The sequence below is a fragment of the Leptosomus discolor genome, chromosome 1, assembly GCF_034619465.1.
Source record: "Leptosomus discolor isolate bLepDis1 chromosome 1, bLepDis1.hap2, whole genome shotgun sequence".
Taxonomy (NCBI): domain Eukaryota; kingdom Metazoa; phylum Chordata; class Aves; order Leptosomiformes; family Leptosomidae; genus Leptosomus; species Leptosomus discolor.
This window is the reverse complement of record NC_141391.1, coordinates 177,107,032-177,175,720: the sequence shown is the minus strand read 5'-3', so window position 1 is coordinate 177,175,720 and position 68,689 is coordinate 177,107,032. Positions and strand designations below refer to the sequence as shown.

At 39.3% G+C, this 68,689-nt stretch overlaps 3 protein-coding genes across 5 annotated transcripts in view; 1 reads left to right on the top strand and 2 right to left on the bottom strand.

Annotated features, from left to right (window-relative positions):
- Positions 1-7,995: 7,995 nt before the first annotated feature.
- CAPS2 (calcyphosine 2) lies at positions 7,996-38,566 on the bottom strand. Of its 3 annotated transcripts, XM_086471648.1 has the most exons (18): positions 38,489-38,566; positions 36,038-36,084; positions 34,728-34,773; positions 33,713-33,823; positions 30,388-30,543; positions 27,940-28,062; positions 22,947-23,014; positions 20,524-20,643; positions 19,299-19,373; positions 18,256-18,351; positions 18,056-18,149; positions 16,053-16,168; positions 14,840-14,844; positions 13,037-13,108; positions 11,289-11,443; positions 10,604-10,723; positions 9,467-9,563; positions 7,996-8,171 (listed from the first exon to the last, which is right to left on the bottom strand). In XM_086471648.1, the coding sequence occupies exons 1-18, from the start codon at positions 38,564-38,566 to the stop codon at positions 7,996-7,998; spliced, it is 1,755 nt and encodes a 584-aa protein (XP_086327774.1). The 3 variants fall into 3 exon arrangements, with proteins under 3 accessions (XP_086327774.1, XP_086327760.1, XP_086327767.1); XM_086471634.1 differs by lacking the exon at positions 14,840-14,844 and having other exon boundaries at positions 13,037-13,110; positions 30,373-30,561; positions 33,704-33,823; XM_086471641.1 differs by lacking the exon at positions 14,840-14,844 and having other exon boundaries at positions 13,037-13,110; positions 27,940-28,053; positions 30,388-30,561; positions 33,704-33,823.
- A 4,985-nt stretch (positions 38,567-43,551) lies between these two features.
- Positions 43,552-51,544, bottom strand: CCDC107 (coiled-coil domain containing 107). The gene is made up of 6 exons (XM_086471624.1): positions 51,376-51,544; positions 48,253-48,458; positions 47,102-47,168; positions 45,744-45,834; positions 44,540-44,649; positions 43,552-43,931 (listed from the first exon to the last, which is right to left on the bottom strand). Exons 1-6 carry the CDS (start codon positions 51,542-51,544, stop codon positions 43,663-43,665), a joined length of 912 nt encoding a protein of 303 aa, XP_086327750.1. The 3' UTR covers positions 43,552-43,662.
- Positions 51,545-68,562: 17,018 nt separating this feature from the next.
- LOC104344411 (glioma pathogenesis-related protein 1) overlaps positions 68,563-68,689 on the top strand; it is a 5,503-nt gene continuing 5,376 nt past the window's right edge. The window contains exon 1 of the mRNA XM_009948536.2: positions 68,563-68,689. This exon is cut by the window's right edge and continues 53 nt beyond it. Within this exon, the coding sequence (XP_009946838.1) occupies positions 68,563-68,689 (127 nt within the window).

Here is a 68,689-nt window from a genome sequence, read left to right as displayed (position 1 = left end):
CATTTTTTAATAACTCCTTGGCTTAGGCTTTTAATATTAATTTTGAAAATTGCTTAGGAGGTTCCATGTGTCAGCTCACATCCTGCAGCCACCCAGCCCCTCCCTGGGGCAAAACACGTTCAAGAATACAGATAGGCAAAAAGGCCTCTGGTCAGTCGCCTTTCCCAAAGGAAGAGAATCGCCACGCCCTGCTTTAGTTTCAGCTTCACAGTACAGAACTGACCTAAAGCACTTCCAGTAGCACAAAGACATGTCACCAACCTCCACTCACATTTTATTAGATTACTAAATTGACATCTACCATGCCAATTTTTGTGTGATGCTTCTGAAGATTTTCTATCAGGGTAGATACTAGGAACTGGCAATTAAAATTCAGTCTAAACTGAGCCTTGCTATGTTGTTACCATTCTAGGTGGTTTTTTTAAGTGTCAGAACCATCTTTTTCCACCTTTAAACTGTTCATAGATATGAGTTATGAATGCACAGTCTACATTAACTACTGCCATCAAATACTCTCTAGAGCCCAAGATCGCAAGTCAATCTAACAAGTTATCAAAAATACTATCTTTGAAGTAAAAGTGCAAAGGAACAGTTTGAAGTCCGTGATTATTTGGAACTAATGGCTACTGTTTTTACTACTCCTTTCATCTTAGTGAGAGAAAAATGCAATTAAGGCAAAAAGAATACTAGCAAGTTAGTAATCTTGATGTAATCCTCAGTAGCATCTAAAGCAACCTTGTGGTCTGCACCTTCAGGGTGAAAGGCAGTTCATAATTTTATGCATTATTCACGGTAGTTAATTCGCTGGGGAGGAGGGGGAAGGCACTGCAGAAATTAATACAGTAGTAAGTTAATGAGGGGGCTGAAGAAAAATCTCACCTGGTAACAGTGCTCTTTCGCTATGTTTACTGAACAAAACCTTTCAGTTCACCAGGGTAGACACAGCCTAATTTCAGTAAAAGGAGAAAAAACAGAGCAGCAGGAAATAATAGAAGTCCTACATCATGAGCATTGTTTGAGAGAAATGAGGTTTGGCTTGGGAATTGCATTAAAGTATCTGTAGACTGGAGGTGGTCTACCTGCACTTCTGTGCGTGAGACAGGAACAGGGATTAGTGCACTTATCAAAATCTAAGATATGTTTCAGTTAAGACACAAGATTTTCCGTCAAAAATGAGCAATGATAAAACCTATTCTAGTTAAGTATCTGCATACATTATTATATTACATGCCATTTATTAACGGTATAAGAGGAGACCATTTAGATACAGTGCCTGAAAAGAGCTGCCCTTAAACACCTCACATTCCAGTTCAGTTTCTTGTGCCGAGTTTGGGGCATCACATTCAGCACAAGAAAAGCACCAACTGGCACTTAAGGGAAAACAATGAGAATGGTCTAAACATGTCCGGTTAATGTAATTTTCCTAAGGAGTTATATTTACCAGACTTCAGATCAAAGGAGATGTAGTAATAGTTTTCAAAGCTGTTGCATAAGGAAAGGGTGCGATAGCGGAAACAGTAATCAGCTTAAACTGTAGCAAGAAAGATTCAGGTTAATCAGTAAGGAACTTTTTCTAACATGAAGTGCAGTGAAGCAATAGAACAGAATACCTGGGAACATGGTCGAGTCTCCATCACAGATGAGAAGAGGGCATACACGCTATTTTTTCCAGATAATATAGGATAATGGAGTAGACAACCTCATGAAATCTCTTCCAGACTGATTTCTTCTGACTGTATGCGAAGGAAGAGTATTTCCACTGGCCTAAACCACTGGGTAGGCTTTTCTTTACAGCTGGCATTCCAGAGGGAAGAGTCAAAAGATAGCAATGAACAAAAAAATATTAGTGAGTAATGATGTCATCACAGCTACTGTTTGCTTTTATCTGCCCAGTCTCCTATCCTCTCCCCCAAGGATTTTTCTTGCTGAATGTTTCTTCATATTTTGATTTATTTCAGTAAAGTCTTTAGGGGTTATGGCTGTTACAGAGAAGCTCAACTCCGAGAAAGCTGCTCCCAAAAGAAGAGTGTTTGGAGGCATATCAAGATAAAACTGGAAAGGGAATTTAGAAATCCCATAGTCTGAAAAAAAGGGGAAAGTATCAGAAAAGAAGCACAAGGGATATGGAAAGTTAATTATCTGGCACTGGTAACTGATTCCCTTCTCAGTGTCTTGGTTTTAATAAACAAACAAACAACACTTTCCTGGGTGCTTATTTCCCTATGGTTACTTAAATCTATGCAACAATAATATCTAGAACAGGTATTTCTCAAAAGCATATTCAGCCCATAAAAAGCAGGCTATTGTAACTTGGTTTAAACTGTGTTGCTGTATTGGGCACTTCCAAAATTCTGGTTTTAAAGGGAAAAAAAAAAAAAAAAAAAGTTAAATCTTGGCATTGATTTGACTTCTGTTGCTGTTCCCTTGGTCACGAAACCCCGAGAAAGGAGAACTCAACAATGTCTAGTGGATGAAAACAACTGCAGTATTCACAGCAAGGCAAATACTATCATCAAAAGAAATTACTTCAGGGGAATAATTTTACCTTGAGTGCAGGATCTAATTCATGCCAAGGTAAATCACAGGATCCCAGAATTAGTCATAGGAGTCATTAAGTATTCACTTACTTGACAGAGGTTGTAAGAAAAGGGAATACAGCTTTAAGATACATCACTGAAGCTGCTATTTTAGCTTCAACTGATTTTTAACCTGTGCTTCCCTATAATGGCCTGGGGTTTCCCCACATGAAGTGTAAAGCACTGTAAAGCAGGTATCACCTGTAGCATGCTCTTCTCAAAATGAGTTTTGTGAGGGCCTTGGCCGAAACTCTTATAATAAGAACACATGCAGAATTACCAACAGGCCCCCCAAAATGGGATAGAGGAAAAAAAAAAGGACACCAGAACACCAGGAGGTATCCTTGGAACAGAGTAATAGTAATTTTGAACTTGAGTTAATCAGCTCCTGCCAAGTTTCATTCCCAACTTACAACCAAATGTAAGATGTGGCATGAAATAGAAGTATAGGGAAAAGATGGGGAAGAAGTCCCCCAAATCCCTGGTGCCTTCCTGCTGCAGAGGAGTTCTTTGTCATCCCCTGCTTCTTCATCTCCCCCACTGCCCCTGAGTGATACCGTTTTATGTCTCCTGCCTAACTCCTCTTCATGTCTCCTTTCTAGTTCGTGTCTGTCCAGCCTCTGCCCTCTCCATTACGCTTGCCTGCAGCTAGACGCCACCAAGGGGTTGACTTGCTATAAAGACCAGTTCGCCATGAGACAGTCCTTGTCACCTAGCTCAGCAAAGGCATGTTTGTAGGTAGCTAAATGTCTGCAAGACGTCTCCTTCTCACAAGCCTCTCCCAACGACGGTTACGAAGGGAGCGCACCGCTGCGGCAGTTTGCGAAGAGCCCAGCAGCGCGGTAGGCAGCCATCGGCACCGGGACCAAAGCAGGCGCCTTCACCTCTCCCAGCCACGAGGTTAGCCCTTCTCACCAGTGTTTGCGAGGGGCTGCTGGCTGACCTTGCTGTCTGAGGAGAACCCGTCAGGTCTTTATGTCATCGTTTCTGGTTCCTGGTAGGAGCCTGCCAAAGAGGTTCTTTCAGACTACTCAGAAGAGCAGTTTGAAAGCAGTGCCAAGTTTCTACAGGGAGAATCCTCATTAGCAAGATACCTAGGCAACACAACATTCTAAACAATTTTTCTACCCTTCTAAATACCATTTTTTTCTACCTTTTCCAGAGACTCTCAGGTTCCTCTCTTCTCCTAAAACTGAGAGGGGATATGACAGCAAAAGGTCAGAATACACAAGCTAAAAAAATACACAAGCCAGCAAAAGATCCTAAAATATCAAGCCTCCTTCATGAGGATGCAGTCCGAAAAAAAAAAAAAGAAAAAAAATCAAACCACAAAGAAATGGCTGTTACTTTTCTTATTTTGAAGCTGCTTCTCTGGGGATGCTGGACACACAAAATCCTGCTGGTAGCAACAAACAGAAGTTTCCATGCACGAAACCAATTAATTCCATCCAAACTGTAACACATGAGTGAAGAGAAAAAAAGCCAGAAAACAGGTACCCAGATACTATAAATTTCAAGTAAACACAACAAATGCTATAATAAACATTAAGAAACCTGTGATATACAGATTTTTCTTTTTCTGAAGGGTACTTTCTATCATCTTTAAGCCTCTAGTTCCCCACAATCAAAAAGGGGTGCAACAAAAGTATGGGAGCCACAAAACAAAATATTTCATAAGGTCATCATGTAGGTACCGTCTTACCACATTTCTTTCCTAAGTACCTTCCAGTTCAGTCATTATTTTGAAATGTTCTCTGTAGAAAACATAGTCTAAATCAGTCCGGAAGGAAATACTCCTTGCCTCTGTCATCACTGGAAATGCCTCATGATTACAACAGAGTCCTTCTGACAGCTTCTCAAAGAGAAGATGGTTTACAACATGAAAAAAAAAGTACAGAACTATCTCAGTCTCTCAATTGCTGAGTATGAAGGAGAGAAAAGATAAATTACTAGAGTAATATCCAGGAAAAAAGCATGTGATTTTTCTGCCTTCCCTTTTTCTGCCACAGAAAGTTACCTGCTTTGTTTTTCTATGGACTCAGCAGACCAACACGTAAGAAATCAGTTCTAGGCTTTCTGTTTTACTATCTAGAGACAGCATGCTCAAAAAAAAAAACCCCTAAAACCCAATAAACCAACCAACAAACCAAATAACGAAACCCACAAGACCAAAAACCCCAAACGAACCCCTAAACCCCCAAACTAAACAGCACCTCCATACTATCACACAGTGGTCAATACATTTTTAATCTTTTCGTTTTTCTGGCCCAAAAACTCCACAAAATTTGATCAGCTGGCAGTGACTCTCACAGAAGAGAAATGAGTTTGGGGGTGTGAATCAGTAAGAATACCTTCTCTCAGCAACAAAGCTATCCCAGGTGAGGATGCCATATTTCCATCAGCTGAAAAGTGAAGCTACTGAAGATTTGCACGTGTGCCCACATTTTGCTTTTTAAAAATGCTCTTAAACATTCCAGCTAACATTGCCAGTGAATATTCATTTGATGAAGTGGTCATAGACCTTGAGCATGAGGAGTTATATCACTTCAGTAACTTCCACTTGTTTTCTGGGAGCGTGCACACCTAATAGGACAAGATATGTTTGCAGCATAATGCGCTTCTGATACTCTCAATTACAGCAAGTTGCTAAGATTTTTTAGCAGAAGTGTAGATGAGGGTGGTGTGAAGACAACTGGTTTTGTTAAGCAGCGAGTTTCAGGAAAGAAGCCAGCCAGCTTCTCTGAGAACACCACTTCCAAGAATACATCCTAATTCAGAAAACATGTGCAATTCTGAGAAAAGTAGCAAACACAGAAAAAGTTTCGTTTTAAACACATTAAAAGCAGTAAACCTCAGTAGACACCTCCATGACGTTTTAAGGCTCCAAAGCATTGATCAAAGAAAAGGATTTAGGTTCATCAAATGTTTACAAGTAAATAAGAGCACATCAGAATGCAATTAATCAGGGCATTGAGACCACTGTTAATGAAATGAAGTCAGACATCACAGACCCTGGCTGAACACTGTCTCTGTGCTTTTCTACTAACTGTAAGCATGGTGGGCCAGCCTTGGGTAGAAGATGGTTTGAATTCACTGCCACCATCTTGAGTTTAGACAATGAAAAATAGTGGGGAGATAGAAAGTGACTTTTATGTCACTTAAAAATCCACCGTAGTACATCATACCTGATGTTTGGAGGCAGCCACTGATGCATAACTGACCTTGTAGTTAATAGAAATTGTATACCTAGCAGGTTTTACCTAATTACCAGAGTACTTGCATTTTGAGGAAATTTCTGACCTTTAGAATTTACCTTAGATTACCCTGTTAAGGATCTGTCTTCAGATTAAGAAAAAAAAAAAAAATAATGCATGACTACCAAAGCTATGGAAATAATGTTCTTGTAACAGCACCTCATTTTAGTGATAAGAACAAAATAAAGAACGCTTAATTTGCAGATGTGACCTATCCAGCCTCTGCTGATAAGCAGGCCCACTAAGGAGACATCCACTTCTCATCAATTTTTCCGTTCCATATGATAATGTGGAATAATCTTCCTAAAAGCATCACCAAAAAATTAAGCATTGCAAAGAAATATACCAATATCTCATGTCACAATCACTTTCACATTTATTAAACTGAGCTATGATTTTACACGTTGGTACAACTCTCCTAAGTGAACAAGTCTAAATAGCGCAGGTCATTCTTTGAAAAACTAATAAAATTGCCACTTGGTATTTTCCAGTTATTTGAACAGACACATTAACAAGCAGATGCCTGTAAAATCAGCTGAAGTTGCCCTTCTCAGAATCACCAATTCCAAGAACGCTAATTAACAAAATCTTTCCAGCAAGAGAAATTCCAGCAGGAATGGGGAGTAAGAAAATCATAATGAGCCACATCAGAATTCTTGCTTAGAATAAGCATTGACAGAATTTGCCTTTCTCTATAAACCGATACACGCGGACTTTTGCAGCCCCAAAAGAAACTCCCAAAATCCCTCATCTGAGGATCTAGAGCAGAAATTGCAATTCTACTTACAACAGAGGACAGGGTACAAACAATCAAAACATAACAATGCACAAGCTATTAGAACAACAAAGTGCTGTATCAGAACAAACCAGTCAGCCACAGAGGGACCAAGGTCCCTCATTTCAGCATTCATTCCAGCCCTGCTCTTAAATTCCTATGAAACACAAATTCTGTCTCAGAGGAAGGTTCTGTTAACCACAGACTATAAATTCAAAACCAGGCAGATAAGTACAGAGAAAATGAATATATTTTAATTGCATAGGCTTAAGAAATGCAGTTCAACATACAGTTAATTTTGGGACAGCTATATGGAAAGCAAAGGCTATCTCTAAGTAGTAATACAGTTTTTTAACACAAAGAATTCTACAGAATTAACAAGATGTATTACATTGAAAAGTGTATGTGTCTGAATATTTGAAGCAGCAACAAATATTTTAATTCATGGTTTAATTTGTGTTGTGACAGAGGTGGGGGTTTAAAATTTATTTATTTATTTTTACACTTTTGTGTTTTGTACTTTCAGAGTAGATAGGAAATGCTATGTATCAGTTTGACAAAGAGTATCATTGCTAAGTTTTGGGTTAAAGAAAAAAAATAAATCACAGCAACACCAAGTAAGAAACCAGATATTTAAACACAAATTATTTGTTTTGAAAACCACTTAGCAAAATATAGGAAAGGAAGAAGTACATTACAAAATATATGTGTGCTTATTAAAATCTTTGGGACTCAATACTCAGCTTCGGACGCCTGACCAAGACGAACAAATAAGATCAGTCAAGATAGCCCACAGGCCAAAGGGCTAATTGGTGTGAACACCTCTGCACCTTCAGTACTGCAGACATCCTCAAAATTGGAAAAAGATGACCTGCTCTCTTTCAAGCTCAGTACGAGCATAAGAAACATGAAACGAGACAAAGAATGTTATAAGAATAAACATATTATTTTTATAAGAAGAAAACTCTGGAGAAAAGCTACCATTGATATTTATACAGTCAAATCTAAAGCTTTTCACAGTGCATCATAAAACTAAATATTCTCTTGCATACACTCCTTTATGCATCTTAGTATTCCAATTCCCTCTTATTTTAAGATAGGCCACTTTCTTCTAATATCAAGCAAATGATGCCTTTTGTATGGGGAACAGCCTTTATTATTTCCAATGAAAAGGAACGAACAGCATTTATATTAAAAAAGTGGTTAGCATACCTCAACAGACTCTAAGAAATTTGTCATGTATTATTCTAAAAGCATCTAAAATTTTCAGTCCCTGAAGTCAGATTAAGACTCTAATTATGAAGTAATGCACATCAAGACTAAATCCTCCCTTATTTAGCTTACTCCTTGTTTAGAAAATGTCTTCTCTTCATTTTTGTCGTTTTCCACTCTAAATTCCCCAAGCGTTCCTTAAGATATTAACAAAATCATCATCATCCATGATTCCAATACTTAATCCTTCATAGTAATCTTCAAACTCAGAATAGGACACTTCATTGGGATTGCTGCAGGACTCTCCTAACGTTTCTAGAAAAGATGATTTAATTTCTTCTTCTGTAGCTTTGCCTGTGAAAGTATATTTTTCCATTAAATATATTTTCAAGAACAGCGAATATATAGCATTTAATATACTTCAGGCAAGAACCTTTCAAATTTTAGCTTGCAAGTATTTTTTTCTTGAACAAATTCAACATTATGATTTCAGAGTTAAGTCACTGGCTCACTTAATACCAGCTGCAGAAGTCATCTTACTTTAATAGCATGATAGCCTTAAATATCAACAGAAACATGAGGCCACAGTCAATTTCAATTAATTATGAGATCAGGAAGATTTTTTTTTTTTTCTTCAAATGACTGCAAAAACTGAATAATGCATTTGTAAATTAAAATTTCGTTAATTCAGAAATGATCTTCTAATAAAGCCTATTTTAATGTAATACAAGTTCAAAGCTCTAGGAAAACCTTAAGATGCAAGTTTGCATTTGAAGTGTTCTGCAATTTACATCTGTGTTCTAGAGACTTAAAAATTATACTCAAGATGATTTCATAGCATTGAGAAAAAATGCAAAAGATACAGCATTACAGCATTGAAAAAATTGCATGTGTAACATCCCTATATCACCACGTGTCTTCATGTGTTACCATTAAAATCACTGGCAACACAAAACCCCCTCTTCTACAGGTAAAACAGAAAGGGTGAGGACACTAGGGAGACTTTTGCAATCACTAGTTTGGTACATGGAGATGTTATTTTAGAAACTGACATACAAATACTTAAACTCCAATTTTTTTTCAATGGCAGAGCTTAAACATTTTTGAGAATCCTGAAAAAATAATGAAGATACCAACATTTCCTCTATAAAGGATGACAATCCTGCCCCAGAAATAAATGAATAATTTATTCAGAAGGAACTTCAGGTGCTGAGTATGTTCAGTGTCAGTTGGAAACCTTGCATATTTTCATGGAAAAAACAGTAATATGTAAATGAGAGTATCCTCCTAAATGAAAATTACTAGTATCACATGTGTCACTCATAACTTGCACATCAAAGCTGAGGAATAACTGCTTACATGTAGTCCTACACAGGTAGGGAAAGGAACTACTCTGCATATATGCAGTATTTGCAGCAAGCAAGTATTAAAATTGCGTATAGGAACTCCATTACTATTTATAGTCACGTTCCAGATAGACACTTTATAGGTCACCAGAGGAAAAAAGTTCCCCTTAACAGCTCGAGTCTAAGCCGATATGAAAACAGTTTGTATTTGCAACCCGTTTCTGGATCCGGTATCTCTGCTAACAAGATGACTTCAGCAGTTACAGATTTTTTTTTTTTTTTTTTTCTGTTCATGTGAATTACCTGCCAATACTAGAGGATGTTTCTTTGCACAGTAACATTTTCTGATATCTACCATAGGCACGCTCCCAGTTTTGTTGAAATCTAGTTTCATATAAGCCTATAAGGGAAAAAAAAGTTTCACATAAGCATATAAGGAAAAAAAAAAAGTGGAAAGATACAAAGATCTTAACTACCTACCCACCCCATACTTTCAGATCTTGCGCTATGGATTATGTCGACTTACTTATTTTATGTAAGGCACCAGATACCAGAAAGCGATTCTAGATTATGGAGTTTCATGATTATTTTATCTCAACAGCTTTCACATCAAATGTGGTACCCTTACCAACTGAAAAACATTTTTCTTCTCTCCCAGATTTCTAGCTCATCCTTAGAATCAGAAGTTAAGCTGCTTCCCTTCTGCCTTCTCTAATTACTAAGATTCCTGCATCGTTCTGACAGAGGCCTCAACACAGCCTCTTCAGCACTGCTAACAGCAGCGTCGTTTTCATTTCAGTTTACTCAAATACACATGCTTGACACATGAGGCTAGGGGAGTCAGATTGTTCACGATTCAAAGTATGAAAGTACATGTCATTTTTCTCGATCTTGATATCCTGTCAGTCGCTCCTCTATTGGCTGGTTTGTAATCAGTGTTTCACACTGCAAATGGCTTCGCATTACATGAGACATAGAACAAATCGCATTTCAAATATAAGAAGTCTCACAAATATAATGAATCTAATTGTAGCTCTCAAAGAAGGCAAGTATTATTGCCTCTTAGTTCAGACACCGAGGGAAAAAAATCTGCACACAGACATAGTGATTTGCCAAAACAAGGAAACAGACTTCTGGAAACAGAGACAGTTTCACGGTGCCAGATGCTTTATACACTGGACTGAACTGTAAGAATAGCACACATACGCATAAACTCAAAATAATAAAGGAAATAATTCTAGAGTTTATAATCTCAAACAGCATCCAGTCCCCTAATTCACATTTATTTTAATAAACTGATCTGAGAGTTTAAAAAGTCAATCACCAGATGCACAATTTAAGAAAACCAACAAAAAACCAACCACCAGAACATGACGAATAACTAACTCCAAAGTAAGACTGCAAAACAGCTACACTTAGAATATATGCCACAAAACTTACTTTTCTTACAAACGCTTTCCTATATTCATTCATTTCTCCAAATATGGCACGAGTAAATTCTCCATAGTCGACTTTATCATTCTTGCTGTCATCAAGAATAAGCCATAAGGATTCAAAGTCCTGCAATTTAAAAATATTTTTCCAAAGTTATTCACTAAATCCTAGAATAAAACAAGAGCTATAATAGGAAATTACAGTATTCTCACAGAAAAGCAACTTCCAGATTCAAACTGACTCAAAGATTTGTTCAAAATAACGCAAGTCATCATCGGTCACTGATGACCATAATTCACATTATTTGCAGTTCTGATACTTGTGGGCCATTTTTAAAACATGATATATAAAACAAAGAAAAAAGATAAGTAAATAGCATCATCCTAATTATTATTAAAAGGCAAAAACAACAAAAAAAAAATAGACTGCAATCCCATTTGTTTCTTCATGATGTAAAAAGATAGCACGTTTTTAAATTTTTTATTATCTTTAAGAATTTCACACAGAACTGAATGCAGAAATACCAAAATACCTTCCCCAAGGGGGAAAAAAAAAAAAAAAAAAAAAACCAAAAACCACAAAAAACCCTCGCAAAAAACAGCTATTAAACTATAGATTAAAGCAAAGAAAAGAAAAGATTCCAAAATTTAAGTAAGATAATACCCATGATTAGAGTTTCAGCTAGACTTACCCCTTCAGGCATTTCCAAATGGAATACTTTTAGAGCTTCTTTAAAGGCTGCCTGAGAAAGAAAACCACTTCTGTTCTTGTCTACCTGTCGGAAATACTTTCCTAAGCCTGTTATAACCCGAACTCCTCTTTTACTTAGCGTCTCTCTGAGTATACCTGAGGATTTAGAGAAACAAAGGACAATGTTTACCTGAAGTTGGCCACTTACTGCAAAGATAATAAAAAAAAGTAAAGAAAACCACAAGTACTTGTCATACTGCCTTTTAAATTACATATCCACACATCCAGGCTCCCTTATCTTTGAGGAGAGAATGTCAGTTCAAAATTAAACTATCAGTTACTTAACATTTAGGTAGAAATCATATAAAGCAGCAGCAACATCTAACAAAACTTTTGAATGGATCACAGAAGGAAAGGAAGAATGGCTGTCGCCCTCTATGTGCTCAGATTATAAAACTGCTTACTTACTGCTAGAACTGATTCCATACCACAATTCAACACACAAAGCAGCTTAGGAACACTACTTCAGTAATACAAACATTCCATGTGGAAATAAGAACAAATATAAGTAATTCCGCAGCATCATTCCAAAATAATATGCAGAGAACTATTTCTATGGTAAAAATGACAGCCTTATCAAAATCTTTACGTAGCAGATTTACTTTGGGGATGTCAGAGCTTCTCTGCATACTCTGTCATCTGCTGTTATCATATTATATCTTCAAATTACTTGTATCTACAATTATAAAGCAAAACGGGGGGTGGGGGGGAGGCAGTGAAAGAAGGAACGTTTTTTTCCAGCAAAGTTCAAACTCAGATGTATGTTCAAATATGTCTTGTAGTATATACACTTAACCTTCTTCCAGGCCACACCAGCAAACCTTAGATGTAGTCAGACAACTGAGGAATCAATTTGTGTCTATTATCTGTGAGGGGAAAAAATGGAGTAACTAGAAGATTAAAAAATATCCCTAATTATTACTCCAACAATTTGTCTAAAAGTAAATGTCCAAGCAGTTTTCAGTGACCAGAGTGCCTATTTAAAACAGGTTTAGCTATTGACAGTAAATACTGGAGATTCTACAAGCTGGAAGCTATTCAGTTCAACAGTTTTTGTTGACCACAGGTTATGAAAATAATACACAGCACTGCATAAGCATCTTTCCATAATTTTAAACACAAAGCTATGCCCTTGTCCTAAAGCCTGTAGGTAGGAAACTAGAAAAATTTATTCACATACTCCAGAATATACTACTCAATTATACTCACATATAATAAGCATAATATTAAAGACTATCAAATACCCCCAAATTAATGCATAGAAATAATGGCCAAAATAAGTATCTAGCGCAAAATTAACTGAAGAAATGAGATTGTGTTTGTACATTTTGCTCATAATGTTTTAGTTTAACGCCAGTTTAACATAGGATTGTTATGTTTCAGCATTTTTTTCAGGCATTATGTTGACATAGAGAGTAACATTTTATTGATTACATTCACAATTATTCCATATCATCTCCATGATCTTCAGCCAGACTGTTTATTTAAAGAAAGAGAGAGGATAAAGTATTCTTATGATCAATTTATGCTGGTATCAGATTCTAGTAATATTCTGATAAATATCTACCTTTTGTTTCATTTCATTTACACAAATGAAATGTATATATAAAGTCACTATTGTTCCTTGCGTGGAGCTGTAAAGGTAGAGATACAGAAATTAAAATTAAATGAGTTCTGATAGACACAAACCTTGAATCTTTTTGAAAACTTCGCTGTCGTCGACCGCATGCTTGGAACACTCTTGCCTGAATTCAATAGAAGCTCTAAAATAATCAAAATTAATGTTGACTGGTGAAATTACATGCAATATTACTGAATTCAAAACAGCTGTAGTCAAAACCATATTGAACTTCAATTTTTGTACTACCCTTATAAGTACAGTATCCAATTGCCCGAGTTTGAGATGACACGCACAAAAGTCCTTGCCGAACAGCTACAGATATGCAGAAATTCCTTTCTGACAATATTCTATTAGCAGCTCCTCTACAAATTCATTAATCATGGACAATTCCTCCCATGCATAAAATCTCCAGGAATTTATTTCAGGACAGTCCTAATCTTCAGCTCAGGCCACTGGAAGAGTTTGTTAAAGCAACTACATTTAGCTACCAACAGGAAGATAACATGAAGTAGCTACAAATCTCTCATTAGAAGAGAAATAGCAAGGGTGTAGACCAAAAGCTGGATCAGCATCTTAGGTGTGATCTAGGAATTGCAGTTACATTTTGTGTTTTGTCTGGCAAGTTCCCTTCTGAGAAGGGCTTCCCAGAAACCCACATCAGAAATTATTAAAAAATAAAAAAATGCTGTGAAAGAATCTACTGGAAGAAAAAAAAAAAAGCAGCCCTATAATTATCTTAATCAGAATAGGAAGGCAAAATGGAAAAGCACTACTGTCGACTTTGAGCTGCTTGCTCAGCAGTGCTCTGCCATGGAGTACTCTTCCTTCTGCTTTCTGAGGCCAAAGGCTTACCTCTCTGCTATCTATTAAAACTTTTCATCTCCACTTCGGACACCCCCCATTATGAAGTCCTTAAAAGCTGCCCTATATCAAACCACCTAAACTGGAAAGTCAACAACTACCTACAGAGGACAGCATACTCTCTCTAAAACACAAGTAAAACAAAAGATTCATGGCTTGTGACAGCAGGGCAGAGCTGCTCCTGAAAACCTGCAATGGACCTTTTGGACTGTACCTGGGCAGGTTTCTCTGAGTACAGTAATGGAGGCAAGAGGACTCAATTCAAGAGTTTTGCACCAGAGAACACCGAGTTCAATAACGCCTCCATTCAGAAGAAAAAGACAGACGTCACAAATGGAAAGAACATAGAGAGTATAAAAAAGAAACAATCTGTTCCACCACAGGTAGCAGAAAATCCAAAATTATAACCCAGCGAGCAGGTCTTCTTTCTGGAGCCTTCAGAGATAACATTGGATCCACTCCAAATTTCACAGGTATAAGATTAGCAACAAATGAAAGAAAAAGCTGTTTACCAGAATGATAGGCTACTGAGATGTAAAATGTCTTACATAAACTATTCCAAATTAAACTATATTTTGTTTTACTTCATGGAAACCTTGCAGAGAGGGAACAATTAGCACTAAGCATCATACAACTATATATTTCTATCACCAATTACATTTGAATTTACTGTGTTGTGTACTTTTAGCTCACTACAGCCCCTCTGCAAAGCTTTCAGTGTAAAGGGACCTTAAAGTGAATATTACCGTAACTGAGAACAAGCTTCATGTGCCTAAACATTTACAGAAAGAACGGTAATAGTCAAGTTGTGCTAACAAAAGTAGTCTTTAGATACTGAACACATTTAATTAAGATTATGTTATTGCTGTTCCTAGTCAAGAAGGGAAGCATCTGATATATGAGGAGAGGCCCAGAGAGCTGGAACTGTTCAGCCTGGAGAAGAGAAGGCTGAAGAGATCCTGTCAATGTGTATCAACACCTTGACAGGAGGGACTAAAGAAGACTGAGACAGGCTCTGCTAGGTGGAGCCCAGTGACAGGGCAAAAGACCATTGGCACAAACTGAAACACAGGAGGTTCCCTCTGAACATCAGGAAACACTTCTGTACTGTGAGGGTGACTGAGCACTGGGATAGGTTGCTCAGAGAGGTTGCAGAGTCTCCATCCCCGGAGATACTAAAAACCCAACTGAATGCAGCCCTGAACGAGCTGCTGTAGTAAATCCTGCCCTAAGCAAAGGGTTGGACAAGAGACCCTCTTGAGGTCTCTTTCTGTTACTCCATGATTTTATGAAAATTTCCACCTTGTTACATCTGCCTTCGGCTAACACACCTCACCAAAATTTGAGTAATCAAATTCCAACTGTATTTCCAACACTGTTAAGTCACTTCCACGTTCAGGATAACAGCGCGATAAATTTTATACCAAGATTTTATTTGTGCTAAGAACCAGTATATTCACAATAAAAGCCAGAAACCCCAGAGAAAGATGCTTCATTCCCTAGACAGTTTACTTCTGTACAGATATTGAGATGAGAATATTACCTTCAAAAATAACACATACGCAAACATTAAACATTCACCTAACTATTTGAAAATTTCTAAGAAATTCCCCTATCTTTCAGACTATGGAACAACATAATTTGCTAAACCCTATCTTGAAAGAGTAAGTGCAGAAGTCCTGTCCCAGTGCCTAAAGTCTTCAACACGTGGCAATATCTGGAAGAATGGATAGGAAAAGGAAGGAAAAAGAAAATGAAAAACAAAAAACAGAAAGAGAGAAACCTCCAATCCTTCCCCTGCCTGTGTTCAAACACTTGTGTTATCATGACTGATAGAAGCTTTAATTTAAGGTTCACAAAAGATTCAATAATAATAATGTTGATCAACAAAAAAAAACATTTTTCCTTAAACGTAGTATTTTAGTTCATCACATAAAAAGTTTCAGTATGATTTGTACATAGAAACATCTGACTTCGAATGAAGCAGATAAGACAATTTCATAATTTAATTAATTTTTATTTTAAAATTACTCCTTAACATTCTAGAAAGTTACTGAATTACAGAACATCCACTAACATCTATTACTTTTTCCTAACAACAACCTAAATACAGATTATTTTTTTTTAGCAGTATAAGTAATAAAATCTTAGAAGCTCTTACTAAAAAAATCTTTTTTGCTTAAGGAATGAAAGGTAATTTGGAAAACAGTTAGCTGCACTTACTTTAGCAAATCCAGAGCTGCTTCATCAATACTTATCACACGAAGGGTGAGAACTGGGTTCTGCTTAACGCTTTCTGGAAGGTTATGATCAGCGCTTCGGAAAGTTAGGTTTGCTCCCTGTTGGTAAAGCACACAGATTTATAAATAAGTAAAGTATTTCATAAAATACATTCTGCAAGACTTTCAAGAGATTGTTAAAAGCCTTGGTATGAAATCATGAAAACGTGTAGCTAAGGTCAGTTAACCTTCTTAACAGAGCCTTTCTAGTACTAAATAAAAACAGCTGCAGGCTCCAAGATGACACATTATTCTCCACATAGAGGTCTGTCTAGTAAGAGGGCCTACCGTTGCCTAATCTAGAGGTGAGAAACATGAGACTACAGATTGTTGTTCCTTCAGCCAGGCTCTACTTTTCAATTTTTCTTCTCCCTTCATCCTTGTGGGAGCCAAAACTCAGTGGGCCACAGAAGAGAGTCACAGAAGATGCCATTGATTCCGTGAGAGCAAAGTTCTCTCAGACTAGAAGAAACCCTTCACAGTTGTTTTCAATAACTTAAAATCACACTTGACATAAACAACTAAGAAGTAGCCTTCCCAAAGTTCAAATCATTCCTGCAATATTTCATGATGAAATTATTCTTTTAAATTGTTAGATTTCACTAATAAGTATTGAATAAAAATATATTATTAGTAGCACAGAGTTCTATTACCCAGTATACTCTCTTCTGAGAATTACAAATTTCCCTTCCCTCCAAGCTGGGGACAGAGGACACGCATCACATATTCTGCAAAGTTAAAGATGCTTTTTGGTTTGGGAGAAGAGTGTAGGGGAGAGAAAGAAAAGCAGCAAACTAAAAGCAAAGAATGCTGAAAAAAAACCCAAACAAAAAAAGCAGTAGCTTTTACTGTAATATCCATGCAGGCTTGGGTTATAAAGCCTCCAAAACTTATAAATTAGGAAGGAGACAGAGACACTGTTATTGTGCAAGTGTCTCAACCATTTGGACTTTGTGAGAGATTTGTAGATCTTAATGTCAGCCCAGAAACCCAGTTTGCAAATATGGAGGTTCACAGAGATGACCTCATTCCAAAGAGCTATTGAGCTTGGTAGCAGTACATTTTCCGGATGGCTTTAAGATGTATCTTTATTCATCTGCAGGTTGCAAAGACACAGATGACAATTAATAAAAAAAAAAAAATCTCTAAAAAATAGCTTCAACCTCCATACCATAAAGAAAGTAATCTATTTCTTCTTGGAAACTTTTACATTGTACATTTACATGTAAACAGTTAGAATTAGACAGGTGATTAGACAAAACACTCTGAAAACTAGTTGTCTTCTTTTACTTTCAATACTTCATTCAAACACGATTTTTGCTCTAAACTTAAGATGTGAAGAACCCAGTGAAAACACTACTTGAAAAATTGCTCAAGTCTTTATAAACCAGGAACACTTAACCAAGTACAGAAGTACAGAAGATGCAATATGGTTTGTAGTCAGCCATCAGATTAGCTGGTAGATGAAGTTTATAATTTTTTCAAAAGCTCTCTCTAAACAGCTGGTGGTAAACATTTTCAAACTTTTGGTTAAAACCAATTAACTTACAATTTTCTCATGTTTAAAAAAATATTAAGAATTGCCTCGTGTCAAAAATGCCAGCAGACCTTGCAAAGATTATTAACTTTTAACAAGTACTTTGGTCTACTTCATCTTCAGGCTCTCCTTCCCGAGCTGTTCAAAAATGTCCGCACTGTCTGCAGTCTTGTGGCCTCTAGTGGGAAAATTGCAAACTACAGCTCAACCTGAAGCCAAAAATGGAATCTCTAAAAAAGTGGGACAGCAAAACGATCCAGACTCCCAAAAACATTTAATTCAGAGATGTTACTGAAGCAAAGGGCTTTTGGTCTTCCCTGAAAGCTAGGTCACAATTTTCAGCTCTAATATCTAAATATAATTCCAAATCACCAACAAAACTGCCTTACATTCAGCAGAGTAATACTTACAATATAGAAGTCACTAAGGTCATAAGCTTTTCCCTTCCTTTGTCCACGTTGATGTTGATAAACTCCCTTCTGAATGAAAGGCAAGGCATTTGTTCTGTGAAATAATTCAAAATTGCTATTAAAACAATTAAATTCATTTAAGTTTATTAGATACAGTGGAAGATGTTTTCTAAAACCTTTTTAAAAGTAATTTATCGTACCTATTTCTTCCAAACTGTCGAAATTCGTACACAGTAAGGGATCTGTCACATGCAAAAAAAAATCCAATCAACTCTCTACAAGCATCGCGACCATTTCTAGAAGGAAAATTGAAAAGCACCTTTATGTTTTTGCATCTATAAAAATCCAACTCAACCCAAACATAAATAACATTCATTTTGGAATATGCATCTTATTTCCAATGTTGCATATTGTACAATCTTTTTCTTTGAAAGAGGTATCTGACTATTTCTCTAAACCACAATGGAATTCAACTTCTGGATTTGGACACATATTTTAATGCAATATTTCATTCTCCGTAATGTTAAAAACACCTTTCAAGGCTTCATGTTTCAGTGTACCAATATAACTGTCACTCGTTGACTAACGGATTACTTACACCAGGACTACTGCATTCATTGGTATTAAGTCAACGGTTGGACTTGATGATATTAGAGGTCTACTCCAACCTAATGATTCTATGATTACGGTATATGAAGCTCTGGGGCTGAATCCTCAGCTATATCTAACAAGCATACAGCTCCCTGCTTCAGAAAAGTGCCACTTTCAGAGCTGAAGAATATGTTTATGCCACTGCTACTCAATTCAGAACAGCTTCAAAGATGCCCTAAACCTGCAAGTTTAATACGTAAGGAGCTACAAACAAAACACAAAGCCATCGTTTCCATCCACTGTGGTTGGCACACACCAAGACAAGACTAAAACAATTTTTAATCAGCTGAAGTGCAAGAGCTAAAAGCACAATTTTACACAGCCCCGTGCTAACTGTCCTGCACAGAGCTATGTGTGTGATGGTAACGTTACTTACGCATCTTAACACTGTACACTGGGACTGAAAAGCCACTATCCATCAGCCATGTCAAAATTTGTATTATACATGTGTCCATACACATACCCACACAGCACATACTTTTTTCTAAACACAGGGAACGGAAGGGTTCAGTGCAATTAATTATTTCAAGAGGGTAAAGATCATCATTCATAAATTCACAGAAAACAAATGCTTCACAAAATTTGTGATTACCTCGATACAATCCTACTATCAAAGCGTAGCTTGTTAGAAAGCATGTTTTCAGTTAATCCTGATTTGGTCCTTATTCTGTGAAAATAATGCAGCATCTCAATGATACCTATACGCTCACAGAGAAATGTTACATAAAAATCAACTGTTTCAAAACAGCAAAAAAAGTGAAATACGGTATCCTTGGCAACTGGCTGAGCAGATGATCCCTCATAGTTGAACTAGAAAGAACTCAAGAGTTGTAATGTGGAAGGTGTTCTGTAATTGTATCATATGAGAGTACATTCACAGGAGGTATAGATATGAATGGGATATTTTGTTTACGTACACTTACATCAAGAATGAAATCTCTACCACTCATCACACTTCCACAAATCAAAGTGTTTTCTTGCAAAAACACCCAGGTTGGGGCTTCTTTACCCACGCAGGTATTTTACATTGGCCATATTACTAGTTTTCTATTTCCAGAAATGGAGATTTATCCATGTGATCGGTGTAAGAGATTGAGGCTGGTTTTGTTGGCTTTTTTTTTTTTTTTTTTTTTTTTTTAAGACTACGAATATGACATTTGTTGAGAAAGACTTTAGACCAGGATGTGAAAATTCACAAAGCAGAGATGTTTGTCTGCATGTTAGGAAAGATTAACAGAACAAAACTCAGTCCTGCAGATTCCTTTAATTTTACGGATCACAACGTTTTCTCAGTTTTTCTTAAGGCCTTGGAGTTACCACTTCAACGCTGGCAGGCCAGGAATGACACTTAAATGCCAATACAGTTAATTATTGCAGCAGAAATCAAAACATGAAAGAAAAGTGTGATCATATTGTGAAGATCTACATTAGCATTTACAGATGCATATTTATGCAATTTTATGCACCTCAGAATAGGAATCTCTAAAAGGATATGACAAGATTGCAAGCATCCAACAGCTCAGAAAACATTGGCAAAACCCTCTGATGAACAATATCAATATAAGCTTAAGAATGTTCTCCCAGGTTTTATAAATTCTATGAATCAATCATTATACACAGAGAATCTACATAAAAAAGGTCCCAATAGGCAATTCTAAGCATGGGAAGGCTACAAAAAAGGCTTCACATGAAGCTGGTGGATCCAAGCCAGAAATAAAACATCTGGAAAGGCAAACAGACTTCGCAGAGCCCAGAATAACAGAAAATACAGCAGAAAAATGTATTTCTAAAAAAAATGACCTCTAGGAAAAACTTACTTTGTATCATGCAGCGTTCTTTTTCTAAACCGCATTGGTGCTGTCCCAAGTCCCAGAAGACCACGAGCTTCCTTGTAAACATCAGCACACGTGGATTGCTCTGGGTCGCTTATAACAGCTCTGACCAGAAAAAGCAGGGAGAAGCCCTCTGACTATTAGTAAGTTTGAATTTCAGATCTTACCTATTCTTACTCAGGAAAGAAAACACCCAAGAGTAACACAGCAATAAAATCTTGGGAGTTATCCATTAAGCTTGCATAAATTCGTGATATTATTTGTTTGTTTACAGTTTTTACAAATTCTGAAGTCTGTTACTCAAAATGACACATAGGCAATAATACTCCAGTAGTGCACTACTATGTAGTAACTTTACATGTATACACGTATTATTTTAAGTATATTTTATATATGTATATATAAAATAAATCTTAGGATTACAAAGGGTTTCCCCTCCCGCATTTCCATTATTTCTGTAAAAATTCCATCATTGATTTTCATTACTCATGGCTCCCTCCAAAATCAGTGACAACAGTTACTAGTACTGGCCAGTGACATCATCCCACAGAATCACTGGCACTTCCTCTCCCAAAGCACCGACTGCGCAGCCCATAGGATCTCAAAGCCCCATCAAGTAGACAAGAAACAGATGAACTGGTTTCCAAACATTTTGATATTCTCTGTATCAGTTTAACAAGTAAACAAATGAAGAGACCCTTTAAAATAGATTCTTTTTACATTATTGAAATGGTTCATAATCAGATGGAAAAAATAATTTTGTGCAGCTAATGTAGCTTTATAAACTTGTTTTCTGATCTACGCCGATCCATCTTTGCACACATCAATTACACTGATTTAACTGCGAGATTGGCTCTACTAAGAAAAAAAATCAAAACAAAATCAAAACACCTTTTGTGTTTCCTTTAATAGACTTTTTTCATGCAATGGTTTTGAACCAATCTTGCCCGATTAACATCCTGCGCTCTGATACCAATTGTTTGGCAGTACTGGCAGTTATACTTAGAACATAAACAGAGTTTTTTTTTTAATTAAAAGTTCATTCTGATGCAGCTGCAGCACTACTGAATATTGTTTTGACACTGTCAACAGAAGAGTTCAGAGTAGGAGAAGGAACACATGTTAAAAATAAGGGGAAGCAGGTGAAGGAGGTTAAGCACAGAATGAACATCCGTGACCCAAGATGCACAAACACGTATGTCTAATCCAACATCAGCAGGATTGAAACACTTCAATACAACCAGCACATTTTTAAGATAACCTCTGTAATCATCTGCTTTACCTACATCTTTGTAGAGATATGGCATGGGACAAGCATTTCTTTGAAAACTAGGGATTTCTGCACTAAGCACTTCCATATTTTTAACCCTGCTACACTGACACTTGGAATTTAACATTGTGTTTTGTTATAAACTTGTTTCCTTCATGCAACTTTCTTGATATCTGAGCTTTCAGATACTGTAAAAGGATTAATAGACTTTTAAACAATATAGGTAATTTAAAGTGCAGCTGGAACAGAAACAAAGAAAAAATAAAGTGAAGTGCAATGACATTTCAACCTCAGAGCCTTAAGATCTGATGAGCTATATCAGTACAGACGACTACAGAGATTGTAAACTAAGCACAGAATGCAACATACTGTAGACCTTCCCACAGTCGATTTTTAGCAAGTGTAAGGTAACAGGAAACTATATTAACCTAGCTTGCACCATCCTATATTGCCATAACCAGACAACTTGGATAAAGCCCTGAATTATTAAGGCATGCTTAAAAAGGAGCACAAGTTTATGGGAATAACAGCAAGGAAAGGTATTTTTACTATACTGATCTTTATCTGTGAGTTACTTTTCTTTTTTAACTCTTAACACATAAAGGGATCGTTCTACATAGAAGCAATGCCTTCTTGGAGCTAAAAGGATAGCACTGAAGTTAGGAGAGCCTTCCTGTGCAACCTTGATCAACTCGATTCATCATTATGCCTTTTTTTCCTACCTGCCCAACATCGGTATAATACTCCTTTACTCCTAAGGGATGTTGTCCAAGATTCTTAGGAAAGACAGTAAATACTGAAGAAGTGTAATTTGTAACAGCAGGCATTCATATATTTTGCTGAGGTGCAAAAAGGTTACTTCTGAGAACTACTGCTATTGTAAAGCCCTTAAAATAGGTTCAAGTATAAAATTAAAAATTATTCTCAGAAGATAAACGAACTTACACATAGTGCTTTAAACTGATCTTCTTCTAAGTTAAATTAAAAAGACTTTTCATTTAAAGAATTTTTGCAAGTAACACTAGTAAGACTTGCAATGAGGCAACCAAAATACCTGCTAGGCAAGAAAAGCCACACACTCACAGATGTAAATTGTTCTGTTGGGAAAACTGAAATTTTACATTATAAATTCACTTACCTGGATAATTGATCCACCATCACTTGTTCTATTACAGCCTGTTTTCTCCTCTCTGCAGCAACATCCTCCTGTAATGAAAAACTGACTGAAAGCAAATGAAATACAGAACACCAGACACCTCAAATAATAAATTACCCTTTAAGATAACATTCAGAGGGCACAATCTTACTGATGTCACAATTAATCTTTTTTTCCCACTATCTTTTTGAATAGAGTTCTATTTGCATAACAAATAGACAAATAATATTCTCTGCTATACACTCAAATTGTCTATGCATATCAGTTGTCAATAAATATGAGAATTCTAGTATTTCTGTTGACAGCATCCTTATCCCTGCATTGTTTCCAATAAATTCTGTAAGTACAATACGCCCTGAGGAAACTCGCACTATTCCAGGTTTCATGGTTGACACAGATTCCAACTCAGAGAATGAATTTTTACCTCCAGCAATATTTAGTCAAAAAAAATTCTTTTTAAGACTTAGTCTCAATGCACAATTTTTATTTGCTGCATGCCACAATAATTTTCTGCTGAGACAGGCCAATCTGAAAAATCTTTCAGGAAAGATCACCTTAAGGCAGAAGGGGACTTAACATGATCTTATTATTATGTTTATTAGAGTAACACTGAACCATAACCTTGTGCCATTCACTGTAAAGTGCTCAGGCATTGATCATCATTGGTTTCACTGAAAGAGAAACCAAAGCACAAGAGGATGCCCCAGGACAGCATGGAGGCCACTGGCAACAACCAGGCCTCAGCATCTCACTTTGTTTTATCTTCCAGATTTCTGAACTTTTTTCCCCCCAAAAAAAATTTTATATATGGGAAAACAGAGATTATTACTGAGGGTCTTTATTCAACCTTTTTGACAATTCTGTAGGTATTCTGAAACTGAAGAATTAAGATATTTTTCTGATTTGTTATTTTTTCCACACAATTCTTGTGTGCAAACCCAATTCTAGATAGATCAAACCTTACCATGGCTGAAGAAGAACTGGAAGTTGGTTCCCAGACACCACATAAGCGTAAGAGAAAATCCCTAATTGCACAGAGATGTTATGGGTCTAATTCACAACCTTCAAGTAAATACTGATTAGCACTAGCCAAGAAAAACCAAACCAAAAAAACCCCAAACAAATAAGGTAACACCAGACCAGCTGGAGTTTATTCTGAATTAATTTTAAGCATTAAGAGATTTCTGAACTACAGGAGACAGTGAGTTTTTTAGTTTGCTTTCATGTTTCATTTTTGCACCTAACAGAACTACAGGTGCTTTATTCCAACTTACTGAATCTTTGCCCATTAACTGTCCCAACAGATGTATTAAAAAGCATTCTATAAAGGAGGACACAGTGATAATACAGAGCAGTGTTTGTTAAAACAACATATTCCATGGACCCCAGCTTATAAAGCCAAACCAGCTGGCACGCTGAAAAGAGTCCAATTGTAAAAAAACAAACCTTACACCTTGAATTTCAATTGAATACCAGGTCACTAAATGTACTCTTCCATGGAACATCTTCCATTCAGTTCTTAGACAAAAGCTCTGCTATGAAGCTCAGCATAAGAAAGACATGGACCTCTTGGAGCAAGTCCAGAGGAGGCCACAAAGATGATCAGGGGGCTGGATCACCTCTTCTATGAGGAAAGGCTGAGAGACCTGGGGTTTTCCAGCCTGGAGAGGAGGCTCATTGCAGCCTTCCAGTACTTAAAGGGTGCCTATAAGAAAGATGTGGGCAATCTTTTTAGCAGAGCCTGTTGTGATAGCACAAGGCGTAATGGTTTTAAACGAAAGGGAGACAGATTCAGACTAGATAGAAGGAAGAAATTTTTTACAATGACAGTGGTAAAACACTGGAACAGGCTGCCCAGAGAGGTGGTAGAAGCCCCATCCCTGGAAACATTCAAGGTCAGATTAGATGGGGCTTTGAGCAACCTTATCTAGGTAAAGATGTCCCTGCTCACTACACGGGGGGTTGGACTACATGACCTTTAAAGTTCCCTTTCAGCCCAAACTATTCTATGATTCTATGAATTTACAAAATCGCTGAGGCAAACATTTAACTTGCAGCAGCTCTCACTAGTTAAAAAGTAGTAACTCTTGTTCACAAAACATGATTACTCAGAGAAAATGAACCTTCTTCCAAAAAAACCTAATTTTATTTTACATAGCATCTATTGGCAATCACACATGTACTATAAGCTGTCTTGAATAAGGGAAGTTTCATCCCAAATTACACAAAAATTAAGATAAGTTCTACTTTAGAGTTTTTGGTAATGATTACAGTAAAAGGAAACGTTAACATTGTGTATTCTTAAGGAAATTTTTCAAGCACCTCAAAATCAAATGCCAACAACTGAGGCAACGTATACCCAATGTAATGAATATGTATGCAGCTACTACTACTGATTTTTTCCATTATTCCTTCCACTACCAGAAGCTTGAACCTGAGAGAACCTAAGTGATGCTCCTAGAAAGAGACAGCCAGCCTATGCAACTGTGAGTGTTAATCAATAACAAAAGGGCTTCTGTCCTGGTTTGGGCTAAACCAGAACCAATTCTGGTTTAGTGCTTTAACTTCTCAGTTAAGTCTCCTCTAACTAACAGCACTTTCTGAAACAGCAGCATGTTTTTCCAGATAGTGACTGCTCCTAGCAGTGATAAGGCCTGATGTTTATAGTCAGTACCAAGGAATGGGAGGCAGAGAGGCCCTTGCTTATACTTGTTCTTGTAGTGACCAAGGTCACGGCTAAATTTCATACTCCGTGTTGGGGTGCCGGGAGTGAAAAAGGTCACAAACACGTAAAAGGTCACACCTGCAGGGAGGAGCGAACCGGACAGGTGACCCGAACCTGACCAACAGAGTATTCCATCCCGTGTACATCATATTCAGTATAAAGCTGAGAGATCACGAGGGTCAATCTCTCTTCTTCCATGGCCAACACCTGAGGAGGACTCTGTCTGTTCTTCTGTCGTCAATCCCAATCCGTGCATCCCTGAATCCAGTGCCTGAGTCCAGCTCCTGCATCCCATTCCTGCCTGCTGCCGAGTCCAGCTTGGGACTGCCCAAGTGCCAGCCCTGCAGCGTGGTGGTGACGTATTGTCACCAGGGTGGGGGGAGTTGGGTTCGGTATTGGTTTTGTATGTATTTGTACATAATGTATATATTTCATTATTTCCTTATTATTATATTTTCTTTTACTGTTATTGTTTCATTAAAGCTGGTTTAGTTTTCTTTTCCAAACCGTAAAGTCTCTCTCCCTTGTTCTCTCTCCTTTTCCCTTTTGGGAGGGGAGAGGGGTTAGTAGAGACCGTCGGTCATTTGTTAGTAGCTGGCCCAGCCTCAAACCGTGACAGCTTCTAGAGGTCCCAGTGACACCTTGCTCAGTCACCTGCTGGCTTCCTTTTAAAGCATGCCAGATGCAGCGTCCCTGTTATTTTGTGGTCCGGCATGGCTCCCTTCCTCAGTGTTTTCAGCTTATTTGATTTAGCATTCACTAGTTACTCTAATGATACTTCAATTTTTTTTTTTTCCATTATCTTCACCTATAGTCAGATTTTAAAATTTATTCGAAAAATAACAAACAGGAGGTTCTTCAAGTTCTTCATAAAAGTACTTTCTGAAAAGATTTTCTTATAATGAAAGTGAAGTGACCTCAGTAGTGCAACATCCACATTCACTTTGATGAGACTAGAAGTCAAATAAACGTTTGCAATGATGCAAAATTCAGTGCATAGTGATTAGCAAAAAAAAAAAATTACTACTTTTACAATCTCATAAAATATCTCATGGCTTACTAGTCCACGAGAAAGTTAGGATGCTAACTCCATTCAACAATACCTCCAAAAACCAATTATGAAAGCCAACACTATATATATGCAAGTACTGAATCATGCAATATCAAACCTCAAGGTTCTTCATCATTGTAAATAATCCTGAATTCAAGTATTAGCCTTAGATGGCCAAGGCTCCTATTGTTCAGTCCTAAGAAGAGCAAAAATCATGTCGACATAAAAAATTAAAGAAACATATTTGGTATGTGTATATAAGAAAAGTTTTAATTCCCCTGTACACATGCTTGTGAGATCACACTTGTTTCCAGTTTTCGAGGCTTCCTCCTTCCCTAGATCAATAGGGATGACAAGAACATGGAAGGGATTTGACAGAGGACTGGAGCCAAAGCAACTGAAAGGAGAGGTTAAGGGAGCTTGAGTCTGTTCAGTCTGCAGAAGCAGCAACTATGACGCATTATGAAAACGTCCTACAACCAAAGGGAAGTTACAAAGAAGACAGAACCAAACTTTTTTTGACAGTGGCCAACAGTGTCACAGGAGGCAAAGGTTACACACTGAGCCTTGGGAGGCTTGGTATGGATAATAGGAAGTACTTCTTCACAAGGAGAGTAGTGTATCACAGAAAGATGTTGCCTGAGATGCTGTAGAAGCTCCATCCTTGGAGCTTGAAGCCCCAGCCAAAGCCGTGGCTGACCTGATCTCATACCAGCAGCAGAGCCCATACAGCTTACAAAGCCAGTTCTCACCGTATACCTCATTCCAGGGGTTAAAAAGGGAAAACAGCCTGTTTACTCTAGAAACAAGTCAGAGTAAGAGCTGATGGAATCACGGAATCCATGGATTATGGAATACAGGCTCAGGTGGAAGCTACAGACCAGAGGAAATGTAACACTATACCCGGGTTCATCAACTCACTCAGTTAATCTTAGTTGTATGCATATATTTGTAATTATTATTCATAATTTGTATTACTGCATAAAATATAGACATTGCAGATAACATGAAAAAAAAATGCTCACTGGATGGCTCAGTTCAGTCCCTCAGTCGAAACAAATGTTTAAACTCCTGTGATCTCAATGGGTGCAATTACATACCAGGACAAAATCACCAAAGGTCTAACTTCTGTTGAACATCTGGGAAGTCATTCTACAAGTCTAGACAACTAACAGCATAATACCAGCCAAAATACTTACAGCTTCTGATTTCCTTATATTGTGCTGCATATTATAGGGCTTGCTTGTGTAGCACTGTTGCAGGAGAGCTTTCTCATCAAGAGCTGTAAGACCATCACTATGTCCATCTTCAAGCTGTGTACCCTACACAAAAATACATTCTTTTCATAAATCAAATTGAATTAATTGTAAGAAAAACAAACAAACAAACAAACCCAGTTTCTTCAACTTTTAAAAGCACTTTTCTTTCTTCATTTTTTAAAATGTCTACTTCTTCCACTTCATGCTAATTAGAAAAAGCAAACAATTTTCTTAAGCCTAGCTTTCTAGAGAAACTGAACTTACAAATCTTGCTCTCTAGTCTTTCCTTTTATCTTTTGAATACTTATCAGATTTCAACCATATTGAAATAAAAAAAAAACACCACAAACTCAAAAATACTGTGTTCCTACAAGCTTTCTGAAAAATCAGCAGCAAGTCAGAGAAGGTAGGCTGTTAGTACCTCTCTAAAGAAGACAAGAACTCATCCTTTTTCTGTTCTGCTCAAGAACAGTCAATAGAAAGCGGTGGATTTGCCATTATGTATATAGGTCAAAGTTCACCATTGCAAAAATGCTGCTTTTTGATCAGCAAAGAAGTTAAATACAGTCAGAAAAGCCAAAGCATACTGCTTAAATATGTCTAACAGACTTGTAAATCAGTCTGAAGGTATTACAGAAATATCTCCTACATGGATGATATGAAGAAAACTGACAAAGGAGACTGTGTTTACATTAGTCAGGAAGGAAGGAAAGAAATCCAGAAAGTAGGTTTTGTTAGCTATGCTCCTCTAGGGGCAGCTTCTGTTCAGAGAAGAAAAATTCCACTAATCAGATAAAGTAATAAGTACTTTGAAATCTAAAGAGGTTTTGATTTATTAATTTAATGAGGTACTGATAATATCTAACACAGAAAATTGTTCTGATAGACATTATATTAAAATCTGTCACAAGAATGGACACAAATGGCTTCTAGCGCTTAGCAAGTATCTTTCTGGAACACAAAATCACCAAAGTAAGCCAATCTTCCTTTTTCTCTCCCAGTATACACTTGTCACCTACTTCTTCAGTTTCAGATTAACTTGGCTGTTCCTGTAAATACCCTTTTGATGGGCTTGCAGTACAGCACATATAAAGGAGTCACTCCTTGCAAAACAGATGACGTGTCACACTGGTACATAAGAGTGGCATATTACAACAAATCCCCCGAACTGAAAATCTTAACTGCGACCAAACATAAAACTAAACTTCACAAAATAACACAACTGTTTTTTTTACTCAAGTTTTATTCACAGAATGTTTACTTATAGGTACTTGCAGTTTCTTGAAGTTTTATCTGAATACTAGAAAGGTGACTGTAAGAGGAGAAAGCCCATTTAAAACTATCAACAATATGTGTGAAACAGTAACAACATGAGAAACATACTCTTCATCTTGTGTAAGACCTTCCCTTTTCATTCTACTGAACATTAAGCAAGTAAAATCAGTAAACTCATTCATCACAACCCTTTTCTCTAAAAAGCAATGAGCACACTAAGTTCCCTCAAATATCTGCATACTTACTTAACTTTTCATTAAGATTCTTAATGGTCATCTACCCTCAGCACAGTCTAGCATTCAACCACTCCTCACAGCTGTTGCTTACTTTTGTTTCATGTTTCCTTACACCTACAATGAGGTATCTTGCTCTGTACAGCCACCCTTCTTCACTATCTCTTCCACAACAAAAGGAAAGTTGGGTTTTTCCACCCCTCTGTTTTCCAGCTTCTCTCCACTGATCTTCCCTTGTTTGCATCTTAGTTCTAATTTAAAAACACAAGAAACCTGGCAGAATTAACACAGCTTTGCGGTCCAACTATACTGGATCTTATCCAATGTCAAAGCAAAAAGTACAGATAGTATCTCTCGTTATTTTAACCCTATATTCCTTTCCATTTTCAGTGTTAGTAATTCTCTAAAATATACATTATATCTTTCATTTCTCCTTTTTAAGTCCTATATAGTCATAATTTAATAGAATAATAATTAATATACTTCTATATTTAAAAATAAAAAAAACTCGAATGCATTTCTGTATTTGGAAGTAATATTTCAGCAAGATCTTCCCGCTGTCTCCCATCTTCTTAGGCTGCAAACTCTTCCCTATCAATCATGTAAATCTTCATGTTCAAGCTCAAGGTGCACTATGAGGGCAAATGTTACATTTCTTACCAGAGAATACAAGCATACTTAAGATTCTCAGAGCACCTCAGTTTCTTGCTCTAGAACAACTGAAACAAGCTTCCTGTGCTGAAATTACACGTTTTTATTTCTTTGCAATAAAAACATGGAAGAAATTAATTACACACACATGCAAACCTCTCCAAACACTGTAATGAAATACCAATGTATACTTGCTAATTAAAAATGCAATTACTTCTTTGCCAGCTACCTTTATTGAAGCTTCTAGACACTGGAGGTGGTTTTTCTTCTTTTCTGCAATTCTCTGACAACACTGCTTATATTCTTCCTTCATATCTGCTTCATACTGACGATACTTCAGTTTATATCTGTCTGTTGGGGATGGCAGATTTTCTGGTATTGTCTTCTGCTCCAAAACAGAATGCTAAAGCAAAGAGTAATCAATATAAAAGCCTCTGGCTTATCTATTGAATGAGAACAGCATCATTGTAATTCCCATCCAGTATAACTTCGGAAAATTCTTGACACTATGCTTCACATTGAGAAAAATGCAAGTATGACAGCATATTCAGACTTAATTTTCATTGAGTTCTTCATATTTTGACCTTTTTTAATCTAAAAAAGCCAAATGGTTTTAGATCACTTTTAAAGAGAGAAGCCATGATTCAATGGTTCTGACCTATCAGATAATGTTACAGATCACTAAAATGGGAATTCTAACATTTGATTTTGGACAGCTCAAAATGGACTGTTGTGTTTTTTTCAATCAGAAGTTCTAATATTCTCGGATGGCAGATGAGTATTAGTAATGGGACCCCCTACCTTAGAACAACATCAGCTGAAAAGGCTAAGTACCCTCCTTACATCCATTTCAGTGCTCTACACAATGGAGGCCGGATGTGTAGAAACAGCAGCAACGACAGAAGGCCAAGACTTCATTCTCCTTTCTCTCCCTGAATAACTTCAATGTTTAAGTGATATTCCTTCAATGATAACAAAACTAAGATGGCCTTATCTAGCATCTCAACTGGACACATCTCATCTTGCAACAGCAGTGTTAACAGTCCTGTTCTAGACTCAAAACCCCAAAAGATTTATGTTCTTGAAAGGGCAGCTTTCTCTTTCAAAAGAGGATCCACATCCCTTCAGTGGTTAATACCTGAATGATACGACTATATTTAAATTATTCTTCCAAAAGTGACCTATTTTGGGAAGATTTACTTACACAGTCTGTTATTGAAGAAGCTGGAATATATCTTGCTAAAGGAATGCTCAGTCAAGGCCCCAGAAGCAAGCAATGCAGAAATAAAGGCTGCTCAGAGGAATACATTACAATATTTTAGAACTGCTTGAAAATCTTCTTCACAAAAAAGAAGGGGGGGGGGGGGAAAGAACCATCAGGCAAAAAGACACAGAGAGAAGGAGAGCAAAAGAGGGTAAGTGAACAGAAGATACTGAAGTGCTGAATGTGCAGGAATGTATTTAAGACATAATGAAGGCACGAAGGAAGCAACAAGAGATAGAGCAGAGAAGAAAGGCAGAAAGCCCCTGAGAAACAGACAAAGCCATACCAACCTCCCGTTAGCCTTCCCAGAGCTAGACAGAATTACGTGTATGAACTTTATATTTTAAAAAAATGGTAAAGCAAGTGGTAAAATCATAGACATCCAGACCTAAAGAGAGCATAGCAACTCTAGTATGCTTGCACTGCACACTTAGAATGCAGTACAGAAGAAAATAACCTATCCATAGTTACATGTTTACAGTTACATCTTAAGACGTGCATAAATACCCATGTTGGGCATGTAGATATTCCGAGTAGTACATTCTTAGTCCATCATTTAAAAAAAAAAAAAAAACATAACAAAACCACACTTAACCATTTCAGGTTTTATTTAAATGTAATATTTTTTTCAAGCTGAGAAACCATTTGGTTATATAGGGAAACACATAAAATTATGATCTTGGCAGACCCACCTTGAGCTCCAGCCGATCTGGAGTCTTGCCCTACAAGTTGCTATATTATTTGTTTCAAGGGGCACAGGTTATGTACAAATTAATTAATAATTGTTTTTCCTCTCTAGCTACACTTCTGTTTTAAACACACTCATTAGAGTATTTCTTAGGTTGACATAAGTTAAATATTTTTTTTTAATAATAGATTTTTAAACAGTATATTTTCCAGTTCTTCCAAAAACAGGTAACATTGATGTTACCTCTTGATATTTCCTGCATCCTAACCAAATAAAAATGTACTACTACTAGTAAGATTTTTATTATGATTATGTGTGATGCACGATTATGACAGAAAATAATCATGTAGGTAGCACTCTTCCTGAATGAATTTAAAGCTCTAGATATCTAATCTCTCAAATATATAGGACTAAAACCAGAAGACTCCTGTTTGCAGTACTTCAGCATCTTCCCCTTAATTATCATATTTGAAACACTCAAAATATTAACAGAATGACAGCAGATTAAAAATAGTCTCTCCAATAAGCTAGTTCCTGTCACACAAAAGAAGTTTAAACATATTACATTTTCAGACCATATACTATAGTAGTCTACTACTGAATTGCTAACGTTATTTTGTTGGTATATATTTTTTCATCTATTTTACCTCTGTTTTCTTCTGACAAAATTTTCTAGACACCTGTTTAAACGAAAGGAAAAGAGAAATTAAATATGTGTCATGATCAAATAAAAATTGTCACATTCATTTGTTCAAATTTAATTCAGACATAAGAGTTCAAAGGAAAACTTCTCCTGCATTCAGAGAACTGTAATAACTGAGTAATTAAATTAATTCCTAAAATTGTTATAGTGGATATTGATCCTGAACAGAGCTGTACTGTACTGCAAACAAGACTGTTAGCATCTGGACTACTGATTTTCCTTTTAAAGCACCTAAGATTAGTGGTGATTAAGTTTCTCAGACATCCAGAGGAAAACAACGCTGATATGTGATTAGGAAATTTTAACAATAAATGCTCTGACAAATGGAACATAATTCCAAAGTTAACGTCACAGCTGTGTTTTAAAGACAAGAGACTGAAGAAAAACCCTACGAAATGGCTGCATGTAACTCCAGAAGTATCCTTTTCACCAAAAGTAACTATTCTTCCACAGAAATTGTACTTACTGTTTGTAAACTTGGGTTTTGTCCTCAATCATACAATTACTGACTACTACCGATCTTATCTTTATTATTTTTGTAAGTTTCACTTTTTTAGAAAGATAAACCAAAGTTACAGGCTATCTCAAAAGTATCACATTTTTGTTAATAAAGCTAGCTATTAATATAGCTCTTCAAAAATTAGTACAATGAAAAGGATGAGTGTATCAACCAACAAAGAGCTAAAGTATATAAGAAAACAGGATTTTTGAAATATTCTAGAGGCTTCTCAGTAAAAAGTAGTTTGCCAAAAATATTTTGGACCAACAGCACTTGGAGATAGGAATTTAACTAAACAAAAAAACAGAACTTGAATTTTAAAGCTAAGTATGCTTTTCTAAATTATAGCTAAAGGTGCATATTTTAAAGACATTTGTAGCAACAGACTGACCTGTTGAGCCCGATGATGCTGTGCATATGGCGTTTCTAATGACATTCTGCAATCTGAAGATGAATCCAGAGGGCACGTGTGAGGATAACTTCCACTGTATGGTATGTAAGAGTCCCCATCCTAAAATTACAGAAGAAAAAAAAATAAAATAAAAAAAGGACAAGCAATCATAATTCATAGAATCAGAAAATGTATTGGGTTGGAAGAGACCTCTAAAGCTCATCTCGTCCAATAAGCAGGGACATCTCTAACTAGGACAGCTTGCTCAGCACCCCATCAAGCCTGACCTTGAATGTCCCCAGGGATGGGGCTTCCACTGCCTCTCTGGGCAACCTGTTCCAGTGATCCACCACCCTCATATTAAAGAACTTTTTCCTAATGTCCAACCTAAATCTACCCTTTTCTAGCTTAAAACCACCACCCTTCATCCAGTTGCTACCAACCCTTGTGAACAGTTCTTCCCCTGCCTTCTTATAGGGCACCTGCAGATATTGGAAGGCTGCTATAAGGTCCCCCCGGAACCTTCTCTTCTCCAGGCTGAACAACCCCAACTCTCTCAGCCTGTCTTCATAGGAGAGGTTCTCCAGATCCCTGGTCATTTTTGTGGCCCTCCTCTGGACACGCTCCAACAGGTCTACATCCTTCTTGTATTGGGGGCTCCAGAGCTGGACACAGAACTCCAGGTGGGGTCTCACCAAGGCAGTGTAGAGGGGCAGAATCACCTCCCTCGATCTCCTGGCCACACTTCTTTTGATGAGGCCCAGGATGCAATTCGCCTTCTGGGCTGCAATTGCCCACTGGTGGCTCATGTCCAGCTTTTCATCCACCAGTACCCCCAAGTCTTTTTCCACAGGGCTGCTCTCTAGCATGTCTTCTCCCAGCCTGCACTGATGCCAGCAGTTGCCCTGGCCCAGCTGCAGGACCCTGCACTTGGCCTTGTTTCATAGCAGGAGTGATATTTTTATAAACTCCTGCAACACATGAATTCTAAAAACTATTCAAGACAGAACTAATTTATAATTACCTCTTCATCAGAATCTCCCAGCCTCCCTAGGTCTAGGCATGGCACCCTACAGGAATGTAAAGTTATTTTAATAGCAATATGCTATCTTATTTTTCCATTACAGTAAAAGCAAACTATTATTTATTATTATTAGTTCCTTCACCAAAATTTCACTACTATGAATAGTTTCACCACAACTGGAGATGGGCTACTTGGCAAATCCTTATTAGCCCTCTTGCTTCAGCTCAGGAACTAGCCACTGAGCTTTTCCTCTTCCCCAGCTGCAGAGTACCCTGGCAGCCATGAAGGGCCCCCACAAGGCCCTTCTTGGCTTCCAGCAAGCTCATCCTGGCTTCTTTTCACAACAGGAGCTGCTGCAACAAGATCATAAATCAGGGATTCCTTACGCCTATCTTCTACAGCAGGTCTGTGTCAACATCCCTCTATAATCAGTTGCCAGAGAAGCAACAGGGAAGCAATAGCTCCTTGAGATGCAAACTTTTTGGAAGGTTAACACAGTGGAAGCAGACTATACTTTAGTATTTTATTCTGCTTAAAGAAATTAAAACATCTCCAACTCATCAAAGCATCTCTGTGCCTTCAGCCTTTACTCCAGGTATACTCTGGAGCCCCATGATCCACATTTTTTATATTTTATGACCAGCGTTTCCAAACAAGCCCATTATAACACGACTTTTTTCTTGGAATAAAAGAATTTCTTAATTTCCAGTCTTTTTTCATTAAAGAATGACTGACAGTACACAGAAATTTAAGTTCTTTGACTGATATGAACAATACAAGGTCACAGTCATCATACTTGTAAAATAATGTGGAAAGATACACTGGCTGTAAGGCATTTCAGTAAACAAAAAAACCTAAACTATGGTTCTTGAAATAGCAAATGTTGCTTATCTGCCCAAGTCATTATAAGGTTTAATTTTCACAAGCACTGTACAAAATTTCCCATTTCTTGTAAAAACCCTTCACAACAGTTTCTCTATAATTTTACTGTAATACCTGCAAAGAAGGCCAATAGCTAAAAAATGTTTCTCTCCTTTTGCAGACTACTATATTAAAAATATTCAAGAAAGACCAGGTATAAATATGAAAGCTCTGAGTACAAGTCTACCGTTAAGCTCAACCAAATGTAAATCAACTTAATTCCAATGTAAATAATGCATCAAATATTCTACTCTAAATATAAATCATAGAAAACAAACCTATGATGATAAATTTCATGGAACACTGAGTTGCATATCAACACAAATGCAAATGCACTGTGTTAATAATGCACAATTAAACAAATTGATCAGAAACAGAAGCAGACTTACTCTGGTGGGCGAGGACCATGAGTAGCCCATGTATCTGGTCTCCAGCCCTAAAAGAATGACATATTATTACATACCTACAGGGATCAGGACTAAAATACATAGTTCTCCCTTTCAACTGCCCCTGCAATACTTAAAATCAGTGCCTCAAAGTATCTGCCTGACATATTTGACTGAGATGCTACTAACAAAACAAAACCTTATCACTGTAAGTTGATTCTTACAGATCGTAAGACTAAAAGACTGAATATTCATCATGACAGAAATATTTCCAGTCATTAAGAATCCAGATAGTATCCACATCAGCTACTAATAATGCATCAAAAATAATCCACATTCCTGAGACTTTGTACATCACTGTTCACAAGGTTTTAGGTCACATTGTCCCTGTTGGTTGGGAACCAACCCCTCAGCCAACCCTTAAACCAAAGCCACAATACCAACAGCCAGCTGGCTCACACGGAGCTAGCTCTGACCCTGAATCAGCCCTGGTATTTCGTGTAACTGTTTCATCTCAGCTTTAGCATGGCAGCACACAGTGATGACTAGGCAGCTTCTGTACTCGCACTGTTTATTTTGCATGGCTGTGTATCACACAGATCTCCAAACTCAACTGAGCAAGAACATGGCAGGAAGCAAAGACTCCAGCCAAAGCTCCATCTACCCCACTACGGCTTTCTGAAAACAGCCAACAGCAAATCTCTAGGGAAGACTGTTTGACTGGGGCAAGCACATAGTAACAATTCCCCCAAATGGCCTCCCAATCTGAAAAAAAGTGTGGTTCAGGGATGTTCTGAACCAGGGCCAGCATCTTTGTTTTCACACTCTTCAGCTCAGAGGTCTCAGCACCACAGCCTGAACAAAAAGCCAACATCCTATTTCCAGTGGTGGCCCAAGACCTTTCACAATTTGAGAGCTGTCACAAAACTATAACTCCTTTCTTGCCACACACCCTGATAGCCTGCTCCTGAAAAAGTAGTTCACAGTTCAGCAACACTACCCTCTAAAGCCTTCAAAATCGGGTATTCAGGTTTTTAAAAAATTCAGTTTCTCTCCAGTAAGGTCGCACATAATAAATACCACCACCTTGTGGTCAAGTATGTAAAAAACCGTTAAGAGATCTAGCACAATTTAGTCTTATTCTTAAGACTAAATGCAATGCATTTAATCACAAGTATATAATTTTTTTGTACCATTTCAACTGTGATAAGGTGAAGAACACACCACATTCTAGATGTTAAAGTCCTAATGTAACACCTTTTCCAGAAGTCATCAAATCAGGAAGAAAGCAAACAAAAATCATCCTGAAGGCTGTCCAGTTACGGCGTGAAGCACATAGTTATAACATAATTTTCATCTACGATTTATTTTTGCAAGCCACGAAGAATCACATTTTGAAGAAGAATTTGGAAACTGAGGTGCACAGGAAAGAGAATGTAAAAAAGGGATGAGTGATTAGAGAAAAATTGACATTTGTTTTCTTTTACAACCTACACTAAATGTCCTAAAAGTTCTTCTTGTACACAGGTATTTAATTCTCAAAATACTGGTTAAAAGGTAACATTATAACATCGATGTGATATCGTTTATAAAAGGCCCTTTTTAATTCCAAATCAAACAAAAAAGGAAAACAGCAACTTGGCAGTCAAACTCCAAGAATTCCCAATGGGGTCATGCAACAAACGAGGAAGTTAAATGGGTGCTTGGGGGCTGAAGGAAGATTACCAATTAACTTTACTTCATGGACATAAAGTACACAGTATCTGTGAGAAAAATCAACTGTTAGTAACAATATTAATATTTACCTTAGCTATAATAAAAACAACAGCCCTCAGAATCCAAGATCGTATTTGTACTGATCAGACTTTCAAAAGTTAGCCTGAAAGTTTCTGCTACAGTGACCTTGCGAGGGTTGCACACTTAGCTTATCTCAAAGCGTAGACAATTAGGAATACCTGGATAACAAAACTCCCCTTCAGACTGAATGCAGAACACCTAGATTCATTTTACACATCAATCTGAAATCATGACTTTTGAAATTATGTTTTGGGGGTTGCTTTACTTTATTGCTGTCTTGCAAAACAAAATCACAGACACATCAGTTTCACCAGCAGCCTGAGACAGCACACAGTACAGGTTCAAGCCTCTGTTGCTCTTAATTGCAAGCACTAGTTTGTTCCCAAATTCTCCACATCCCAGTTAAGCACTCAGAATATCAGTTATATTAGGACAGCTGTTTTTACTGGAAATTCTCACCTTCATTTGAGAAGCTGTCACACCAAACTACCACTTTCTGACAAAATTAATTTCTTTAAAAGTTCCCTTCTCTACAGAACACATTATTCTGTGATTCTGTGATTATAACCTCAAGCTAAGAACCTTCTGAAGTACAATTAAAATATTTGTTAAAATGTCAAAGGAAGGAAAGTAACCATCAGCCTCCTGTTAACGTACCTGACGTTTATTCCCCCTTGATGACAGCTGAGCCTGCCTTCCAAGGGATGCAGCAACTCCTTTAACTTCCAAATCCATGCAAATTCAATGACAGCTTTCAGAATAAACTGAAAAACAAAAGGGCTATTGAAAAAATAAAGTATTTTTTATATAAGTACTTCTGCAAAAAAACATTGCATTAAAAAGAATGTGTCTATCACCAACAACTTGGGTACAGTCTGCAGCAAGCTATGAAACGTTGCTGGCTTCCCTTTTTTACCACCTATTAATTTCAGTCTTTCCTTACTAATGCTTAACCAGATTCCTGTTCAAATTTGCATCTTTGGCTCAAGTTTAACTCCCTCTTTCCCTTACATTTCTCGATACCTTCTCATACCAGTATTACCAGTTTGCTATCCATGGATAACATCAAACACTTTTCACTCTTCTCTTAGAGCTCCTGCCTGGTTCTCAACTGCACCATGCCCTGGGACGAGGTATTTTCAGGAAGACACAAGGGCCCTCCCTGGAGCACAGCCGGCCTCCAGGAGCTCCAGAGCCACCTTTTAACAGCACGCTCTCTCCTGCTCTGCTGGCTTCCCCTTCCACCCAGCCAGTTTTGAACCAAAAGCCTATCATTTACTTCCCAAAATCCAGACACTCCATTTTCAACTGGCCAACCACAAAATCTGACCCTGTTTCTACCTACTGAGGCGGTCTGAACTCCCAAGTACCCTTTCCTTTACCGAGCAGAAGCACGGCTGCAAGGCCTCCTCCGAGACGGCCACAGCCCCTCGCCCACAGGGCGGCCTTCCAGCCACAGCCCCTTCCTCTGGGCACGGGAACAAGCAGCCCCTACCTCCAGAGGGCCTCAGGCCTCTTACTGAAACGCAGTGTCCTCCAGCTGGAGGTACAGGGGGACGAGAGCGAAGTTGCATTTAAGCGTTAACACGCCAAAGCAACTCTTATCACCAACAACAATGCTGCAAGGGGAGAAACAAACATTATGGGCTCAGACGGCTCCACGGAAACGCCGTATTTTCCCGGGAGGGCACTCGGGAGGTGCCCAGAAAAGGCCTGGGGGCCCCGACAGCGCAGGGCGCGGCGCCGGCCGGGCCCCGGAGGGGTCTCACCGGCGGGGGGGGGGGTCTCACCGACGGGCCGCGCAGGGCTGACGGAAAGGGCCCGCCCGCCCTCTGTGCCTCTCCAAGGTAGCAGCGCCCCGCCGCCCCGGCCCGCCCAGCGCCCTCCGCCGCGGCCCTCGTAGCCACCAGCCCCGCCCGGCCGCCACCCGAGGGGCCGGAGCGTCCCCCGCCCCGGCCCTACCTGCCCGCGCACCGCCGCACCGCCCCCGCCTCCGGCCGCCGCGGGGCCCTGGCGGGTACAGCAGCGCGGAGGGGCCAATCTGAGCCGGGCTTTGCACGGCGGCTTCGCACGGCGGCTTCGCAAGGCACCACCTCAGCCGAGCGGGGAGGGCGGGTTCCCCGACCCTCCCGAGTCCCCCCCAGCCGCCCGGTAGGAAGCCGGGCAGGCGGGCGTTGCACAGATTGCTGTCCTCGGCAAACCCAGGCGGCTGAAGCCAGAGACGTCAAAACAGCAGCCAGAGGGCTCACGGTGAACGTCCGTAGCCCTGGGTCAGAGGTACAGCGATCGCCCCCAAGTAGCTCAAAGCCTTATGGACAAAAGCTTCAAGTAGCAACAGCGCCTGAAGACAAGTGAACGTGAAAGCCACGGCACCGGTGGTTCAAACGCTGCCCAAGGCCGAGAAATCCTGCAGGTAAGAAGAGTCAGCAGTGTGCCCAGGTGGCCAAAAAGCCAATGGCATCCTGGCCTGAATTAGGAATAGTGTGGCCAGCAGGAGCAGGGAGGTGATTGTCCCCCGTACTCAGCACTGGTGAGGCCACACCTCGAGTACCGTGTTCAGTTTTGAGCACTTCAATACAAGAAAGACATTGAGGTGCTGGAGAGAGTGCAGAGAAGGGCAACAAAGCTGGTGAAGGGCCTGGAGAATAAGTCTTATGAAGAGCGGCTGAGGGAACTGGGGCTGTTTAGTGTTAAGAAAAGGAGGCTGAGGGGAGACCTTATTGCTCTCTACAACTACCTGAGAGGGCATTGTAGAGAGGTAGGTGCTGGTCTCTTCTCACAGGTAATTAATGATAGAACAAGAGGGAAGGGACTCAAGCTGCACCATGGCGGGTTTAGGCTAGACAGTAGGAAAAAAATTTTCACTGAAAGGGTTGTCAGACATTGGAATAGGCTGCCCAGGGCGGTGGTTGAGTCACCATCCCTTAATGTGTTTAAAGGTCATTTAGATGTGGTGCTTGGAGATACGGTCTAGGGGTGTACTTGGTAGAGTAGGGTTGATGGTTGGCCTTGATCATCTCAAAGGTCTTTTCCAACCTGAATGATTCTGTGATTCTACCAGCAACAGTGGCAGCGACACTGACCTGCACCCACAGCACCTCTCACAGACAGCGGAGCCAGCAATGGAGCCACCAACAGAAAACGCCATGGCGGGGCAGCACGCCTGGCTCCCATTCCTTCATCCCCTCTTGTCAAAGGCTTTGAAATTAGTTTTAGTTCACTTTAGGCTTATTAGTCACCTCAGAGGATAGCCTCTATGCAATTATGAATTCTTTGAACAGTCCCAGTTGTCCTGAATGATCAGACCTACGTCAGTTATTTCTAAAAATCAAACTGTGTCCCAGTACCCATTCTGATTCATCTGTTCCATCGTGGGGAAAAATCTGCCACCTCTTGAGAAACTCTGGCTTTTTGGTCAACCAGTTTTCCAAAGTTAGCAAAACCTCACTCACTGCAAAACTACTAATACACTGATGCTAAGGATGTATTTCTGGATGCTGCTACTTCCAAGCCTCTGTGATCTGTTTTTAGAACCAAAGAGGTACCATGTTTCTACACAAGAATGAACAATTCATTCCGTTTCAGTGAGCGACACAGTGATAGTTTTGGTCCCTTTAACTACAGTACATTTCCCCAATAAAAACAAACCCACATGTTATTTTCCTGTAAGAAAAAAAAAAAAAAAGATGGCAAAAGAGTTCAGGCATTATAACTGGCCTACTTAAAAGCTATGCAATTATAAACCAGAAAATTTAACAGGATCGTACTGTCAGACCTACCTCTAATGTTAAATTCCTGTCATTAAAAGGTGGCAGTTCCATAGGCATGTGTGGTAAGTGAATAAATAATTAGTAGAAAATAAAGGTGTGGACAAAAATTATTCTGGCAAAGGAAGAAAATGCTTTTCTTAACACTGACCTAAACCAGCCACTATCAAGTTGGCATAATGTATCGAAAACATAAAGCCTCAAGCCCTGCAGTTCTTGAACGACAGAAATACATCTGTTATTGCTGATTAAGAAAAAGTGTATTACAATGAATCAAAAGGCCAGATTCTATTGCGTTAAAATAAATATGAAATAGGGATATAGTACTAATGGGTTTGACACAGTTATTAGGCAGCTGCTGAGTTTAATCAGTGACAGCTGGGGAAGAATCACAGAACGGCAGGGGTTGGAAGGGACCTCTGGAGATCAGCTAGTCCAACCCCCCTGCCAGAGCAGGTTCACCCACAGCAGGTTACACAGGACTGCATCCAGGTGGCTTTGGAGTATCTGCAGGGAAGGAAAATCCACAACCTCCCCGGGCAGCCTGTTCCAGTGCTCTGTCACCCTCAGAGTAAAGAAGTTTTTCCTCATGTTTAGATGGAACTTCCTGTGTTCCAGTTTATGCCCATTGCCCCTTGTCCCGTCTCTGGGCACCACTGGAAAAAGCCTGGCCACATCCTCTTGACACCCACCCTCTAGATATTTCTAAGCATTGATAAGGTCCCCTCTTAGTCTTCTCTTCTCCAGGCTGAAGAGCCCCAGGTCTCAGCCTTTCCTTGTAAGAGAGATGCTCCAGTCCCCCAATCATCTTTGTAGCCCTCTGCTGGACTTTCTCCAGTAGTTCCTTGTCCCTCTTAAACTGGGGAGTCCAGAACTGGACCCAGTACTCCAGATGTGGCCTCACCAGGGCAAAGGAGAACCTCCCTTGACCTGCTGGCCACACTCAATGCACCCCTAGATGCCATTTGCCTTCTTGGCCACAAGGGCGCACTCCTGGCTCATGGGTAACTTGCTGTCCACCAGGACTCCCAGGTCCTTCTCCACAGAGCTGCTCTCCAGCAGGTCGACCCCCAGCCTGTACTGGTGCCTGGGGTTATTCCTCCCCAGGTGCAGGACCCTACACTTGCCCTTATTGAACCTCATTAGGTTCCTCTCTGCCCAACTCTCCAGCCTGTCCAGGTCTCACTGAATGGCAGCACAGACCTGTGGTGTATCAGCCACTCCTCCCAGTTTTGTATCATCAGCAAACTTGCTGAGGGTGCACTGCGTCCCTTCACCCAGGTCGTGGACAAGCATGTTGAACAAGACGGGACCAGCACTGACCCCTGGGGAACACTGCTAGTCACAGGCCTCCAGCTGGACTCAGCGCTGCTAATCACAACCTCCTGAGCTCTGTCCTTTAGCCAGTTCTCAATCCAACATTAGTTAAGTGATTCAGAGTAATGCCTTAAGGTTTAAATTGACATACAAAACTATACATCATTCCTCATCAAACCCTGATGAAATTATTTTAAAGTGGTGTCTGTGGCTAAATTTCTCTCCAAATGAAGAAACTTGACTATGAATGTATCTCTTAAGACTTAAACCATACTGCTTTTCATTCCCCCCTAAAGAAAAGTTTTCCACAAAGAGCTAAATTCATCAGTGCATGCTCTTTAATGAATTCAAGAAAGTCACAGTTCAAGTGGCACCATGCTTACTAGTAACAAAACATTTATGAAACATCTATACTTTACAGTTTTAATTGCAAGATATTCTAATATTTTAGTGAAGCATCAGATATAATTACAGTGCATTATATACAGAGTAATATTTTTATAGGAAAATATTTTTATAGGAAAAAAATAAATAGAAAATAATATGTAAACATCCTGAGTGAAATCCTGCTGCCACTGAAGTCAGATACAGAACTGTCACAGATACAAGCACAGGCAGTATTTCACGCCTCTTTTTAAAGCATATAGCAGTGCACATAACTTCATTCAAAACAGTTTAAAGTGCATACAACATTATAGAAAAAAAATTCATAAGGTTTTGAAAGTTTTACATATGCAGGTGTCATTCCTATCTATTACGTCTCCTCAATCCCATCTCTTCTGATTCAATCGCATCTTTGTTTATCATTTCTTGGTCTTCTACCACATCTGGCTCAAACTGATGTACTTCACATTCATCACATAATTCATGCTCTTCCATTTTGTAATCATTATCAACATCCTCAAGCAAATCGTCATTACTGTCATCTTCTCTGTGACCTATTTCTCTTTCTTTAGAATGTTCAGCAAATGACTGAATGAGATCTTCAAGTTTCTCATTACAAATGTGGCCGACATCTTAGAATTCACCGAAAAAAAAAAATCAAACCAAAAGCAGAAATTACTAGAAAGGCTCCAAATTTCAGGCCCAGTTTAGAAATAGAGTATTTTTTTGTTTTCTTTCTTTTACTAAGACTCAACTAATGCAAAAACTTCTAGTGAACTGTTCTTAACATTTAAGATTTCTCTCGGACTACTATGGACCTCTTGGAAGTCTCCAGTTGAAACTAATACACAATTTGCTCTTTAATGTCATTATGCAAGCGTTACCCATGGCCTCAGAGGTTCCTGTTTGGGAATCCTCAGACTAAAGTTGTCCGATACGAACAGACTGCTCAGGAGCTCATATTAGAGAAGCCCAGTTTCAACAAAGCAGAATGTGGCTACGTGGTCTATCCTGGTTCAATGTCTTTTAGCATCTATTCTTAAAAAAAATAATGATGCTGTGTCAAAAAGTTGAAAGTAGATACACCTCCAACAAGAAGAAGGGCGCTCCTCCAGAATAACATTAACTCTACACACCTTTCCCCTAAGATGCAGGAGCTGAACATTTTTTATAGTAAGATCTGTTTATTCTTTTAAAATATAAACTCCTTAGTTATCTATCCTACTGGAAACTGAAGTACCTTTCATCTTGTTTTCTGATTTATCCAATCCACTTTCTTTCATCAGTCGTCTGATTGATTGGAGCTGTGTCATTATTTCATCTTTCTGCTCACAGGCTAAAGCATTAACACTAGAAAACAAGACAGATGTCACCAGCTGAAAGGTCTACCTTGTGAGCGAGTGCTCGATGATAATGCATAAGCTCACAGTATTTCCTTAAGTGGATAAATACCATAAGTTAGCAACATGTTTAGGTCAAGCTTTTCTTAGAGAACTGTCTCTTCAGAAGTGGGGAGCCCATCACATACACCTACCGAATAATTTAGTCACTGAATTCTGACACTGGAGCCCAAATGGCCAAGCTTGAGTAATGACTACTGAAAGACACAATAATCCAAAGTAATTTTATTTTTAGGACAACAATGCCTAATACAGAACTTTACAGTTTAGAGGCTTTTCTCATCTATTTCAGATTTTCTTTACCCTCTCTCCTCCCCATCACTACTGGAAATTTGTTTGGCAAACTGGTTAGTGAATTTACTGCTTAATAGTTTCAGCACATATTAAGGTCAAAAGTACACTAAGGGAACAATTGTGAAATTCTGCATGTTTTAAACTAGGCTTTATGAAGGATGTCAAGTCTATACAAAATGGACTGCATGGATATTTTTATTTCCAGTAGATAGGTAAGGCCCTAGCTTCTTAAGGAAAGAACATCTCTCAAACTACAAGCAGGTTGTTTTACTTATGCCCTTCTTACGCTACAACAGAGAATTGTTTCCACAATCACTTAACAGGTTCATTTCGAAACACAAAATTAAGCTGCTCTTCCTTGATAACTACTTTTGCCTTGTAATTATAATCAAAAGCAAGAAACTCTTTCTGCCACCAGAAATCTAATTCCCAAAAGGGCTTTCGAATGCTACTGAGCTTAAGTACCTTTTCAGTATTAGTCAACATTAAAGTTTAACTCGTTAAGCTACAGTAACATGATCGTAAGTCTGAGCTTTTGCAACAAGGGACAGGAGGTGTCTGTAGAAAAGATCGCAAATTGCAGAAGAATTATTACCTGCAAAAGGCTATAGAAACAGTAAAGTCATCAAAAAAGATTCTTAAACACTGTTCCCTACCTATATATAATGAACATTTTAAGAACTCTTTGTTAACATTTTGGAGAATTTCAATTTACAGAACACAATACTGAGATGTTTTAGAAACACTCACCAGTTTGACAGTGGATCCAACTGAGTCAATAAAGAATTTAACATTTTCTCTGTCTGTGCTAGATGCCGCTCTAGTTCTAAAAGCTGATGCTCTAATAAAAAACAAAAGAAAAAAAAAGGAGGGAGGCAAAGGGAGGAGGAGAGTGGGGAAGGAAGGAGAGAAAAAAACATCATAAGAAATGTGTTCACAATACCAAAAAGATTAATTTACATTTTTGATTGGGCAGATTAAAAAACAGGAACTTTTTTCTCTATAAAATTCTAGATTATGTAGAGGGAGTGGTGGCGGTAAGAACAGAAGCCTTACTATGTGTGACCAGAAGTCCTTCTCATACAATAACCTGTCTGCAATAGCGTTCAAAGAGAGGACACCTTAGTAGAAACTGAGTGAGAATGTGGCTCTCGCCTTCCCAGCCTCAAAACCCACGCAGTTCCAAGACTTCCTGAGGTACAAGCAGTGTATTTACACTTAATATACTGTCATGAATTTGCCCACTCGCACCTTGCAGATAATATTCAACACTTAATGCACTAGAGTTGAGAGGAGTAACTCCTCTTAAAATACAATAAAACTCTGAAGAAAGAAGAATGCAACACACAAGGATGGTGAGCAGGCAGCGTAGCAAATCATCGCTGAACCTAATTACAGATCTGGTGTACAGGGACACCAAAAGAGGCTGCTAGTTGTTTAATTAACTAAAAATGTGTCTGTACAAGGGGCAAAAAAAGTATGAAAACAGCTCAACTTTGATGTGCCATTAAGTTTTTCTCCAAAGGAAAGCCCACTTCTTGGCATGTGCAGAACAGACTGAATCAGACAGTCAAGAGTAGTCTGTATCATGAAAAAAAAAAAGTATCACTTATTCTGTGATGTGAATGTGAAGCAGTTAATGTTTTTGACAGGTCTCTAATTTGGCCTAGAAATTCAACAGTCTATAATTGTTTATCCATACTGTTCCACTATCAATACAGTTCAATTCTAAAGCAAATCATTATATCCTTTTTAAATACCCTATTCATTTAAAGATTATTATATTCTACTTAAACATCCTATTCCTAGAGAAAACTGAACAGGTCTTAAGTGAGAAAATCACCAGACACTGAAAAGCAGAGAATCATACTATATATTACTACAGCTGTTTTAAAGAATATTACCATCTGGAGCTTTCAAACAAACCTCTTAGAAGTGTTTAAAATACAAAGAATAACAAAGTGGGCTTTTTTAGTTCCTAACTGCAGTTAAGTAACTTAAAACACTGTTCTCGTTTACCTAGGCTGCATCAACAAGAATATGTAGCTTTGTTCCAGCACAAAATAAGCATTTTTGGTGAACATATGCATTCTGAACGGGTATCTTACCTGTTTCCTTTGCCTTGTCTTCTGTACTTTTTTCCTTTTTGGAGAGACTTTCTTCATGTGACTTCATCTTTAATAAATACAATCATGTTAAAAGACTTCATCGCTATTTGTGTATTAAAAAATAAAAATGCATTTAGAAATTTACTGAAAGTAAATCGCAATCACAAAAATGTGGTTTCCACTAATGAATTTTTTTTTTGCCATACCTTCTTCCTATCTTAAACTAACACTTCTGATTTTAAGCAATGACAACATGACTGACAAAAGCTGTGAAAGAAAGCAAAAAATATTTACATTTCAATCCCAACAAGCTCAAGAGTAGAGTTGTAACACACAAAATATTGCTTTAATGATGTTTAAATCTTATTTACAACCTAATTAAATTTATATTTAAAACCAAACTGATCACCATCTAGATTCATTTTGCTAAGCTGTGGTATTTTTCTCATATAGGAGATGATATGAAACTGACTATTTGAAGATGCTGTCTCCAGTCCTGTCAAGTTTAAGGTTTTTTTTTCCCTAAGGCAAGAAACAATATTCCAGGTGCACTCAGCATTGCAAGTGCTGCAACATCTCTTACTATAAATAATACATACCAAGACTGTTTTTAAAAACAATCATTCTCCTTTTTTAACTTACACGGTAGAAAAGGTATCACATTTCATGGATAAAATGTTGCAGCTGCAGGACCAAATGAGAAGCCCAAATAAAAGGTCGAGTCTACTCACTATTCTATCTAATCACTAATCTTCTAAGATTACTATTCTGCAGAAATTGTCCACCTCCTTCCCATACTTAATCTCATTCTGAAGAACGAAAAGGAAGTGAAATACTGACGGGCTTAAATTACAGCTTCAGGTAACAGCACTGTTTAGGTTCTCAGATTCTTATTTGAGGGCAGGGTGTAAGATTCTTATTTCTTTAAGTGTCTAAAAAAAGGTAAGTCAGAAGCCTTCATAACGAAGAACGAGAAAGGCTAAAATTTTAACTTTGGAGCTCACATTCAAAGTTAAACTGAGCAGGAAACGGCTTTTGGACAGCCACATACAGGAGCCCAGAACTGGGGACACACACACACACACAGAGGGATGACACCCAGTTACATTTCCTTCTATTTTCAATAATTTAATGCTTTTTTTACGGCTTACCTTCAGAAATTTGTATGCTGCAAACACGCCCACTCCAAGAGCATACAAAGGCATGAGGGTGAATGCTAACTCTCTACCATTTCCTCTTGTTTTCTCACTTTTAATCTCTTTTTCCATTGCATTTCTCATCTGCTGAAAACTCTGGTAAGTATTACTGTCAGAACTGTCTGGATTCAGGGGAAGTTGATGAACTGTCTGAGCACCACCTTAAAAAATTAAATTGAGAGAAAGAAGACAAAGTTAGAAAGGAAATTAAAGAGTCCAATTAGTTTCACAACTGCAATTAAGTTGTTCTCTTCTTGTGTGACCATACTTGTTTATCACTCTTCTAAGGTGCTGTGGTCAGCCCTGCATCCCAATAAAGCTAAAAAAAAATTTAAAAAAAATCACTCTTTCATGAATAGAATGCAAAGCTAAATCTGGGTAGCAAAGACTCTCAAACTATGTTTTCTTTAAGACACAAGTTTTAAGTCATCATAGCAACATTGGCAAACCCACAGCAAACCACAGAAAGGTAGATTAACAATGAACAACTAACTCTTGATATTAAAGCATACTCAGAGAAGCTGAGAACAGTTAGAAATTTTTTTTCCCCTGTAACAAAGACAGTTAAGTACAACCTGAATTGTCTAGTCCCAAGGAAAAAAAAAAAGTTTTGTTGAAATACACATGCTGTGTTGCTGCTTCCATAATTTTGACAGTAAATCCAGCGTTACATGAATACTCCCACAAGCTTAGAAGTGCTGTACCTCTGCAAATCAAATATTTAAGACTAAAAAATTACACGATAGCAAAGAGATGCAACCTTGGAAATGTGAAGTATTTTTACATGTAATTTGCCTGCCAGAACAGGGAGCAGATGAAAGAACAGCCAGTGTCATTGCTCGACTTAGGAATTTGGTTATTTGGTAGTTAAATCTGGGGCTTATGGGACATGCACATGAGGAACAGTGCTATCAGCTAAACAATGGAGATGCTTGGCAGTGAGAGACAGCAGGTGATTGAGGGGTTGTGAAGTTTTACACTGATGTCTCAACTGACTGCCTAGACTTATACTTTCAAATCCCTCTGAACTTTTACTTTGCCATAATTTATCAGAACTGAGTATGGGTAAAACAAGATGCACTTTCTAATAACAATCCCAAACAAAAGACCATTATGCAAATGACTCCTTGTCAATTAATACTGAAACAGTGGCATTTCAAGAATTTCCAGAAACATGAGACAGAGAAACAAATTAATGTAAATTACAACTCCCTTCCTCGCTGGCTACAGCTTCTTCCAAATACAAGAGAAAAAGGAATCCAATTCTGCTAACCCAAGCTGGTGCTTCGTGGCAAGAGATCTTGCACAGTGTTTTTAAATTGTCTAAAATGAGATACCCAGAAAACTTTTCAGACTTCCAGGAATGACCCTGACTGTAGCAACACTTACTATCAACTCTGCAGTCAAGTCGTACCAGGCATAACTGCAAGTTCTTCCACATGTATCTGATCAGTTTGCAACAGGCACATTTGGAGTAGACCTTTTATCTCTATGTTTGCTCACTGGAACTTGAAACAGAACTGGCCAGTTACACAAATAAACACAATTAAACAACATAACTCAAGCTACCTCAATAATTTAATGCAAGTTCAAGCAGACATTCTTCTTTCAATACAAGCAGGTTTAGAGTTACTAAAACACCACTAGCTAATCTGGAAATCACGTTTTATCTCACATACAGTTTTCCTCCTTTCAGAATGTTTCCCATTGATTACTAGTTTTAAGTTTGTGCTCGCTCTTCTTTCCTGACATTCAGTTCTATTTGTTTTTAATGTAAATGAGGAGATTTACTAAAATACCTAATAGCACAGATGAAAAACTTTCCACAAGTCACACAAACAAGAACGTGGTCAAGGGAAACAACACCTTCCTGGCACAGAGGAATTCATTTAATGGAGTCCAGTGTCCTGCACCAAGTTTATCCCACAGAAGAAACAGCAAGGGAGTTACTGGACAAACAGGAGAAAAGAAGAACCCAGACAGGTGAGAACAGCAGATCTGCCTGAAATTTATGTTATGCAGTGCTGAATCAACACATCAGTAGAATCAGAGGCATATAAAGTGTTGTGCTTTTTTAAGGTCCGGTTTTAAAAGAATTTGATCTATAGGAAACGGCAGCTACCATGAAAATTAAATGTAATCAAGCAAAACAGGCCAGGCTAGAGCTTATGAAGCACAGTAAGTTCAATATCAGCTGGGAAGAATATGATAGCAGCTCAATCCTTGCTTTTTCTGCCTTAGAAAGGTACTCCGAGGGAAAAACACAGACACATAATTTGGAAGATCACAGTAACTAGCTATCTCTTGGTTTACAATGCCTTGGAAAGCATCATCAATGAATCACGGGGCTACCTCCAGAAAGCGGGCTTTTTGTTGTTTTCCAAAACTAAAGTGGACCTTTGGACCTTGAGCTAAATCCTCAGCTGACGTACCCTGACATAGCTGAACATACATTTACACCACTCAAGCTTTAACGAACAGTAAGCTCTCTAGTCTGTTCAGGGATATTTTTTCTAATCAAGCATCTTGGGACTCTTTCCAGCACACTACCTGACAAATCTCAGACGATTCTGTGCTAATGTCTACCAACAGTAACACTTGGCTTCCTTATTGCAATCCTAACATGCGCAGTGATTTTTTTCCTCTCTCCGACACCTCACAGCTACTCCTCTGTTAAAAGTAACTAACGGTGCCCCTGCAGGAATTATTCATTAAATTGCCCCGATAAGATACGTTTCCAGTAACAGTGTGTTACCTGCATTTAAAAGTAATTTTCTTAAAGCAACCCAGACAAAAACGCATACAGGAATGAACTAGAAAAGCAGAACATAAAAGGGGGAGGGGTGGCGGGGGAGGGGGTGTGTGGAAGGTTATGGCGAGGAGCACACACGCCAGCTGGGAACCGCCTGACAAGGCCTCCCCCTCCACAGGCCCCGTGAAACACCCAGCGCCGAAGCACCAGCCCTCTCCGTTCCCGGGGGCTCCCCTCGAGCCCGCCCGAGCCACAGGCCGGCCCCGAGCAGCCCCCGCCCGGAACGCCAACCGCGGCGCGGCCCCGGGCACCGCCACGGCTCCTACCTCTGCGGTGCTGCCGGGGATCGTAACGGCCGGGGCTGGCCTTGCCGCCCCGCGGAGACCGGCCGGCCCGCCCGCCCCCTCCTCCCCCGAACATCCTGGGCATGACGACGAAGACGCAGAGCACCAGCACCACCGAGACCACCACCTGCTGCACCGCCGACAGCACCATGGCCGCCGCCTGCCAACGAGCCGCCGCCACGGAGAGGCGCCCGCCCGGCTGCCGCTCCCCGCCCGGCGACACAGCGCCCCCCGGCGGGCTCCTCGCCACACGCCGCTCCAGGGCTCGGCGGGCGGTTCCGTGGCGAAGATTCTGGAAGAGGCGGGGGGAGGGACACACGCTGGACTCCATTTGGATCCCTCTGCGCCAGGGCTTTGCGTGGGACTCTGGCAGCTGCGGCCATGAGGGTGTGGGCGGCGGTGCTGGCCCTGTGGCTGGGGCTGAGGGCCACAGCCGGGCAGTTGCCCACCTTGCTGAGAGTGACAGACAGGGCCTTCCTCAACAACACAGTCACCTGCATGCCGAGGTCCAGCCAGCCACCAGCAACATGTAGTACATGGTAGGGACAGGTCTGGGGGTGTGCAGGTGGCTCCCTGGGCAAGGCGACCAGCGTGGCATTACGAGTTTGTGTTCACGTATCATCACGTTTATTTGATAGGAAATACTGTACTGAGTGGAGTCAGCTGTAGGCAGGTGAGTCTGGAACCAACAGGTGTGCAGTGTGAGGATGCAGTGCGCAGGCCGGCTGAAGATGTTTCACATTTCAGCGCAAGGAATTTCTCCTTAGGAAGAAACAATGGTTTAGCAGCAGGACTGATCCAGAAGAATTAGGCACTCCCGACAAAAGCAAGGATGTGAACTGGAATACTAGGGCTGCAGAGCATTTCTAGTGGCGAGGAAGAATCTTTGCTTGTTGTAACCAAAACAAATTGCACTCGAAAATTTTTGCTGGAAAGGGTCAAACAACGCTGAAGAAGGTGCTGAAAAAGTGGACGTTTAATGTTTAGTCCACTTTGTACCACAAGAGGAAAATGTCTTGAGCAATGAGCAGCTAAAGGATTGGTGACCTGAGGAAGGCTTGGGAACATCGGCATACTCAGATGGTGATGGCAAAGAATGCTGTTTGCTTGGGTGGGCTTGAAGCCAGAATGGCAGGTAAGGGTGTATAACCTTGGAAGTGAAGAAGCTTGTGAAACACCCTGCATCCAGTTGTACTCTTCGGGAATAGGAATATTAGGAAAAAATGTGCGTAAAGGTATGCATGTAGAAATATGGTTAGAAAAAGCTAAAGGCCTTAGAGAGAAAACAGTATTGGCTGCCAGTGGAGTTGGTGTAAGATCCACATAGAGACTAACAGTAACTAAAATGTATGAACACCAATAAACCTAGGTAATAAAATGCAGGATCTTCTACATAAGACATAAAACTAGGTACTTTAATGGTAGAAGAACCGTGACTGGAAGACAAATACCAAAGATTGCTCATGTTCAGGAATCAGAAGTTGTGTTAACGGTGACAGTCTGCGAAGAAGTAAGAGGTAACAGAATGAGTTACTGGCCAAACATGAAGCTGTCTGTGTAAAATGCTTCAATGTTTACTGTAGGAGAAGTAAGATTTATTTCTGGAGGCTCTCTTAAAAATACCTAAAATATTTGTACATCTGAGTCTACAGTAGCTGTGCATTTTTACTTTGAATTAATTTTTGTATACCTAATAAAAATTCTTAATGATGTGTTCAACAGCAACAAAAGTTTCATGTTTAATTCGTGTGACAGTAATTTCTTATCTGAAGATAAAAGTGTATTTCAAACATCTTTTCAGTTGCTAGCAAGTGCTCTTACAAAGTAAATTTTCAACAGTGAAGGGGGAAAAACTTGTCTAATGAAATCAGTTCATATTTCTGCACTGCAGCAGGAAAAGTCAATGAAAATAAAACGTGAGTACTTGCCTAAATAAGGGAAAATACTTCTTTTGGAAACTCCAGTGTGTTATATCTCTCTGAACTTTATTGCCTGACTGGTTTTATCTGATTAAGATTTGATTGTAACTTAACATTGCACAAGTATCTCACCTTTCATGTTTTGCAGACTTGGGATGCAGCTTTGGCGAGGACTGCAAGGTCATGGGCAAATAAATGTATTTTTGAACATAACGTATACTTAAGTAAGAAACATCAGTGCCATCCTAATTTCACATCTATTGGAGAGAATATTTGGGTTGGAAGTCGCTAACCATTCATTGTTGCTGATGCCATTAAATCGTGGTGTGATGAGGTCAGATTCTGTGCTTTTGGAGTGCAGAAATGTACTAAGGTTTGCGGTCATTTCATTCAGGTAAGAGTTCTCTTCAGTAAAATGCCCTGTATAGGGCCTGCCAGATGAGTCAGTAGGGGCTGTAAATAATACAGAGCTGTATGTATGGTTGTAGTGACTGACAGCTTACTGTCCTTTGTAATCTCAAGCAATGGTTCTAGTGCCAGTTGCCCCTGCACTGGTTCACCTCTTTGGCTTGTATAATGATTCTTTCTTCTTGTCCATGATAATTGACCTCACTGAAAGCCTCACTTTGTGTTTCATTGTTATCAGTACTACATGAACTTTACAAAATAATCATTTCAAGTTCTCTAACTGCAAAGCCACACGGTTCTGAATTCTGTAAGTTTGGAGATGCTATTTGAAATAATTACAGTGATTGCAGAATGTCTGTTTATAGTTGTTAGTAGAAATTTTGATAGCAGAAGAAAATCCAGGCAAAGGAAATGGTATTCTTTACAAATCTTATAAAAAAGGAAGGGGAAAAAAAGAGCATCAACAACAAAAGAGGCCATTTATGATACATTTCTGATTGCTCAGTGGTGATACTGACAGACTTAGTTCTGCTGAGAAAGGAAGCTTTTTTTTGAACACTTAGTATTTTAAATGGATTTATTCATCTCCATGTTTAAAAAATAAGCTTTGCAGTAGAATTAGTTTCATCTATAACCAAACACATAGTATTTCACTGATCTAAAACAGAAGATAATTTTAATGTCAGGTCAGGTCTTACCTGGTAAAAGTGACTCTTTAATTTCTTATCTCAGTATTCAAAGATGCTTAGACTCCTCTCTGTGCAAATTACAGGCGAAAATACTGTACACTATACTGAAGTGAAACTGTTACCAGACACAACAGTAGCTGTGAGGTTCTTTTTGAGTGGACTTTGACTGTGAAATGAAAATACTTGGAGTTACCAGAATAATTTACAAAACATTTTTTGTTTGCCCCTTTTTGCACCTCTTTTTATGTCTTTTCTCACATATTTCTCCTTAAGTGTTAATTCTTGTTTCCTGTCCCTGGTTCTGCCTGTAACAAACTCAAAATCAAGGCTGGAGGATTTAAGTTTTGCTGTTGATTGGGCAGTAAATTCTTAGAAGATTAGAATTAGACAATATCTCAGGAAAGTATTTTTCCTTTCATTCTGACACAATTAATTATAAAAAGTGATGTGGCAAGGTACTTCCTAGCGTTTTAAAATTTGCAGTTTAACCTTGTCTACATAGAATTCTGGAAGGTTTTGCACATTTCTCTTGGGAGTGATGTTCATTTCTAAGCTTTCTTTCCCCTGATTAAGATTGCTTGCTTCTTTTCTTACACACAGTTAAGTTGTATCAAAATGTTCCTGAATTTCAGGCAGGATTAGAAACTAATCACTGGAAAAAAAAAAAAAACGAGTAATGGGTTAAACACCAATTAACATGTAAAAGTACATATTTCTTCAAAATTGATAAGCAAAGTCCCTGCATGATCCAGGAGCCATCATGGCCTTGAAGGCTCAGAGACACAAAACTGAGAACAGGTAAAATTTACAAGTCATAAATATATAGGCCGTGTAGACCTGCTAAGAGAACTGCAACACAGAAGTCTCAAAACAGTGGAAATCTCCAAAAAACATGTCAAACTGTTACATAAAGGCCCCTGAAATGCTTCATCCTTAACTGAGGGTTCAGGTAACACCGCATTAAACATGGAGATTGTTTATATTGAGACATTTATATGTCGGCTGAACATAACTGCTTCTTGCAGTTGTAATGGAAGAGGTAGAACTTCTGGGGACAATCAAATCAGTTTATCAGTCTGAGAGCTGTTCTTCATACTGGGGCAATACTGAGAGAAATCCATGATGTCTTAAGGTTTTCCACATGTGGAGTGTATGGTCATCCGGATGTTCTAGGTATAAATATGTTTACCTGAATTCAATACAGTTTGCTTAGTCATGTGCAGAAAGTATAGGAAGAATCTCCAAGAAAAAGAAGAGGATGTGCAAACTGTGAGTGATAGTAAACCAGCTTCTCTTAAGTATGGCAGATTACACTGGTTAGTCTGAAAATGTGCAGTGCTAAAGCTTTCAGACTTAGGTTTACAGGACTAATCAGCCAGACCATTTCTACCACACAGGAGAAGCCCTTCTTACAGTCCTGCGTTATGAATGTTGAAATTAATTTCCCTTTTGTTCCTTGGAATTTACCCCGTGATCACAAAGTCAGTGACTTTTACTGAGATTGTTCTGTAGAAGATTCTGGAGACTTGTGGCAAAGGTCACTTTATCTTGGGGGTGGTGAATTATTTGGAAGCTAATCTTAAAAAGCTCACTTACCAGCAATTTTTTAAAATGAATAAACAGATAAGATGTTGCAAAATAAAAATAATGTGTAAGATCCCTGCAAATAGTAGAAACTTTGTAGATGCTAGACTAGGTAACTGTTGCATCTAGTTTTTAATTTATTTGAAAACTGTTTTTTTTTTCAAGTGGTTTGGGACTATTCATATAAAATTGGCTATGCTGTTACTCTTTGTAAGGAAGTTGCAGGAATACGAAATGCAGCAAATTTTGTTTGCAACTATTCACCAGGGTAAGTTGCTGGTTTAAATGTTTAAAAGATGAAAGCAATTGTAAAATAACATTTAGCTGTAAGTAAATTGGGTTCTTTCTTTATTGGTAGTCTTGTAAATGCAATCAGAGAAAACAATGGTTGTCTAATTCAGTTATCAAGAGAGCCATGAGCATTAGAACATATACTTGCTTAGTTTTTTTAATCTGTTAACTTTACTGGTAAATCTAATTGTGTGTCAGTCTCAAGCAAACAAATCCCAAATTTATCTCATGCTCCACTTCATTGATTTCTTTTTCATATGAAACAGAAGAAATGAGAAAGTTGCTTCAGGCAACTGCTATCAGAGCTGGAATTACCTCTTGCAGTTTTGTATATTTTTAAAATGCACTTTAGGTTTTTACACTGTATTTCTTTTTTTAAATTTTTTTTTAATCTTTAGAAATGATAGAAAGAATAGCAAGTTGTTAGATCAGTTACTTTTCCTTTCTGTGTAACTGAAATAAAATTACATTATCGTTTCTTGCCCATTTAATAGCTGTGATTATACCAAATGTTCTTTAGGCATTAGAAAACAGAAAATGATCAATGCAAGAAAAAGCCAACCACAGCACGTGATTTTACATTTAAACTGATACTCTGAAAAAACGTAGGCGCTAGCTGGTGCTGTTCCTAAGGCAGGAGGAGTTTGAAAACAGAGAGGCAGATAGTTTTAAAATAGAATATTTTGTCTTATAATAATGCACAGTCCATAATCAGGCATGTGCATACGCAATCTGTTTGTCATTTTTAAAACTCCTTCTTGAGATTTGGACGCTTAGTGCTCAGTTACCCTGCTAGATAGTTTCTTTTTTTGATGCACCAATTTATGGACCACCTTGCCAAAACTACTTTATTTAGTGTAGCAGTTTTACAGTGTAGTCCTTCTGTAGACCTTTTCTGAAGGATCTTGCATCTCACTCTCGTTTCTGATAATCATGGCTAAAGGCAAGAAGTGTAAACAACCTAGTAAAATCTGAAGGGAAGACTAGATAGGTACTGTGGTGATGTTGTATCACTTTACAAGATACCCTCTCAGTTGCAACTACCAAATTACCAAGTGTTGTACCCGTTATGTGAATACAGGGTGCTGTGACATTTACATGATGTCAGAAAACTCCTGGCATGTGACAGTTTCTGGAGTCTTTACAGCACGGCTGTGCGAAGGTAAGCTATCAATCTGAACTGGATTCAATGGACCCAGTGAATCACTGGTGTCTCAGGTTGAGTGCTAGCATTGTTTTTTTAGGTATCAGGTAGAGTTTGCACTCACCAGCCCCATGGAGACATACCAGAGGACCTCCATTTGAGACTTCCAGCTTGTTCCAAAACTAATCAACATGCACATATTTATGATGCTCAAGTCATTTTGAAATCACATAGTTTCCACTTTATATTGTGAAGGAAGTCTTTGTTAAGACACTGGAAAGTGCCTTCTTAGACACTAGAATGTGTCAGCTCTGCTTCCTATTCCAAACCTTTTTCTAATTATTTTCTTTTGGTGTTTAAAGTTTGTTCATTTCATTTGTCTTTCACTGGAGGAGTCAGTGATTAATCATTCATTGACTTCTAGGGAAACTAGTTTAATGCATGCAAATCAGATATCCCAGCTGAAAGTCTTCCTCTTCCTGCTCAGTTTTCTCTCATGCATTTGGAAATTGTATGTCAGAATTACCACGGTGACTATATTACGAGGTGATTAGAAATACCAAATACTATTACAGATAGATGGATTGTAGATGTCACTGAGAAGATTTATTGAGTTCTAGGCAGACTGTTGCTTTTATTTGTCCTTCTATGTAAAATAGAAGGTTTTTAGGGATCTTTGTCTTAAGTCTACTTTAGCAGAAGGGGAAACCTCTCCTGGTTTTGGAGCTGTAAGTTTCCACTTGGTTTAGAGCAAAGGACTTTTTAAATGGTGGCACATTCAGATCTAACAGAACTGGAACAGCTGTATTTACAGTTTCAGATTAGGATTTGTAGTGGCTGAGGTTATCCAACACTGTTAAAAAGAATAAGGTGCCTTTAAAGAGCAAGAGACCTTCTTTCATGTCCCTATCAGTCTGTCGTACAGGTAGTACCTGTACTTTGTGAGTCTTCCGTGCTGCCAATCTAAATGCTGTCACTTCACTTTTTCACATCAAAAGAGGATTCATTGAGGTCCAGGATATTACAGTGACAGAATATCCCTGTTTCCTTGTTTGGCATCCTCAGAACAAGAGATGTGGTGCAGCTTTCAACAGGTGTGGAAAAACTACCTCCTTGTCCCAGCTTCACTCGATGCCTATCCATTCTGCTGTTGTAAGAAAAAATTATAGTCTGTGATACTTCTGTGCTTTTAGGAATACAGATAATATCAGATAATACCTTTTTGTTATTGTACCTTTCCATGAATATGACCTTCCAGGTCTCCACCACCTTTTTAGAAAGATAGGTGATGTCCAGTCTCCAGTAAGTGGCTGTATCCACCATTTTTAGGACTCAGTTTCTCCTGAAGAAGCTGTGGCAGTTACAATGTTGAAGGACCTCAGTGACTGGTCAATAAAGTGGTAAGTGAAAATCACTGTAGGTAAATATGAACTGATACATGGGGGAAAAGGCAAAGGTAGTCACCTATAAAACCATGGAAAATGCCAGCTCAATACTCACTAGCTGTCAGAAGCAAATGAAAAAAGTAGTAATGATTAATTAAATTAAATGATTACTCTTAAAGAGTAAAAGATAAACCACAATAATGTTACTTTTAATGGTGTGTACTCCAAATAAATCTTGTATTTATATGCTTATTTATAGATTATTCAAGATGGCACCCCCCTTGGGAGGTCAGTGTTGTAGGCAATCAGGCTTGTATCACTCTTGTAGTTTTGAGAGCATTGCTGATGTTTCTTGTTTTTGTAGCTGTTTATTTTATCAAAAACCACTTTACAAACGTGTGTGTGTCCATCTAACTGGATTTGAAACACATACTGTCTTCTGAAGATACTCGCTAATGAATTAAGCAAAAAAGTCATACTGACATGACTTTAAGGGCAACTTCATTTGACAATAATTTTGTTGCTATTATTTTATGCTCCCTGGGAAAGCTAGCATGCCAAGAAGAAGTGAAATTATGTGTGAGTAAAACCCGTATTGGGAAAATACTGAGCTAAAGATGGTACTTGGTAAGGTTTGTAGTCTTATTTTTAAATGCCAAATTTCCCAAAACTGTGACACACTGTATTCCTGGAATTCAAGGGCAAAAGTACGTGTTAATTAAGCAACTGTTACAATTCATACTAAGCCAGTATTTGAAATCACAATTGCTTAATTTAGGTGCCAAGAGAAAGCTAGCATCATATTGTGTACTCAGTCCTGTTCCATAGAGTGACGGAATAAAACGATACAGTAAGAAGATGTTATAGAAAAATGGTTCTTTAGAAGTCTTGATGTTTGTGGAGTTAGTACAACTTGGTATTCATAAGCTGATGCATTTATTGTTGCTCATTCAAAGTGTGAAGCTTTAGATTTATTATTATTTTGTTTCTAACTCCATCTAAACTTTGTGCTTAATTTTAATATTTTTTATTCCTTGTTTTTATGTGTACCGTTATTTACGCATACCATATTTCCTCTTTTGTAAGTATTCTAAAGTTTCAATACTAAATTTTCTTTATTTTATCTTGAAACTTGCTCAAGTCCATTTAATCAACACAGATTTTACTCTTCTGTATCCAAGACATGAAGTCTTTTCATTAATATGCTTTAATTTCAGTTTCTCCAAAAGACAGATAAAATTTATACAAGAAGCTAAAGCTTTTTTTCTTACCAGTATAGGAAACTAGATTTTTTTCCTGATTGTATGTTAGTCTTTTCTAGTGAATGCCAATATGACTGTATGAAAGTTCATTTTTATTAATGTTTCACCATTATTGTAAAATGGACAAATAAAAAAACCCTACTAATTCTGCTTTTTTCTTGATGTTCAGAACTCAAACTGAGCCTAAAGGAAGCTTCTATGGGTTCAACTTTAGGAACTAATTTGTCTTATGCTTTCTCTGTGTGTGATTGACAATTTAGGTCTAAATCATTCCAATTTATTATCTAAATCTATACTGATAATTCCATTGATTATATAAAAACCCAACATTATAAGCCTCAAAGAAAGTAAGATAGCCTTTTCTTGTAGATTAATTTAAAATTAGGTGTGTGCTAGCTATTCTTTTCTATAAGTTCTCTATTCTAAAATTACTAAAATACAGAATAGGCTTTTCAAATACAAGTTTTATTATTTAAAACCTGAATTACATTCTCAAATCTAGAAGACTGTTACATACCTAAGCTCATAAATAGGCGGCTCCTACATGCAAAATTGTGCATTATGAAAATTCCTGAGCAGCAGATATTCCCATTGGTTTACCTGAAAGTTGCTGATATTCACCATCTCTGATGATAAAATCATTATTTAGATGCTGTAGTAGGGTTGAAAAGCTGACTTCAGAGCTAAATTTCAGATGTCTGTAAGGAAGAAAAGTTTCCTTAGTACCTGAAATACAAAATTTGCTACATCAATAAAGCTCTTTCAAGTTTTGAAGTGTTAATATTGCATCGTTTTAAGATGCTGCCTTTTTACAAACAATACCCGCCATTTACATTCGGTTGTTAAAACCTAAGTTTTCCTACTTGGAGCTGTGAGATAACCTGGAAGAAATTCACATCCAGCACAGTAATTCCTGTGCCTGAGAGTAACTGTCCTTCTTGTCATTTAGTAACTCCGTTACAGTTAAGGCCATAACAAGCAGAGTATGCCTTGGAGAGAAGGCAAAAAAGTTGAAAAAGAGCTCTGCAGTCTCCCAAAGCTTTAGAAAAACCTCGGTTCCTACTGGCCATATTTGTGCCAGGCTGATAGTAGGCCTTTCATCTGAGACATACTTTTAGTGGTTTTCCTGAGCTAAGCAGTGTGGAATTTGCAACACTGAATGATCTGCAGGTAGTGATGCCATCAGATCCCGTGTCAATCACTGAAGTAATTTTCCATCCATGAAAATGTTTTTTCATTCTGCTTTCCTGAACTTGTGATGTTAGGTTTCTGTCCTCAGTGCTGGTTCTTGTGGTGTCCGCACAAAATACATGTAGTTTGCCCCGTTCCTCAGTTTGGTGTCTTTGGGATGAAATCTCTGAATGGCTGAGAAGATAGCTCGTTCTAAGATCCCCTTTTTAAAAACAGCATTGATGTGAACTGTAATGGCTTGCTGTATCTTCTCTCAGGAGATTCCTGGGTGTTATTCCATGAGATTCCAATAGTATTGTAGCAGTTCTTGAACTTTCACACTTCCATGCTGCTGCCATGCACCAACCATTTCTGGTGTTATCCAGAGGTGAAAAGAGGCTTAAGATGAGAAAAGCCTTCTCATTTTTCAAACACCTGGAATTTAAAAAGAAAGAAACAAATATGAAAAAATGCAGTCTTTTAAGTTCAAGAATTTTAAATCATGCGTGAAGCACAAGGAAGATAACCAGAGATCCTGTCCAGCTGGGCATATACTTGTACTCTATAACAAGCTTCCTGTATCTATGTTGTTGCGATCATGCTAAATCCTTTGTCCTGTAGAACCTGCTGAAGCTTTGGCTCCATCAAGGAATCGCAGAATCACGGGACAGTTGAGGTTGGAAGAGACCTCTGTAGTTCATCTGGTCTAACAGCACTGCTCAAGCAGGGCCACTTAGACGTGGTTGCACAGGGCCATGTCCAGGCAGCTTCTGAATATGTCTAAGGATGGAGACTCTGCAACCTCCTTGGGCAGCCTGTGCCAGTGCTTGGTCACCCTCACAGTATAAAGGTGTTTCCTGATGTTCAGAGGGAACTTTCTGTGTTTCAGTTTGTGCCCATGGCCCCTTGTCCTGTTGCTGGGCACCACTGGAAAGAGCCTGGCTCTTCTGTACACCCTCCCTTCAGGTATTTATAAGGTTCAAGAGACTGTTGTCTTCCGCAGCATTATTACTGCCTATCCATCTTCCCTTCACAGTCTTTAGCAGAGCTGTGACCAAAGGGACGAGGCAGCCTTCAGTGAGTGCTTCACACTTCCCTTATCCTTCGATTGAGGGAAGGAAGAGAAACAGGCTGTCCTTGAGGGGCAAAGTAGATGTGATAAAAGGGCATCTTGACTGGCAGGAGGTGGGCACCACAGGGGAAAGAACACCTACCAGCCTCTTGTTCTTTGGTCCGTATGACATCCCTGCAGTTTGTGGAGAGGGCGCAGCAAGCAGTGCAGTGTGATTTTGCTCCCTTGGGCCGAGGGACGTAGTTGCGCTAAGCAGCACTACACAAATTCTCCTAACCAAAACGACAGTAAAGCTACCTGCAGCCCAGCCACATACTGATGGCCTCTCCTGTTAACTGTGAGGCTGTTAATAGCTTCATTATTACAAAATAATGGCAAGATTTTTAAACTTTTCATAAATACAGAATAATGTATTACAAAATAATTCTTGTGGAAATCGAGTACCACCACCATCCTTTCACTTAATCTGTTTTCTGCCCTGAGGTGAGTTTGTGTAATAGAAGTAGCAATGCATGTCAGAGTATCAGTTTACTCACAGGTCTGGCAGGCCAAGTAATCTTGCAGCTGCCTAATCCTGCAGATAGAACAAGAAAACCCAGCAGATCCACCCCTGTTTGTTCAGCTTGACAAGGTAAAGGACAAACAGATTCTCTCCCCAACACAAATAACAATGTAGGGAAGTTGATGATTTGAGGACAAAATTAAACATAATGTTACAGATCCTCAAGCATCTTGGATATCTGTAATAGTCTGTATTCTACCAGCCTGTATCACTCTGGCTGAATTGTACATTATCCAAAACTAAGAATCTGAGGTCTTACTTTTCCACCCATCTTAAACTGAAAGCAGGTGAGGACTGAGAAAGGGGGATGTAAATGTGGGGATTTTTTCAAAATCATTGGGCTGTACAGCTTCCTGCCCGTACCCAGCTCATTGTGCTAAATTTCGCTTGAGATCTGTTGTCTGCAGGGATAGACAACGCTTGTATTGTCCAGACAAATGTAAGGTGATACCCAAATCCCAAAGCTTAATTTTAATCTGTTTTACAAGATGCACTGATTAATTCTGGCAAATTTCTTTTTGTGAAAACATTGGTTATAGATGCTTGAGGGCAGGCTGGACTTCTGCTTTGATTATAGACAGAACCACTAGATGGAGCCAGAGTCATCTCTGCAGGAAAGTATCTTACAACAGGGGCTATCCTGGATATGTCAAAATTTCCTACTTCGTAGAGATCTCAGTTCAGTTTCCAAGCACAGAATTTCAACCACATACATATATAACTGCAAGATCACTGCATTGCTAAGTTAATGGTGCAGTTTTAGTGTGGTGGTAATTTTTGTGCAAATTGCATGTAGTTGTAATATAATCATGGCTTTACATTAAGTCTAGCTGACCAAAGGCTTTAGATTGTCTTATATTGCATAGGCATTGTTAGAAAAGAAAAAGAAAGAGAAAACATACTTTCTTATTTCAAGGTAATGTTCAGCTGGAGAAAAAATAACTGCCAGTAAACTGAACTCAGTTGACCCCAGTTTAGAAAAGAGGCAAGATGGTTTTCAAAGGAACTAAGCAGTGGCCAGGCCTTCTATGTGCAGCTTAGAAGCAGGGAAGAGGGCCATTCACCATAATGATCTAAGCTGTCATAATTTGAGCTAAGGATCTCTCTATTACCTGGTGTTCCATGCACACACCATACTGCCAGTGGCACCTGGATGGTACCTTGTGGGCTTCAGGAGTGCATGTGGTGGATTGGAGGGTCTTTGTAGCCCAGAAGCAAGCAGCTGACAGGAGAGACCAACCTCTGTCCTCTGGTAGGATGGAAGGTAATGGCATCCACAGGAAGAAACCTCCCTCCCAAGATCCCCTTCACCATCCCAGCTTGACCAGCAGTCACCAATGACAGCAAGAGGCCATCTTCCTGTACTTTTAAAATGTCCCACCACAGCTGAGGGCCTCATCACCTTTGCCAATGCCCACACAAAGTTTCTGGGATAGACCATGACATCAGAAGAGACCAGAAACTACGTCTGCTAGGCAAGGGACCTTGGCACTGTTAGTGCTACACCAGGTGGCAGAGTCAGCAGGTGGATCTAGTAAATTTAGGTGTGGTCATGACCTTGGCATACATGTTCTGGAGGCAGATGGAGCCACAGCCAGCCTCTGATAGAGGAACAGGTAAAGTGACTAGAGCTAAAAGCCAATGGCTGGGCTACAAGTGTGACTACCACCTTGGACTGGGGTTGTGTCAGGGTGGGTGCTTTACCTCCTACTTCCCTATACTTGATGAGGGAGGTGAGAGTTCAAGATGATTAGTAGTGCCTCATGCATCAAGGACATGACAGGACCAAAAGCGTCTTGCACCCAGCTTGTTGTGCCCATGGAGAAAGAGAAAGTGGCCAGTTTCCTCCCACTTACCACTTTGGCTTGATCTTTCTTAAACAAATAATTTATTAGAGAAAAAAAATAGTGATCTTACTGTGGGAGTTTCAAAGCACAGAAAACTATTGTAAAAGAAAAGGGGAAGAAGAGAGAATACTTGTTCAGTTCCCTCTCTGCCTAGGTGTCTTGTGCCTCTGAGGGCTGTTCATTGGTGAGGGCTGTCCAACAAGAATAATTGGAGGCCTGCTTTTTATTTCTCTCCCAAAAGTTCCGAAACACCAGAAGGCCCCCCTCTCCAACTTTGTTGCCTCACACAGCTGCCCCTACCTCCATGGATTTGTCAACAAATCATGGCAGGGCTAAGAGGAGGGTGTCGACAGTTAGTAATGCATGGACATCCATAAACAGTCTTTACTGCTGAGGCTGGTCTCAGGAATCCCAGACCTTGGAGGTAGGAGAGAAAGTCTGGAGGAAGGAAGACTGCCCCTTGGGCGAGGAGGATTGGGTTAGGGATCTCTTAGCCAGACTGGACACTCACAAATACATGGGCCCCGATGGGATGCACCCACGAGTGCTCAGGGAGCTGGCAGATGTTATTGCTAAGCCGCTCTCCATCACCTTTGACAGGTCATGGAGGACAGGAGAGGTGCCTGAGGACTGAAGGAATGCCAGTGTCACTCCAGTCTTCAGAAGGGGCAAAAAGGAGGATCCGGGGAACTACAGACCAGTCAGCCTCACCTCCATCCAAGCACGTGGAGGAAAAGAAGATTATCAGGAGTGGTCAGCATGGATTCACCAAGGGGAAATCATGCCTGACCAACCTGATAGCCTTCTATGATGGCATGACTGGCTGGATGGATGAGGGGAAAGCAGTGGATGTTGTCTACCTCAACTTTAGCAAAGCTTCTGACACTGTCTCCTACCACATCCTCATAGGTAAGCTTAGGACATGTGGGATAGACGAGTGGACAGTGAGGTGGATTGAGAACTGGCTGAAGGACAGAGCTCTGAGAGCTGTGATCAGTGGTGCTGAGTCTAGTTGCAGGCCACTGACTAGTGGTGCTCCCCAGCGGTTGGTACTGGGTCCGGTCCTGTTCAACATATTCATCTACAACCTGGATGAAGGAACAGAGTGCACCCTCAGCAAGTTTGCTGATTATACTGCCACAGGTTGAGGCTGGGCCGGCCACTAACGAATGGCAGACACTCTCTATTAACCCCTCTTCCCTCCCGAAAGGGAAAAAGAGAGAGAACAAGGGAGAGAGAATTTATGGTTTGGAAAAAAACCCTAAAACAGCTTTAATGAAACAGTAACAATGAAAGAAAATAATAAGGAAATAACGAAATATATACAGTATGTACAAATAGATACAAACAGATACAAAACCAATATACTGAACCCAGCTCCCCCCACCCTGATGACGATATGTCACCAGTGATGCTGCAGGGCTGGCACTGGGGCAGTCCCAAGCTGGACTCGGCAGCAGGCAGGAACGGGATGCAGGAGCTGGACTCAAGCACTGGATTCAGGGATGCACGGATCGGGATCGACAACAGAAGAACAGACAGAGTCCTCCTCAGGTGTCGGCCATCAAAGAAGACAGATTGACCCTTGTGATCTCTCAGCTTTATACTGAATATGACGTACATGGGATGGAATACTCTGTTGGTCAGGTTTGGGTCACCTGTCCGGTTCACTCCTCCCTGCAGGTGTGACCTTTCTCGTGCTTGTGACCCTTTTCACTCCTGGCACCCCAACACGGAGTATGAGATTTAGCCTCTCTTGGTCACTACAAGAACAAGTATAAGCAAGGGCCTCTCTGCAGACCATTCCTTGGTACGAACTATAAACATCAGGCCTTATCACTGCTAGGAACAGTCACTGTCTGGAAAAACATGCTGCTGTTTCAGACAGTGCAGTTAGTTAGAGGAGACTTAACTGAAAAGTTAAAGCACTGAAACAGAATTTGTTCTGGTTTAGCCCAAACCAGGACAGATACAAAACTGGGAGGAGTGGCTGACACACCAGAAGGCTGTGCTGCCATTCAGTGAGACCTGGACAGGCTGGAGAGCTGGGCAGAGAGGAACCTAATGAGGTTCAATAAGGGCAAGTGTAGGGTCCTGCACCTGGGGAGGAATAACCCCAGGCACCAGTACAGGCTGGGGGTCGACCTGCTGGAGAGCAGCTCTGTGGAGAAGGACCTGGGAGTTCTGGTGGACAGCAAGTTACCTATGAGCCAGGAGTGTGCCCTTGTGGCCAAGAAGGCAAATGGCATCCCGGGGTGCATTGAGAAAAGTGTGGCCAGCAGGCTGAGGGAAGTTCTCCTGCCCCTTTACTTTGCCCTGGTGAGGCCACATCTGAAGTGCTGTGTCCAGTTCTGGGCCCTCCAGTTCAAGAGGGACAGGGAACTACTGGAGAGAGTCCAGCGGAGGGCTACAAAGATGATTGGGGGACTGAAGCATCTCTCCTGTGAGGAAAGGCTGAGAGACCTGGGGCTCTTTAGTCTGCAGAAGAGAAGGTTGAGAGGGGACCTTATCAATGCTTACAAATCTAGAGGGTGGGTGACAAGAGGATGGGGCCAGACTCTTTTCAGTGGTGCCCAGTGCCAGGACAAGGGGCAACAGGCACAAACTGGAGCACAGGAAGTTCCGCCTGAACATGAAGAAAAACTTCTTTACTCTGAGGGTGACAGAGCACTGGAACAGGCTGCCCAGGGAGGTTGTGGATTTTCCTTCCCTGGAGATATTCCAAAGCCACCTGGATGCAGTCCTGTGTAACCTGCTGTGGGTGAACCTGCTTTAGCAGGGGGGTTGGACTAGCTGATCTCCAGAGGTCCTTTCCAACCCCTGCCGTTCTGTGATTCTGTGTAAGCATGTGCACACAGAGAAATATTTAATTATATGGCTCCCATTAATAGCCTAGATAGGTGTAGCTGTGATGGTGTGGGAGGGCTACAGGTCCTTCAGCCTATCTGAATTAGGTGTCTGGGTTGTTAAAAGACTCTGAAGCAATTCAAAGGTATTATTTAAGAGGGAAAAGCCATCATTCAAACAGAGGAGGCAATGGCAGAATGGTCATTTCCACAAGTGTTCAGCAGGATAAGGCATACCTGTAAAACTGAGCAGGGAATCAGACCCATGAACGTTGTTTACAATCTACAACATATTTTCTCTGTAAACTTACCTAAATCTGAGTTACAAGACCTTAGCTCTTAAAACATACGGTTATTCTTATGCTCTTGCATACTTTTGTTACACAGAAAACCAGGTCAGAAGGTCTGTTCTGCAGTAAGGTGTTGTTCAGGAACTTTTTTTTTCTTGTGGTGGGGTCAAATTTCAATATATGCAGTTCCCCTAATTCTGTTTATTCCTCGAGTCATTCTGAAATGGAAGCAAGGTCCTGCAAAGTAATTTTAATTGAGCTGATATGACTAAACCATTCTGTAGGAAAATCAGCTGAACAGCAGATTTGTATTTTGTCAAAGCTACAATTTTTATGGTTGACTCAGGTTTTAGGAAAGCTGTTCTGCAGCATCTTTCAGATAAGACCTACAGTCACAAAATGGTTTGGCAGTCAACCAGAATGGAGCACACTCAAAGAAAAGACAGATGTATACCTGGAGTGTTGCTCCTTGCTAATATGCATGGCAGATGCCTGTTTCGTGGTTTACCCTTGGACAGCCAGCTATGATGTCAGGTAGAGATCTATCTTATGAAGCAATTTCACTTCCTGTTACTTTGACGGTTTCAAGTGCTTCCACACCCAGAGGACAACTCTGAAGATCCGCTTGCCAGTATTATCTCCACCTAAGAGATTTTGCTTTTAGAAACCTAAAAAAAAATACTGAAAGCACTGAAGAATTATGAAAATCGCATTTTTCTTTGCTGCGTTATTCTTACTGGATCTCTTTGTTTGCTGTCATACTTCTCCACAATATCCCTTGCCTGACATAGAAGATGCAAAATTCATTGAAGACTGTGTGAGAGCTC

Coding starts and splice junctions, on each gene's coding strand:
- CAPS2 (XM_086471634.1), bottom strand. CDS start 38,566: ATGGATTTGGAAGTTAAAGGAGTTGCTGCATCCCTTGGAAGGCAGGCT. Junction 30,562..33,703: donor AGCATCATCGGGCTCAACAG/GTCAGTCTGTTG, acceptor TCTTTGCTTTAG/CATTCTGTTTTGGAGCAGAA. Junction 20,644..22,946: donor ATGGTGGATCAATTATCCAG/GTAAGTGAATTT, acceptor TTTTCTGGTCAG/AGCTGTTATAAGCGACCCAG.
- CCDC107 (XM_086471624.1), bottom strand. CDS start 51,544: ATGGTGCTGTCGGCGGTGCAGCAGGTGGTGGTCTCGGTGGTGCTGGTG. Junction 45,835..47,101: donor AGACAAGGCAAAGGAAACAG/GTAAGATACCCG, acceptor GTTTTTTATTAG/AGCATCAGCTTTTAGAACTA. Junction 44,650..45,743: donor TTGGATCCACTGTCAAACTG/GTGAGTGTTTCT, acceptor CTTGTTTTCTAG/TGTTAATGCTTTAGCCTGTG.